Source organism: Neolamprologus brichardi, chromosome 12, assembly GCF_056152115.1.
Source record: "Neolamprologus brichardi isolate AB-2024 chromosome 12, ASM5615211v1, whole genome shotgun sequence".
In the NCBI taxonomy this organism is placed as follows: domain Eukaryota; kingdom Metazoa; phylum Chordata; class Actinopteri; order Cichliformes; family Cichlidae; genus Neolamprologus; species Neolamprologus brichardi.
The window spans coordinates 29,768,202-29,829,654 of record NC_142115.1 but is presented as its reverse complement, the minus strand read 5'-3'; the positions used below and the strand labels follow the sequence as shown (position 1 = coordinate 29,829,654).

The following is a 61,453-nucleotide window of genomic DNA, read 5'->3' as shown; positions in this document are numbered from 1 at the left end:
GGCTAGCTATCGAGCGGGTGGGTAACAGACGTCTCCGAAAATGTCGGAGCACTTTTCCACATATGGGATATCTTGATAAACCAAGAAGATATTTTAAGTTTATACAGCTACTTTATCGCCTGAAAATATGATAAAAGTTTATTTTGTGGGCCAGAATAATTAAAAAGAGTAATATTAAAACTTAGTAGCGGCCACCATTGTTGGAAACTGGAATTGGCTGGGCTGCGCTATGAATTCTGGGATATGGTGGGCCACAAAGGATACAGCCAACCCATCCTTCAAATTTGGGGAAAATGAGGACACATTTGTCGCCCGGATTCAGAGGAGTCTACGAATTGAGACAGCCTTTGTCGCGTTGCTGTGACGTAATCGGTCTACAAATGCGCCCTCAGGAAGATGCAGCCGACGTTTTGGGACACAGCTATTGTCCTGCTTGTGTATTTAACTCCTGTGTTTCTCTCTCTTAGTTGTTGTGTCGTACCCTCACTATGCTGTGTCTCTGCCTTCTGTGTTCAAAGTTAATTTCTATTTCTCAGTTCCTGGTTTATTTTCTAGTGTTTTAGTTTGAGTTTTTGTGTTTCTAGTTTCAAGTTTTGCTTTTGTATTTGTAGTAAGTTACTTACAGCAAAGTAAAGCTTTCCTCCATTTGTTCACTCTTTCATTTAGGAGTCCTGCATTTGGGTCCTACATCTTGCCTGCCTCACAGCAAACCTTGACAAAACTGTTTGTGACATACAGTGGGATGCAAAGGTTTCGGCAACCTTGTTAATAGTCATTATTTTCCTGTATAAATCGTTGGTTGTTACAGTAAAAAATGTCAGTTAAATATATCATATAGGAGACACACACAGTGATATTTGAGAAGTGAAATGAAGTTTATTGGATTTACAGAAAGTGTGCAATAATTGTTTATTATCAGGCAGGTGCATAAATTTGGGCACTGTTGTCATTTTATTGATTCCAAAACCTTTAGAACTAATTATTGGAACTCAAATTGGCTTGGTAAGCTCAGTGACCCCTGACCTACATACACAGGTGAAACCAATAATGAGAAAGAGTATTTAAGGGGGTCAATTGTAAGTTTTCCTCCTCTTTTAATTTTCTCTGAAGAGTAGCCACATGGGGGTCTCAAAACAACTCTCAAATGACCTGGAGACAAAGATTGTTCACCATCATGATTTAGGGGAAGGATACAGAAAGCTGTCTCAGAGATTTAAGCCGTCTGTTTCCACAGTTAGGAACATATTGAGAAAATGGAAGACCACAGGCTCAGTTCAAGTTAAGGCTCAAAGTGGCAGACCAAGAAAAATCTCGGATGCACAGAAGCGACGAATGGTGAGAACAGTTAGAGTCAACCCACAGACCAGCACCAAAGACCTACAACATCATCTTGCAGCAGATGGAGTCGCTGTGCATCGTTCAACCATTCGGCGCACTTTACACAAGGAGATGCTGTATGCGAGAGTGATGCAGAGGAAGCCTTTTCTCTGCCCACAGCACAAACAGAGCTGCTTGAGGTTTGCTAAAGCACAATTGGACAAGCCAGCTTCATTGCGGAATAAGGTGCTGTGGACTGATGAAACTAAAATTGAGTTATTTGGGCATAACAAGGGGCGTTATGCATGGAGGAAAAAAACACAGCATTCCAAGAAAAACACCTGCTACCTACAGTAAAATATGGTGGTGGTTCCATCATGCTGTGGGGCTGTGTGGCCAGTGCAGGGACTGGGAATCTTGTCAAAGTTGAGGGACACATGGATTCCACTCAGTATCAGCAGATTCTGGAGACCAATGTCCAGGAATCAGTGACAAAGCTGAAGCTGCGCCGGGGCTGGATCTTTCAACAAGACAACGACCCGAAAAACTGCTCAAAATCCACTAAGTCATTCATGCAGAGGAACAAGTACAACGTTCTGGAACGGCCATTTCAGTCCCCAGACCTGAATATTATTGAAAATCTGTGGTGTGAGTTAAAGAGAGCTGTCCATGCTCGGAACCCATTAAACCTGAATGAATTAGAGATGTTTTGTAAAGAGGAATGGTCCAAAATACCTTCAACCACAATCCAGACTCTCATTGGAACCTACAGGAAGCGTTTAGAGGCTGTAATTTCTGCAAAAGGCAGATCTACTAAATATTTAGTTCATTTCTTTTTTTGTGGTGCCCAAATTTATGCACCTGCCTGATTTTGTTTAAACAATTATTGCACACTTTCTGTAAAACCAATAAACTTCAATTTACTTCTCAAATATCACTGTGTTTCTCCTATATGATATATTTAACTAACGTTTTTCATCGTAACAACCAACGATTTTTACAGGAAAATAATGACTATTAACAAGGTTGCCCAAACTTTATCATCCCACTGTATATAACACTGACTTTTTCTCCACTATGCATTCTTTTGTCCTGTACCTCCTAAGACCCAAACTCTTCCACGGCATGAATTTTTAATTTCTCTTTGATATTTGGGCTGATTGGGGCCCGATGAATGTAAAAACAAAGAATTACCAGATTTTCTTTTTTACCTGATTGTTGTTTCTAAGAAAAACGAGAGCCACATATGAGGATATTTGTTTAAACTTTTGATAGAACAGTAGCAGTATAATGTCCTTGTAAGTGGATATCAGGCCCTTGTAGAGCTAAAATGAGAATTTTGGCCTAAATAACTCAAAATGTGATGTCCACATATGTGGACGCCAGGTCCTAGGAGGTTAAATTGTCTTACTCACTGTGATTCTCTGTTCTTAATGATTTTACATTTTGTAATTTGATAGGTATTTCCATTCATTCTTATTGATTTTTAATTCTTTGTAAAGTAACCTTCAGTGTTTAGTGTTATTATTTGATAAAATATATTTTACCCTAAAGATTAATGGGGTCCAGCCATGTATAACTTCCTTGTTAATTCTTCTTAGAGTTATAAAACTCATAAAAAATCCTATTTTATCAGCAGCTGGTTTAAGAGGATGGCATTTTACATAAAAAAAAAAGACATGCAGAGAAGCCACAAGTTTATTCTTCGAGTTAATCACCATGACAGTCTATGAAGATTAGAAATATGAATCTATGAGGAGGTGCAGCACAGATTTAACATTTGTTTATGTAGAGTCTATTCAACACAGACTGCAAAACATGCAATACTCTTGCAATAACATGACAAACTGCATTCTTAGGATTGAAAATGCCAACTGGAACAATGATGGTAATAACAACATAAACTCACCTTTATTTAACATCACCAAACAAACAGGTTCTTTTTATTGTTTATGGCTATATAAGTAAGTAATGTGTTTAATATAAAATGTGAACATGAATTCAACAGAAACTAAAGGTGTCTCACTCTTAACTGACACTCCAGATGGTCTAAGCACTGCCCGGATAGACAGGCGTGTGGAAAACTACTGGGGAGCTTCTCTGCTGAACGCAAATTTTTGTTGCTGTGGAAGTTATCCCGCAAACATGCAATGCTTCGCCCAGCCTTGGGGCAAATTACAAGTAGTCACAGTTAAAGCTTTTCACTGAAACCTGTAATTTTACCACATTTGTTGTAAACAATCAGCCCTTTTTAACAAAGCTTTTTATTCCTATTGAGCAATCATGTGAGAAGCTTTATCCTATCTTAAAATCAGTATGAGTAATTTCCAGCCACACTTTCCAGTTTCAGATAAACACGGCCAAAGAGTTGACTGAGAGAGTCCAAATGTAACAGTAGAGAAAATCCTGAACACTGAATCATAGTGGATATATTTAGGCTTTTTTTGGTCAGTGTGACTCATCTAGAATCAAAAGGCCTAAAAACTGTATGACATGACAAATACTACAACAGAAAACATATCAAATGTTTGAGCTGAGAAAATGCATTATTTAAAGCAATATACTAACTAATTAACTAACTAACTAAAAAATAATAAAATAAAAAAATAAAAATATACTAACTAATTTTGAATTTGATGGCAGCAACATCTCTCCAAAAAAGTTGGTGCAGAGCCATGTTTACCACTGCGTAGCATCACCTCATCTTTTTACAACAGCCCATAAATGTCTAAGACCAGCTGCTGGACTGTGGAAGAAGAATGCTGTCCCTTTCTCGTCTGTTAGAAGATTCTAGCTGCTCTTTCATGATGCACTGAATGTTTTCATTGGTGAAAGGCTTGGACTGCTAGCAGGTCAGTTCAGCACCCAGACATAGATGCAGTTTGACAGGCTGAAATACCCACGCTCTTCCCTGAAAAATACATAGTCTGGATGGGAGTATTCGATGCTCTAAACCTTTAAGCGTTGACGGTGCATTTCTAAATGTTTCCAGTTCCATAGGCACTAATGCACCCTCATACCATAAGTGATCATCTAGATCATGTTCACCTAAAGCTCTTTTCTTACATGACAGAGTTTCAACCAGCATTTGTGGATGCACAATGAACTGTGTTTACAGACAGTGATTTGTAGAAGTGATCCTGAACCCATGACGTGATGACCAAAGCTCACAGACAACCAGTATTGATATTCTGTCTTGTCTCTTGCGCACAGGGATTTCTCCAGATTTTCAGAATCCCTTGATGATTATGTTCTGTAGATGATGGGATAAGTCTTTTCAATTTTACATTGAGGAACATTATTCTAAAATTATTCCACAATTTGTGGACAGTTTTTTTTGTAAAATGGTGACCTCTGCCCATTTTTACTTTGGGAAGCTCTGCCTATTTAAGGTGCTTTTTTGATGCCCATGCATGTTACTCACCAATTGCCAGTTAACCTGATTAGTTGCAGATGTTCCAATTGCTTTTCTACCATTTCCCCCCATCTGAACAATTTTTTTAAAAATGTGTTAGTGCTATTATGATGCTATTAATGGCAGCAGGCTTAAGGGAGCTTGTATTTTTCATGAAAAATGACATTTTAATTTTTCACTTTAAATAATTGATATTTGTGTCTATGAGATTTGCACATTTTTACAATCTTTTTCTTTTTACATTTTACATAACTTTTTTTGAATTGGGATTTGATTGGGATTTTTTTTTAGGCCAGTTTATTAAAGTAAATGTCCACATGTCAGAAAAATAATCTCTAAACTAATGACTAGCATACATGCATGGACTGCCTTCTCGAGCTTGGTCAAAAATGACTGAGACAGAGTACAAATAAAAACCTGAATGAAACAACGTGAAACTTGTGCACACTCTGATCAGGTTTCATGTCATTTGTTTGTTAGCAAGGAGCTGCTTAAGTGAACTCCAGAAATCTTTGAGGACATGGCAATCTGCAGTCTGTCCTTGACCAGTGCCCCTAAAAAATAACAACACTGATGATGGTGGACAAAGAGGAACGTCCACACCTCCATATCAGACGAGAGCATCCCCATAACATCATTTCACCTGTTGTACTTAACCCTTTCATATTTCAAAATAGAGGTTGTCGTCACTGAAAGACAGCTGCACCTGTTTGCAGCAAACAGTGTACAAGCCATCTAGAAATCAACAATACCGCACAGATGGAGGCTTAAAGTAAAATTCAAAGATAAGGCTGGTGAGATTCTATATTTTACTTTTTGTTGCCAAATCCTAAAGTAAGACCAAAAGTAGCTACGGCTAAATCTACATCAGAGAATTAACACCAACAAGGAGATGTATATAGGACTGAATTAAAAAACACAAATTCTGTGTTCATGGTAACAAAAGAGCTAGTGTGGGGTGTATGTTAATATATTTTTATTTTACAGCAACAGTGTGATTATTGAATTTTATTACAAATTTCAACATTTAAAAAAATGTTGCTCTCACACTGAAGGCCTTATAATTTACATAATGATGTTAGTGAAATCAAAATTCCCTAACATCATTCAACAAACCCATGTGAATGTGTAATGATTAGTGTTTATCTGATAACAAACAGTCATGACCCACATATACTCACTCGAACAATTTAGGGTTTTGAAACAAGCTTTTATAAGCTTGTAACCAGCATCTGTTTAATTCTGTTTTCTACACCCCTCGTTCATTTCTTCATTTTATGTTTGTCGGCTATTTAAAATAATGAAATAGGTGCAGAAATATTAATCTATCACAGAAATGGTAAACGGAAGAGAAAGTGTCAGGTACAAGAGGAGGTCGCTCAAGAAACTCTACTGTAACTTTCTTGAGTTTACAACCTTTTCTTCATGCGACCTGTAAAACATGACAGCAATATATTTTAAGAGAAAATGTGAGACAGGTGTGCTGCTCTCGCTCTGACTGAGTTTATGCATCTTGATGAGTCACTGCAGGCAAATATTCAGGCAAAAAAGTACAGTGTACACAGTGTATATATACAACAATAAAATAAAACAAGAAAACACGAATATTTTTAGAAATCTGCCAAAGACCTGTTTAAAATTTTAAAATGGTTTTGTTTTTATTAGGCAAGTAACAAACTGAATTCACGTTTTTACACCAAAATGCAATAATAATGTGTTTTACAAATTTTTCTGCCTTTTTTTTTTTAACTGTAAATATGAACTCGTGGATAACAAAATAATCAAAGCATTAAAATATTTTGGAGTAGCTTTGATAAGCGTGTGCATACTGGTGGATTAACCATTATAGGAACATTTAAAAAGAAATATGTAGCTAAATTTGCTAAAATACCAATAAAACAACATGAAGATATGAAGACTGCCCTTTAAACCTGTTACTAACCAGCCAGTTACCATTACTGCTGCCGGCACTTTCAGGGAATTAAGTGAAGTGAGACATCTCGCTGTGTTTACTCCCTCGCTCGTACTCAGGTGGGTATGTCGTGACGACAATAAGCCCCTCCCCCGACTACTAACGAGACACCTCTCTTCCTTATTTGTGGTCATACCTGGGGCGTTAGGCGCAGTGGTTGCCAGGTGTGCGGAGCTCGTCTGGAGCTCGTTTGGCTTTGTGTCATGACTGAAGAAGGCTACCTTTTTTGTTCTGTACTCGTCAACGTCCGATAAATATCGATGATAAACATAGCTGCCAAGATCATAAAGTGGTGAGTGAACGCCAGAGCGCGTCTATTAACTCTCTACTAACCTTTAGTTGTACTTATTTGAGTGTTTTTTCCCCCCCGCGGCTTCCTGGTAAATATCACACCTGATAGGGCTTCATGTAATTCTTTGGTAATGGATTCTGTGCGTGTTGTGTGCTCGCAGGTTGGTCTACAGAAAATGAAAACCTAAATGTGCTATGTAATGCAATCAGGCTTCCTATCACTGAGTAGCTGAGAGTATAAAGCGCGTGAATCCACATGATATATATATATTTTTAATTTAATGTGGGTTTTTAAAAAGATTTCTTCCACTTTAACACAAAAAATCTGATAGTAATAAAAGGAAGCAATTAGTTAATCAGTATTAGTACACATAATAAATATTATACATATAGTACAGTTTATATCCTTTTATAGAGCATACAAAATATTAGGCCTATATTTATACATAGATGTGTTGACTGAACATCTATGCTGTTGTGTGTTACCGTAGTAACACTTTTTCAGCATGCGTCTTGCCAAAAATTCTTATATTTTTGCACTTTAAATACAGCATAATAATGCAATTTTTTTCACTTATCTTTAAACATGTAGAATATTATATGTACTTCATTAGAAGAATATTAAAAAATATATATATTATACTAGATTCAAGATAGGATAGGTTTACTCCCAGACCAAATGTTTAGTCTGATTGCCAAGGTGAGTATTTAGCTTTGGGTTTTTATTTTGGCATGTAATGAATTGAGACATAAGCTTGATCCAAGACTTGCTCGACTGAGCGATCCTGTTAAAACTTGTCAGAATGGGTGTCACAGCAGGAAAAAAGGAGCTTGTCGTCTCTGTTTGTGCTGAGCAAAACCGAAAACAAATTACAAAAAGGGAAAAGGTGTGACCCCTTTGCGATATTCTGTACATTACAGGTTGGTAACCAGTAAAAGACGGTTTCCTACACTTCCTGTGGTGACTGATTGCATCAAGCATGTTAAGGTGGCAGAAAACTACTTTGGTGTCTGAGTTCCCACTGAGCTGAGCTTCAGTAAATTTCCAGTCCATGTAGAAAAGTCATGCAGCAGTTTGCAGTGACGTGCAGTGGCTTAAGAAATTCATCAAGCATTTCCAACATAATTGTGCGTACTTTGTTTCTGTGTGTAATCTTTATCCAAGTATCTCTCGGGAATAAGGAAGTGCATAAACAGTATTAACGTATTCATCTCCAGCATTTTCTTAGACAATGTAAAATTTGCTTAACACCAAACGGCATGTTTCAAACTCTTTTTCACGTTTTGTCTGGCAATTTCTGCCAAATCCACTTTGCTTTTGAAACGAGCAAAATGAATCTAACGTCACACTTTCAGTTTATTTATTTACTGAAACACTCCTATAATGTTTGAATTCCTTGATTACAGCTGATGATATTGCCAGCCAATTATTAACAGTTCATTTTAACGTTTGATAACCATATGAAAATTGTCACTGACCCCTATATGTAAATGAAAAACTGGTATTATTGGTTGTGTTTGCTGTTTTCCCACCATATCTGCTTGTTTCAGGTAACAACAAGACATTCTGCCTCAAGCTCGTATCACACCATTGCCACTTGCTTGTGATGTCACTTCCCTGTCACAGAGTGTGATGGCTTGTGCCAGGATGGTGAAGCATCTCGGGCTGCCATTGCTGCTCCTGCTGCTGGCATTAGCTGCAGAATGCAACAGTAAGTTAAATCACTGAGGTTTGATTCGCTCAGAATATTTACTTATGGTTAGACGACATTTCAGCTGAAGTATAGACGTTTTAGTGTTAATGCATGGGGGTTAACAGAAGTATTGCTCCTACATCTCTTTTGACGTCATGCTGAGAGGATTGATAAAGAAACATCCATCACTGGGCAAATTATTAAGTTATTTTGAACCTCTGAAAATTGGTGACATACATAAAAGTGGCTGTAACACCCAAACCTCAATGTGATTCTTTTGTTAAACCCTTTGAATTAAAGCTAAAAGTCTGCACTTCAATCACAGCTTGACTAAAATCCACTGTGCTGGTGTACAGAGTAAACAACTACATCATGGTCCAAAACTGGGCCTTTAGTGCTAGTGGCCTACAGACTATAAAATGCAGATAGTTTTGGAATTTTTTTGCTCATTATCCTGAATAATTACATTTAAAATTTAAAACAAAACACCTTTTTTTTTTTTTTTTTTTACTAAAATAAGTTTTCTCTGGTGTTATTCTGTTATTTGGAATCTAACAAAAAGCAGCAATGGTTAAAATCTCAGTTTGAAAACACTGAATCTGAGCAAGATTTAATGTACAGACTAATAACTGTGTCTCTACATTAAATCAGTCTGAAGATTAACTGTGAATCTTTGCAAATATTAAAGTCCACAAATGAAATGAAATGAAGTTATGTTTGATATTAGTGTTTTCAATTCTGCCTACTTTCCGTAGCCATGTTACGTCTAGCAGCTGGACATTTCTGGGCTCCTGCTCTCGAGCAGTAGGAGTTTTACCCTCACTTTATCCTTTCTTTTGAGCCAGAAGCTCCCTTGTTGTGCCTCATCCACCAGATATTTGAGAGCATTTATCAGCATGGAGTCTGTCATTGCAATTCCAACACCCCACACTCTGTTCATGAGCGCACATCTGACAGTCCTCAGTAATTTTCCCTCTTCCCACAGAGCAGGCATGATAGTGGTAGATATGTTACCATAGTGAGGTTGTGGTTTTCTGTTGTGGGAATTTTGATTTTGTATTGAGCTCGTGCTCTATTTCCTTTCAAGCGACAGTAGTTGCCAACACCTCCAACTGCAAATCTGAGCCCCACCTCTTTGCCTGACAAACAGGATCAGGCACTCTGATGTTATCATGCTCTCTGTTTGCTTCCAGCCTTATTGCTTTCAGCTAGGTTATACAGGACCCTCATAGCAGGCCTATGTTACTGCTTCCTTCTAGAAAACATGCTGCAAGGTGGTAGCTCTCCTCTAGGCCTCCTACATAGCCTTGATAATGATGCACAGCCTTGCTTGGGGCATCCACCATACGTGTTCTCATAACAGCCTCCCAGGATGTCCACCTACTGTGCTCCTGTTGGCTAACAGCTCTGATTTTACTTGTCTTCTCTTTCATTTTCTCAGTCTCAACCCATATCTATCAATCTGTCCTACATTTATAGAAACAATCTTGTGCTTTTTCAGTCTAATGATGACAGAGTTTACTGAGATTCGAGACCGCTATGCTCTGTGCTTGAACATGAGAATGACCCAGTCATATACACATTTTATTATTGTTTTTTCTTAATATTATTCTTTTAGTTGCTCCTTTTATGGGTCTGCCTCCATTTCACCCGTTCCCTAACATCCTCCTCTGTCACACCAACCACATGCATGTCAATGACTATATCCATTAATCTTCTCTGTGGTCTTCTTCTTTTCCTCCTCTCTGGAACCTTCACATTCAATACCTTTGTCCTATATACGGACTGTCCCCACCTTGCCTCTCTAGCTTTGTCACTTAAGTATCAATAAACCTATTAAACTATTTTTGACAAATTTTCCCACCAATCACTGTGGAGTTTTATGTCTAAATAAACATTATAGAAAATGCCATTTCAAATGGTCACAGGTTGAGTTGCTGTGAGAACAGCTTAAATGAATAAACTCTGGGTGGATGAGTGAAACTAAGATAAGTTATCAAAGATAAGAGACAACGTTCACTTAAGATAAGTGAATGCTGTCCTTTAAATGACTCTGCCAAGTTTTTTATCATATTGTTTATTGGAAGCTGATGTCTCTTTGTCACGTGTGTTGCCAGGCATGTCTCCACCAGAAAAACCAGGCAAACTTGGCTGCAGGTCCCCTGACAAGGAGACTTTTTTCTGCTGGTGGACCCCAGGCTCTGATGGAGGGCTGCCCACTGTGCATCACCTCTACTATAAGACAGAAGGGTTAGTTTAACCTACCAAGTCTGTTTTCTTGTTATTTTACACAATAGAGATTGTGGGTCCTCAGCTGGAATCAAACTGGAGTTTTAAGTACGGCATATTGTATTTGTCTTCACCCCACGCTACCAGATACTCCATGAAGTTTCAAATTCTTTATCACCCGCGTTGAGAAATAGTAAAGGTGTTGTTTAGTTGTACGTGGTCTTAGATAAGCAAATGTGGAAAACTACTGGGTCTCTTTTCACACCCTTGTGAGCTGAGCACAAATCTTTGTGGATGTGCAAGTACACCAACGTGGACGTGGCTCACCCAAATGACCCACATTTCTCTAGCTAAATCCTAGCACTAGCATTTCGAGAATCTTCACAGATGAAATGCCACAAAACTGAGTCATGGTCCTGAGAGGATGGATCCCGAAGATGTTCGTGTGTTTGTGAAGCCCTGACTTGCTGACATTCCAAATCATTAGTCATCCCAGCGAAGAATATAATGTATTTACATGCTAACCAGCTCATATTATCATTTAGATTTCCAGTAATTGTCTTTACTATAAATAATAAGAATATTATATGATATTTTTAAGTGTTTTTTTTTCTTTTTTCTTTGCTAGTTTTGAATCATCAATCACTTAACACGCATATTGGGTTAATTGATTGATTCCAAACTGGGCGAACTTGAGTATGTGAGATACACTTAATGCTTAAGCCCATAGAATATGATAGTAAGGTGCAATAGAAATGACTGTACATGCTTACAGACTCATTGGAAAATCCAATTATTCATTTCTTAGGAAATGCAACTGAAGTCACATTGCAGTGATCGGTGATGACATGTATTTTGTTCATGTGCAGTCAGGAGAATATGCGTCAGTGTCCGGACTACCACAAAGCTGGAAGTAACTCCTGTTTCTTTAGCAAGACCTCTATCTGGGTTGAGTACACTGTGATTGTGGAGGCCTCCAATGCCCTGGGGAATACTTCTTCAGACCCCCTTACTTTTGACTTGATGAACATTGGTAAGTTTTTCTAGTTTTAAATAATTTACATGAAATATATAAATCAAACATGATTTTTGATTGTTTTGTGATAAACAGAAACCAATAAAAAAAGAAATATGAGCATATATCATTTCTGTAAAGCATTCTTGTACTAAAAATATCCTCAAAGTTAATTCTTTTTATTTTCTGGGTTGTAATGATCATTTAAAATATGATTTCTTTTGGCTTTTGGCCTATCACTGTACTGTGCACTAAACTATAAATCACGCTGACCTTTCTTTAGCTACACAGGTTATTATTTTACAACACTGAAGCTTGTTGATATAATTAGGATTTTCTGGTAATGATTAAGGGTCACTTCAAACTTTCTCATTTAGAATTAAAAACTTTTAAAATAATGTTAATAATAATAATCTGCTCAGATCAAAATATATTTGTGTCAGAACAGGAGTAACACAAAAATCTGTACAGACTGAGCTAATGATTGGCACAGTTTTATTGCCCAGACTGCCTTCTTGAGGCTGGTGAGGAATGGAAAAGTACTGAGTGACATACATGAGCCGCAAATAAAAACCTGAACAGAATGAGGTGGAACTGGTTTGTGCACAGCAAAACTTCTGTATACTCCAGCATCAGATTTCACACCTTTTGTTGGGGTTATACAGGCAGAGTGGTATCTGCGTCCTGTCTTGTAAGCAAACAGTAATTTCACTGCATTAGTTGTGGAGGGTTTTTGGCCTCAGAAAACACACTTTACAAGCACCCATGCATGAGACTAAGCACAGATCAACATGCTGGTTTCTGAACAGGGCAGCTGCAAACCAAAGTAGAGGTGTGGCCATAGGGAAGGCAATGCTAGTGTGCTGGTTGGTTGTTTCACATGTTTGCCTGCAAACAAATCATGGGTGTAGGGTTTCTGTTGAGTATCACGAGAAAATTTAGAGTATTGGACTCTTCATTTGCTAAATTGCGATTACATTTTATGCACTAGAGTGTTTTTTTTTTGTTTGTTTGTTTGTTTGTTTGTTTGTTTGTTTTTTAAATCAGTTCATTCAGTTCAATTCAGTTTTATTTACATGGCTCAAAATCACAACAACAATTAACTCAAGGCACTTTACATTGTAAGGTAAAGACCCAATAATAATACAGAGATAGCCCCCAACAATCAGACAACCTCTTATGAGCAAGCAGGTGGTGATAGTGGGAATAAAAAAAAACTCACTTTTAACAGGAAGAAACCTCCAGCAGAGCCAGGGACAGTGAGGGGCAGCAATCTGCTGCGACTGGTTGGGAGGGAGAATGGACAAAAGACATGCTGTGGAAGAGAACAATAGATTAATAATAACTAACGATTAAATGCAGGGTTTTGTATAAAAACAGTGAGTGAAAAGAAGTGAGTGAAGAAGAAACACTCAGTGCATCATGGGAAACCTTCTAGCTGAATAGACCTTTTGGGAGCCTTCTGTGTCACCTGATCCAGCCCTAACTATATGCTTTATCAAAAAGGAAAGTTTAAATCCTAATGTTAAAAGTAGAGATTCACACTGGGAGCTGGTTCCAGAAGAGGGCCTGGAAGCTGAAGGCTCTGGCTCCCATTTTATTATTGGATAGTGGAGTAGTGAAGATAGACAGGAAAGGGTGAGTGGGTGGGGGTGCAGCAACGGGTCGCAGGTCAGACTAAAACCTGGGCTGCTGCATTCTGGCCATGTTGAAGGCTTTTCAGAGAGTTCATTGTAACAATAAATTATAATAGTACAGCTTAAAAAGCAATAAATGCATTAACTATTTTTTTCAGCATCACTCTGAAAAAGAAGGCATCCCCCCCCCCCCCCCCCCCCTTGGAGATGCTAGCACTAACAAAATTAAAAAGACAAGAGGCTAAGCGGGAGATGGAAGGTTTGAAGATAATATCTTCATTGGGAGTGATCTGGATGGACAGGATCTGAAATGAGTATATCAGTGGGAGAGCTCAGGTTGAACAGTTTGGAGACAAAGTTAAAGAGGCCAGGTTGAGATGGTTTGGACGTGTTCAGAGGAGGGATAGTGGATATATTGAGAAAAAAAAAAAGTGATGAAGATATGCGGGAGGACTGGTGGAACAGAAGAGGATGTTATGGATAGGCTGAGATGAAGTCAGGAAGCAATTTTGTTAAATGAGCTTGCTAGAGACCAAAATATTTATGATTATGATTTTTGCCTCACTTTAACAGCCCTACCTGATAGCTTGACAGTAAACGCACAAACTGTGGGTTAACTTTTGGACTCCAAGAACCTTGTGTAAAGTCACTCCTCACTCCAACATGCCCATCTGTATCTACACTGGTGTTATTGGAAAAAGGCAAAATGACAAAAAAATACAATCTCTTTTTTTCAGCCTAGTTCAAAATTTCAATATGTAAACAAACTAAAGTTAATGCTCTTCTCATCAAACTCAATTTCATTTTGCTTTTAGTGCCAAATACCAAATGTTGGCATGCAAATATACTGAACTAAGTTTGTACCTGATAAACAGCATCACAGTCTCTGTTTCTCTCTATTGATGAACAGTGAAGCCCTTTGCACCTGAAAATGTTACAGTGGTGGTCAACATAGAGGACAGTCCACATCTCACCATCCAATGGCATACACCGTCTAACATAGACACAAAGTCAGGATGGGTCACTCTGAAGAATCAACTGAGAGTCAAACCAGACAAGAGCAAAATATGGAAGGTGAGTGGCTGACAGAGCTTCTCTAATATTGCATGGAAACATTCTTACCGTGTGCCAAAAATGAGTTCCCATGGAAAATTACCATTGGATGAATGAAACGTGTGCCAACCTATTTTGTTCTCACCACCGTGTGTATGTTAGTAAATTAGAATTGTTCGGAACAAACAGTTTTGTAGACTCTCCGTGCTATTTGGATACTATCTACATGCTAACCCTCCCCCACCATATATAAGGAAACAAGTTTCCGAAATGACCAAATGACTGAAAGACAATAATAGTTATTATTGGTATTATCAGTAGAGGTGGTGGTGGTGGTGGTGGTTGTAGTAGTGGTAGTATTAATTTAAAAGATTTATATTTGTTTTCCTAACGCAGCCAAGCTGTGATTTGTTTGTATGCATTTTCAGGAAGGCTTCTAAATGTTACTCTTTATTTTTTTTTTTTTTTTTAAAGATATAAAAATATTGATAAAGCATGTATTTTTCTGTGAAACTTCATTTACTCAATTGATGAGATCTAGTTATCCCAAGCACAGTGGCAAATCTACTACAGAATAACTTCAAAAGAAAAAAATTAAGGTATTGCAATGGCCCAGTCAACGTTCAGACCTCAACCTGACTGAAATGCCGTGGCGGTACCTTAAAAGAGAGCCGTGCATAAATGACTGACTGCAAAACTCAATGAACTTAAGCAATGCAATAAAGAGGAGTGGGCCAAAGTTCCTCCACAATGAGGTGAGAGCCTGGTAAAGTCATACGGAAAATGATTGCTTCAAGTTATGCATGACCTTGTGTACTTAGGTTTTTCACACACTGCCTCTGCCTTTTGGCTTAGTTTTTGTTAAATAAATAGTGACATGGTGTAATATGTCACCTGCTGCTGTATCTGAGGTTGTGTTTACCCAATTTTAAAACCTGGAAATGACTAGATTTTTTAAAAAATGTCTCTGTATATAAAACCTTCAAACTGACACAGCGCACGCTTCCTGTTTGTATTGATTGTATGTGAAAATTGTAAATAACTTTCAAAAATCTGTGGATCTGAATGCCAATCAAGTCTAAAAGTTACTTCTTCTTAGAAGTCACTTCTAAGTTTGACCAACATTAATTTTATGCAAACCTTTTAACAAATATACAAATCAAACCGACATAATATTTTAGAATTAAATGTGAAATCAAATTAAACTCCAACTTATAAAGTAAATTAAGTATTATTATTACCATTTAGATTTTCCATCCAAAAAAACAGAAAGCCACACAGTGAAAGCTTAACATGTTACCCATTATGAGTTGAAACCTCAAAATGTTACATTTTGAAAATTAATGCAATCACAAAATCACATTTTTTTTTTTTTTTTACATTTTTAAAGTCTAACTTTTAGCAGTCTTGGCTAGTATCTCCACTGTCAGATGATGAATCCATGTTGGCAAGTCAAGCATGAAATCAGGCTCTGGAATGAACTACACCAGCCCAAATAGGAAATCATTAAACAACCTTTTTACTGTCATGTGAAGAATAAAGTTGTGGTGTAACCTGTCACACGCAATTAATCAGTAAATCAGTATACTGCAGTTTAATCATAAATTTTTATGGTTAAATTGTTTTATTTCAAAGTAAACAAATGTATTTTTAACTCTCGTTTAGTCCAAAGGTGATCTTAACAGTAGTAGAAGTCAAATGTTTTGTGATTTCTTTTATTCTTTCTTTCTAGAATTACGCGTCAGAAACACAAACACATTTCACCATTTACAGCATTGATCTTGGGGTGGTGTACATGGTTGAAGTGCGCTGTGCAATAGACAATAGCTGGAGTGAGTGGAGCAACACTACCTTTGTCAAAGTCCCTAACTGTAAGTCCCGAAAGCCCTTTACTCCTTCTTTACAACATATTGGCAAGTGCTAACAGTTAAAGATTAATAAAAAAGTGCCTCTTTTTTTTTTTTTTTTTTTTTTTTTTAAATTCAGTTTCTCGCAAGGACAATTCCTTTTGGATAATGGTTTTCAGCCTCTGTCTAATTCCATTGCTTGTGGCAATGATTATCTTGATCCTGAAGAGAAAAACGTATGTATCTGATATAAAGTCTAAATCTCTCTATTTTACATGAAGACAAGATGTGAAGACTTGACTCATGACTGTTTTCTTTCTCAGTGTGAAGAAGTATATTCTGCCCCCTGTCCCTAGTCCAAAGATAAGAGGAGTTGATGTTCAACTTCTCAAGGTGATTGCCTCTCCATTCTGCTTCTAGAATATGCACACACAAAAAAAGCCCCATTGTTTTGGTGCTGATAATAATGTACTCTATTAACCTTTGCAGAGCGGCCAATCTGAAGATGTCATTAATGCCATGCTTCTCAACCAGAGATTTCCTGTTATGATACCCTGGAAGGACCAGAAAGAGGATTACCTGATCGTGTCTGATAAAGAAACCTCGTATTTGCCGTTGGAGAAAAAGAAAATATTCATTCTGCCACTTGCCATGACATTAGACTCAGAAGTCCAATCTAAGGAGACAAGCGAAGTGGATCACTTTCCAAAAGACAGCGAGTCTTCCTCAGAGGAGAGTTCAGATAAGACAGAGTCGTCACAGCTTCTTACTAAATGCTCAAGTGCAAACGTTTTAAATGATGAGAAGGCAAATCAGCTAAAAGGTGTCACTGAGAAGATCTTCCAACCCTTTGGAATCAGTGGTTACGTGGATATTCCGAGACATGAGCACATGCAGGAAGCAGACTACAGCAGAGTGAACGAGGTAAATGGTGACAATATTTTAATCATGAAGAAAGAAAATGTTCCCCATACTCTGGACACACAGGGACAAGAAGGCAGTGTGCCTGACAACTACAGCATGGTGAAAGAAGTGAATAGTGACAACATGGTTTTCCTGGAGAAACACAGTGAGTCAGTTAACGCTTCTTTTAAGGCTAAAGGCTACATAGACTGGGTCAATCAGAAGCCAAAAAATCTTCATATGACTGGGCACAGTGAAATGGGAGTGTGCCCACAACTAGTTGGTTGTGAATATGTAGATACTGTCCCTCCACCAGCTGTAATCTAAAACTTTTTATCATATAAAAATGCTATTATAAGGTGACAGCAGACATTCATCATTACTTACTGTTGAATCAAAGCTGTGAATAGTCTATATTTTTGCTGTTCTCGTTGGATGTACGGTTGGTACAGACATTCGTAAAAACCATAAAATGTACCATCTCTGGTCCAGAGTAGAATTTTTTTGATAGCTATGGGATGGATTGCTGTTAAATGTGCCACAGACACTCAAGGCCTTGGGCTACTGAGTATAAATTATACTCGCACCAACAGCAGGTAAAAGTTTGTCCTTTTTCAGCAGAACAGTTTGACATGTGCTCATTGGATTTGCACATTTTGTCCAGACATCCATGAGAATGATAGTGCTCTGTTTCATCTCGAGTTATCTGGGGGCTGACTTTTTTTGTTTTGAGTAACATCCAGTGAATGGATTCTTGTGAAATTTTCTGCAGATATTAAAAATACACCAATGCTTTGGTGATGCCCGAGTTTTCAACCAGATTTGGCTATTTGGTTATACTGTGGTTTACCAATTAATACCTGCAAAAGCCTCAGGTGTAATTCGTGTTTAGTAGTAATTAGTATTGCCAAAGTTATGCTGAACTAGATCGAGACTATACCAGCTAAACATCAAATCCCTGCTTTTACTGTCTGAGTACAGCATGACTGAATTGCTTTTAAGTCAACTCTTATATTACATTAGCCATGTCAAGCTTTCAAAACATTATTAGTAGAATGCTTAATTTGTGGTATAGCTAAGTAAAGTAACCCACGTTTAATCATTTAAGGCTTGTTGGCAAAGAGACGGTTGCTTGATGGCTTTACAGTTACTGTTTTCCTTTTTTGTTTTTGTTTTTTTTGTTTGCCTCTGGCAGGTAAATTGTGGTCTGTTTCATGATCAAGAATGTACACAAAAAAGAGCATATCCAGGTTTCTAAAGTCATTACAACACAATATTACTGGCACATTTGTATTTATTTTTTTAAAGTGGTGGCATACTGTGCTGTAACTGACAAGCAAATCTGCATATGAACCTGTGCCTAGTCTAATCAAGTGATTATTTTACAAGATATGGTATCATTAAAAAAGCTTCAGACTTAAAGAATAGATTTTTGTGTTTTACTGATGTAAATTTATAATTAGATTTTTAAAATGCATCTTGTAACATAATACAAGGACTTCCAGATAGGTAATACTTATGCATTACGCATGTAAAAAAGCTAATTACATGTGGAATTTAAAAGAAACTTTTTGTTGTGTGTGTTTGTTTTTTTTGTTTTTTTTAAACACTCAATTAGAGAGATGGGGAGAGAGGGCGAGATCAGAGGGAGCAGAGTTCAAATGGGTTAACAGAGATGACATAATAAAATATGGAAAAATCATTGTTTGTTCATTTTTTCTTCCCTGCCTGAATCTTAAATACTCTCTATGGTCTAAAGGAGCATTTGGCTACCATACATTTCATTTTTCATAACTGGTTCATGTATGAACTAGCTTATATTCACCTCAAAAAAGGTGATTTTTATTTATTTATTTATTTTTTTAAATAAATTTTTATATACCAAAACCAGAAGGTCAAAGATGTATCGGCTCATCCAGCTCACAATCCATCACCAGTCACAGGTTATTGCCTGTAAAATGACAAATGTGACCTTGAGAACAATTTGGATAAAAACCCATGAGGTGATCACCGTGTGCATGTTTCATTACAACCTGATCAATTCTGTAGGAGCGGCAGCGATTCTTACTTCCGTTTAGCATTTATTGATAAATGCTGATTGAACAAATATTTTTATGTTTATTTGAGAAGACAACTGAAGGTTGCAGACTTGCTGTTCTCTATAATATTGGGGGTATCTCAGCCAAATGTACTCAAGCCTCTACTCTTGTGCATTAAAGATTCACTTATTAAGTTGTGATTACACAAATGACACTTAAAATTGAAATTTAAAGAAAATTAATGGACTTCAAACTGATCACAAAATAATGTAATTCCATTGTTCTTGGGAAAGTATCTTTTCTATAGTTAAGTATTTGTCAAAAAAATATATACCATTTAAAAAAAAAAAAAAAAAAAAAAAGCATCTTGACAGTGTGGATACACATACTTATCAGCACTTTTGGAGCTTACTAAATATTTATTATCTGTATAATTCGATTATAACAAATGTGAGAAATCACATTTGTCAGTTTATGACAACTTTTTCAGGTTTAAACAAATCTACACAAACAATACACAAATTAAATGAATGAGACTAAACATTCATCTTAAACTTAAGACTATGCACAGACAATTTGACACAACACACACGTCATATGACACTGTTTCCTTGCAAAACAATTTCAAATGTATGAGCCCCAGAGCAACATAATGCATTTTGTTACATTTGAAAATGTCTGTTATGAAATCTATTTTGGCATTTCTCCCTGGCATGAATCACAAAAGTGATAATGATCTCAGAACTACTTTGCATGAACTTGATTCCAATCTTGTATAAGATGGACCACTTTGAAGCTTTGTCTACACAAAACATTTGTAAAACTTCATGCCTACTTTCCATAAATGAAAAACATATCAGAATTAGGTCACATTTATCTGCACTCCCTCCATTGCAATTTTGCTGCGATTGTCACCTAGCACATCAGATTCTCATTTTCCTTTTCATTGCAATAAAAAGTCAAGAGCTACCTGCTAATATTTTGTAGTAGTTGCTGTTAAATGTAATGACTAAAATGTAAAACCATGTAATATCAGTCAGTCATTCGAATATTAAAATCCAAGCTTGGTTTCTACTTTTAAAAAATAAAGCGCAGTTTAATGGATTTTAGTTCTTTGCCCCTGTGAAATATTGCATGGTTTAAGTTTATTACCCTGTGTGAACCTGCCAAAAACTGAACCAAATGTGTAGAAAAGATTTGTATTTGTGGGTAAAATTTTGAAAATGTAAAAAACAAACAAACTTATTAACATGAGTGAAAGTCTAAGCAGTTTGTTTCACCTTTCATCCAAGTGGATTCTTCTGTAATAAAATCAAATTTATTTAAACCCTACTGAAGGTTGTGCTACATATGCTAAATGCTAAATACCAATTCTAAGCAGTGTGACAGTCACAAAAGTAAGTCTGTATTAAAAAGAAATTAATGACTGTGTCATATGCACTCTAAGCAAATCACAGGTATGTTTATTGTATATATATTCTAATATACACTGCTTTATGTTGATTTCTTGTGTACAGACAGTATGCAGCATATGCTATATAACATGAATGAGAACATTGGAGAAGAACATAAACATTGGTTTATCATTGTTCTTAAATTAATGTCTAACTTCAGTGTCATGGCAAAATAAAAGAAGGTAAATTTAAACCATTAATTCTTTTAATATGCAATCTTGAACTTACTCCACATGTTTACAAAGAATGATACACAACTCTTTATTCAAAACCTTCAAATTTTACTGGAGTCAAGGAATGTCACTATGTGAAAATGTCATTTCTTTATGTAAAATGACACTATAATGTCAAAATCGTTTGAACTGAAGTTTATTATAAAGAAAAAAAATGCAGTGTTAAATCATCATACATCCCCTTAACATCCTCTACACACGGTCGTGAAGCTGCTGATCATTCAGATTGTGGGATCTCTTCAAGTTCAGCCCTACTAAGTTGGTGATTTACCTCACAAGAAATCATAAATAATTGGAATAAGCACTAACACGATACTGGCAAAGTCCTGGAAAGCTGCGAGCCGCAGTTTGAGAAACACCTGCAGCACTGTAGCCTTGGAAGGCTCTTTTTCTGCCAGTACGATGAGAAATAAGGGGATCCATTTTTCAGGCACAAAAGGCTTCACAACTGTTAGCTCTCTTCATCATCAGTGTTTTCAGTACATTCATTGTCCAGGTGCATAGACCGCAGCTCCACCTCAAAGTCCATTAATGTGTGGTTATACTCCTCCTCCAACATTTTCTTCCAGATTTTTACTGACAAAGGGAGACAATATGTAATTATTTTTTACTGTTTCACGATTACTGTTAGAGACACTTTGTTTTTTACTAGACAGAGCAATATCATCGCTATCCAATGTTACAGTTACTTACTGTATTGTGGTTCCTCTGGCTCTGTTACATCCGGGTCAGGCACAGGTTCCTCAGTGTTTGTTTCAAGCTCTGCCTCTGCCTGGTCTCTCTGCTCCACACTTGACACCATCCCTTCATAGGCTGCCCTGGCCTCAGAAGACAGCTCGATCATCTTGTGATAATAATCCTGTAGGTACGAAAGTTTTCAGCTCATTTGAAATTACCTATTAATGTCATCTTAAAACAATAATTGTGTGTACATTTGCATAACAATAACCCTGACCTGTGCACCATCATAGTTGAAGATGCCGACCAGGGTGACAGGCACGGCCTTGTTGACACAGCGTCCCAAAGCTTTTCTAGACAGTGCAAATATGAACGGCACACCCTGCTCACGACATGTATCGATGATTGTGTGGAGAGCCTCATCCAGGCCGCCTGTGAAAGGTGATATTTTTGCCCTTTTCATGCAATTGTAAGCATTCCTTGTACGTCACAGCTCTCCCAGGATCACATTTATGAAAGACTATATGACAATTCTCGCTTTTCCATGTTGCTTGATAAATCTCCATTTTGTCTTCTCTCTAATTTGTGATTTTTAAGACCAAAAAACCTTTCTGAAATGACAACTGGGAATAGTGTGCTTTTTAAAAGCAATAGCATAAAACTAGAAAAAAGGAGATAATGAAGTTCTGAAACTGTAATGGACATGTTTAAAAATATTAAGTGACCATAAAGAATTGGGATGTATACATATAACTCCTGATGATCATAGCCTAGACTTGAATTTTAAAGTAACAATGCAAAGAACATGAAAGTTGGACTGGCCCAAATTTAAAGAAAACATTCAGAATTCCTAGTTTCCAAACTGAAAGCCAGCTATCAGGTCTTATAGTACCTTTGGACTGGATGCGTTCACAGTTAGGTGAGATAATGACACACTTGATCTTCCTGAGTTTGAGGTGCTTGTGGACCTCCCTAAGGCCCATCACGATCCGCCTCTTCATGCGGGCCTTCATGGGGTCCTTCTGGTACAGGCGGTCCTGGAACCGAACCAGCTCCTTTAGCAGCAACATCACGCACTCGTCCACATCTTTGCTCAGCATCTGGCTGCAATAACTGAAATGCAAATGAAAATGGAAACGCGATATACTCAGGGTGCAAGCAACCAACATCAACTTGTGACTGGTCATGCAGTGAAGCATGCAGCTTTGGCAGTCTTACTCTCTGAATTTTCTGCTGTGGATTTTAGGTGCTGGGTATGACTGAGGTGAGGGGATTTGTTGCTGTATGGTCTCGGTCTCATTTTTGTCCGTCTCTTCAGCTTCTCCCACGATCTGACATGTGTCGTTTAATTCATCAAGTCCCTCTGCAGGAGAGTCAGCCTCATCTATGGTTTGAAAATCACAAAATTAAAATATTAGCTGCAATCATTCGTTTCCAACAGCTTAGAACAAAGCATACTGGCAGCAATTATTTCACTGCATGCTCTGACCTGTGGCGTTTGCATCACACTGCTCTTTTTCTGTACAGTTACTCGCAAGTTTATACTCGCTCTCAGGCAGCAGTCCTCTCTCCTCCAGTAAACGCCTCTGCTTCCTCTCCTCTCTCTCCTTCAAAATGACCTGAGGAACCAAAACATGAGTTCAAGTCTATAAACAGAGCTAACAGCTGAAATTAATTCTCATAGAATTGATTATATTTGTCTTTATTGCATAGTAAATAAATGAACTTTGCCTTCTTCAGAGGAGTTGGTTTCTTTGCTTTGGGCACCTCTCTTTGCTTGCCTTTCTTTACCAAAGGACTAGTTGAATCGAGGGGATTGTGTGCAATTTTATCCTGCTGCCAGAGAGGCTTCTTCTGGGCAGATGTTTGCTTCTGAACAACAGGTAGTCCTCCACCAACTACACATACAGGAATACTTATTTTTCATCAGGTTATGATAGCATGCACTCCAAGATCGGGGTTAGGAAACTACTTAAATTAGCATTATTCTTCAAAACAAAGTATAAAGTGATATCTATCAAACCAACCTGTGAGAATAACTGGCTTAGCGTCCTGCTTGGCTTTCTGAGACTGCTGCTTCTTTTCCAGGGTGGCCAGCATGTTTCCGATGTCCAGCTGCATAGGAACCTTGCTCTTTTTCCCAGAGGCTTTCTCGCTTTTCTAGAAATCAAGTAAACAAGAACAGAACTGCACATTAAAGTCAAACCTGTTTCCAATTCTAAAGGTTAACTTTAATGTACACAAGACACAAACCTGTCCTTTTTTTCCTGTTTCAGTGGGTTGTGTCTTTGCTGCGGGTGATTTTACCTGGTTCTGGTCAGCAGATTGATGCTGACTTCCTTCTCTTTGGTTTTCCTTAAAAAGAATGTAAAAATCACTATCATAAAAAACACTATAAATTTAATTTTAGACTAATATTAAATATATATATGATGAAATGATGAGTACCTCATTGCATAGTTTTGTATTGCTGCTGGTTATTAACCTTTCAGTCTTTGACAAAGCAAGAGTCAAGTCTGGGAACTCCTCTTCATCCTTCAAAGAAAACCATACAACAGAAGTAATCCTTCTCCTAGCAACAGAACGAGTTGAACAAAAATTCACAACTTTTTTTTCTTCACCTCAAATTTTGGAGGCTCTTGAGAAATCACCGGCTCTGACGAGTCACCTCCTGCACCCTCACTGCTACTTTTCGCCTTCTTCTTTTTCTTTCGCTTTTTCCTCCCTGGAGCTATCTCTTCCTCCTGTGCAGCCATGCTCTCAATCTGATAAGATATAAAAATGACAAAGCTCAAACGTCCCATGAAAATATAAAGGCTTACTGTGAAAGTTTAGCTTTTTGTTATGTTGAGCAACCCATTTGATAAATTCTGTTATATCAAGGATGTAAACACCATGATATATAGTCTGTGTGTCTATAATTACATGTTTGCTTGATGTTCACAAATAATGTCTCTTTGGCCTCATTACTCTGTTGCCTTGCTTATTTTGGTTTGGTTTACAATGTCTTTGTAAATAAAGAACAGCTCTTCACAGAAACTCTCCAGTGTTGCCATAGTTTGAACACAATTTTAAGTACTGCACTCTAAAGACTGTGCTGATAATGGTAGAGATTTCCATGGCTGTTGTGAATGGCATTGTTTGTTGTTGTTAGATCAATAGATTTATGATAATCCACAATGAAAGTTCAAACAAAGTTGAAAAAGATTTTTGGAGGGCGGTTAGACAACATAATCATATGCATACTTTAAGCAACTATATCTGCCTGTGCTAGAATGACTTAGACGGTTATAAGCTATATGTGTCTCACACAGTGCACAAACTATGTCAGGGTGCTGCTGCTTCCTGAACATAATGGAGGGAGGTGTGCCGCATTCAGAGCTAGAACACGAGTCCCTCTGTGCTGATTGCAAAAGAGGTACAAGTTGCAAACCTGCAAATGGAGCTGCAAATGTGGAAAGTGAAACGAGGCATAATTATCACTATAACTGTGACGCATGTCAGGTGGACAAGCTGATATGGCATTAAAAAACTGTAATTACCTTGGACTTCAGCAGGTGTGCTGTGTCAGATTTTATAACTATTGCAATTTGGCATGCTGTAATTTCATTTACATTTATAAATAAAATGAAAGCTTCGAGAGAACATTTGTTGCTTCTTGCTTTTTCTGTGATGGTGCTCAGCCTCTGTGGATACAGAGTGTAACGGGAGAGCAGTGAGAGCTCTGTTGCAGAGTAATACTATCCACATATTTTTAATTAGTGTGAAAAATCGACCTACATTTAAGAAAACCTAATAAAAAGGTTAATTACAAAAAAAGCCAAAAGCTACTAAATGGATGGTGCATAAGTGAAATTAAGTGTGATGGTTACTGCTGTGCGAGAGACATCAAGAGCCAAGAGTGAGCTATTTAAAAACAAAACAAAACACGACAACAAATGGTAAATGGCCTGTATTTGTATAGCACTTTACTAGTCCCTAAGGACCCCAAAGCGCTTTACACATTCAGTCATCCACATTCACACACTGGTGATGGCAAGCTACATTGTAGCCACAGCCACCCTGGGGCGCACTGACAGAGGCGAGGCTGCCGGACACTGGCGCCACTGGGCCCTCTGACCACCACCAGTAGGTAATGGGTGAAGTGTCTTGCCCAAGGACACAACGACCGAGACTGTCGGAGCCGGGGCTCGAACTGGCAACCTTCCGATTACAAGGCGAACTTTCAACTCTTGAGCCACAATCGCCCCAATGCAACAAAACGAATACATACACAACTCACAAATATTCAGATATATGTAGTAATATTTAGTTACAGCCTTACAGATTTCTTTCCATCACACACTCTTATGTAGGTATGAGTGTATAATGTGGTAAGTATATAAAGTGTAACGCAGAGAAGGGGTAGTGAGAGGGCTATTTCGCCTTTCTTGTAGAATAATGAAAAAAAAATGTGTTCACACCTATAATACTCAAATTAACTTTTAAGTGTCCAATTAAATCTTTTTATGATATATTTACTCAAATTTTATTTATAGAAGTTAATTTCGGCTGCTCTCTTGTCACAAGGGACGTAGGAGCATCCCGTGTCGATTTGGCAAAACATGATGCCCTTCCAAACGGTATCCCCGAAGGGACTTGTGTCTCCAGCTGAAATCAAAACATGGGCCCAGATAAGAGCCAGAAAATAAATGGTAGGCTTACCTCATGAAAATAATTAATTCACTTACAGATTGTTAAGATTTGCCAATTGCCTAGGAATCTGGTATAATTGTTGAGAATCTAAAACATGCATCATACCTGCATACTGTTACAGCTGATTGTCTTGTCATTGGGATCAAGTTTCTTCGGAGGCTGAGAGGCAATGTTAGCCCAGGACGTCACCACCGGTTGGACTGTGCACACACACCAAATAAAGATAATCAACGTGTGAAATATTTTTAAAACTGCCTTAAAATCGCTGAAAGACAGACTAGAGTAAATCTGAGCCTACCTGCTTGGATAACTTGGCTTTCTGGCTTGGCATTAGTGGCACACACCTGAAGACCAGGTAGGGTTGGAGATCCTCTGCTGCCAGACTATGCAACAAAAAATTACAGCAGCACCAACATCATGAGTATAGCTTTCTGTAATGTGCAAGAGCTGTCACATAGCTTAACATTTGATATTCCCATGAGCTGACCATCCAAGAAGATGCCAATTTTGGAGTTTGGGAGCTTGTGAGTTTGGGAGGACCCCAGCACTCTTTCTGAACAGGAGGAGCTGCTTTGGCCACTGAAACACCACCCAATTCTGGAAAATCAGCCATCTTCACTTCAAATGGGACAGAATTTGTCTGTGCTGGTTTTGGCTTCCCTGCAGAGGTTGGGGCAGATCTTGTAGCTTTAAAACCTGGGAATGAATTATGAAATATTAAAGGAGAGGTATTTACATAAAGCAGAGGGTTTTAAACATTTTGTGCCCAACATACTACAATTCTGTTCATCACTGGCCAAAACTGAACAAACAAACAAAATCTATAAGACAACAATATGCTAAAGAATCTCATCAAGAATGACTGCAATTCTCACTGTATTGACACCTTTGCTCTACATCATCTCAAATGAATGTTGTCAATTCATTCTTTAATTGCATTTCAGACAGTTACAGTTTATCTGCAGCATCTAGATCTTGCAAGATATCATTACACACAAACCATTAAATGGTCTTGCAGCTTCAGCTGTAGAGCTCCTTTAAAGTAGGCCAAGCTTCTTTCAGAATCTCTCTGTGCCCCTTTAGCTTTCTTGGCACCATATTAACATTGCCAAACTGCTCCCAGAGGTTTATGCACTTAGGCTAAGGGCCACAGACATTCCAAATCCGCGTGAAGCTGTAAGACAGGCAGCTTTCACAATAATATCTGCTGGGTCATCGGCATAGGTTGTTACTTGGAGTTTGAGTAACATGAGAAAGCAACAAGGTTGGTGCACAAACATGCCCAAGGCACTAAAGCAATAACCAAGCCTTTAATGTGTGGGCAACTCACAAGTTAGCCGATCATTCGTGTCTCTTTGCCCTCCTGTATATGGCAGTAATACGTGCAGATACCAAATCCCATGGGATATTTGGGAATCACTTGACCACAAAATTATTTCCAATGTTAAAAATATTTTGTTTGTACATTCAATACAAAAACTAGCATCTGAACCAAGAAATTATTCCCAAAATAAGTTAATACCATGTACGCCACTTACCTTTTTTCTGCATGTCCACTGAGGTTTTGCCCATGAATTTTCCTTGAGAGTCCTTTTTGTTTTGAGGCATCTGTGAAGATTAATTAGAAAATAACACTTTACTTCATGAATAAAGTTTGTTTATATGTAGGTTTCTGTAAATAAAAATAAAACCAACCTTAGCTTGGGGATCCTGTTTGGTCCTATTGCTCTGTAGGAAGTTATCACTGGCCTCTCTAACAGGACGGCTGCTGCTGTAGCCATGACTCCTCGGTGCATCTCCTCCTCTGCCTGCTGGTTTTGGGCTCAGACCTGACTGGCTTCTTAACAAATTGTAACAACATGAGCACCTGATGAAAAGCCAAATGATTAAATACCCCTGAAAATTATAACTTCCTACCCTCTTGAAATCTGATCGGAGGTATAAGGGTTTGGTAGAATCAGAGGTTGCGCTGATGCTGATGTGTGGGGCTCTGCAGGCGGTTTCCTGGACCCCCTCTGGTGTCTGTGGTCAAAGTTCTGGAAAGCAAAGCACATGACAGTTTTTTCTTCTGCCTCCAAACAGCGTGTTGGTGTTTGACCTTTGATAATCACGCCATTAATTCCAAATTCGAGTAGAATTTGCATAAAGAAATTTAGCTTAAGACTAACCGCTATATCGATGTTTTGGACTCACAATGCACAAAAAACGAAACGCATCCATCTCCACTTGATTACAGAACATCCAGCTTATGTTGCACAATAGTAACCGCCGGGTTGAAAATGTCTTACAGTATAACTGAACTATTAGCTCATTATTGTGTTCAAACCACACATTGTCTTAGCAGTATCTCGCTCGTGTAACTAACAGTTAAAGTTTGCTAAGAGTTAGCTCACGCTCAGCTGCAAAAACTAACATTCGTTAGCTCTCTAGCTAACTAGCTAGCAAAAGAAAACAAATGCGGCATTCATTTTCATAAAATACCTTGTCCATCACTCTAGTTGAAGTCACATCTTCGCATCTTCATATAAGCTCATACAAGTCGCCAAGCTCCATCTACGAGTGTACAGACAATAATCTACCCCAAAAGTGTGTGCATGGCTAACCAGGCTAAGCAACCTGTTTGACAGCATGTAGCCTGAGCAGCTAGCTGCGTGAAACAGCTGGTGTTTACATGTGCAGTCAGGAGATCCACAGCGACACCTTCTGATAAAACAACGTAAACCGTTTAACGAGTATTCCTGTTAATTAAAAAAGTATAATAAACTCTATGAATCCATCTTTTATTGAGACCCCGAAGGCTAGCAGACGCATAAACATATCTATAACTCTATACTCTGTGCATATATGTGTAAATATAAAACACTTAACATTATCTAAACATACAGGAGGACCCCAGATTAACTTTGCTGCTTGGCCCTACTTAATTTAAGTTGATTAAAATTGCACTACATACACATTATTACTGACGCTGGCTCCGTAGTGTAGTGGTTTGCACATCTGCTTGGAACGATAACACATTATTAGTTATATTTTGTTGTAGTTTGCTTTGACTTCTTTGAAAAATCCAAAATAAATTGTTGTGTATTTATTTAGTATTTCATGAAAGAGAATTGCGTCTTTAAATTTTTCTACTTTGTTAAATTAACAAAACTAAAAAGCTTTACTCTGAGTACCAAACGTCAATGTCTGGTTTAATTATATAGCACATTTGATCATAGGCCTGCTTTAACTCAATAAGTTTTACACAGAAGATAAAAACACCTATGCAAGTTTATGATGAAAACAAAACGAAGTAAACAAAGGAGCTTGCAAAGAAAAGCGTCTGGACTTCTTTAAGTTACTTGAAGACGTTTCACCTCTCATCCGAGAGGCTTCTTCAGTTCTAAGGTCAAATGGTGGAGAGTCCCAGATATAACCCTAGTGGGAGTGTCCCCCCACAGAGGGACAAAAGGACCCCCTGATGATCCTCTAATCGCCTGAGCCAAGGTGTGGAACTGGGTGTGGGTCCCAATCAGCCAGAGTTTCGGGTGGGTTCATTGTGAAACCTGGCCCCACCTTATCATGCGAATTCCTGAGGTCAGATGGCCCAGGATGTGAGTGGGCGTTAAGGCGTCTGGGAAGGGATCTCAAAACTGGATTATAGATGGCAGAGAGTTGGTGTCGTAAACCACCGCCTCTGTTCAAAGATGGTCGCTCACAGTGGACATAGATGGCTTCTTTCACTCCTCTTTCAAACCAGGAGTGAAAGAAGCCATCTATGTCCACTGTGAGCGACCATCTTTGAACAGAGGCGGTGGTTTACGACACCAACTCTCTGCCATCTATAATCCAGTTTTGAGATCCCTTCCCAGACGCCTTAACGCCCACTCACATCCTGGGCCATCTGACCTCAGGAATTCGCATGATAAGGTGGGGCCAGGTTTCACAATGAACCCACCCGAAACTCTGGCTGATTGGGACCCACACCCAGTTCCACACCTTGGCTCAGGCGATTAGAGGATCATCAGGGGGTCCTTTTGTCCCTCTGTGGGGGGACACTCCCACTAGGGTTATATCTGGGACTCTCCACCATTTGACCTTAGAACTGAAGAAGCCTCTCGGATGAGAGGTGAAACGTCTTCAAGTAACTTAAAGAAGTCCAGACGCTTTTCTTTGCAAGCTCCTTTGACTACGATGACCTGGATGACTGAGAACCTTCACAGACATAAAACGAAGTAAAGTGCACATCCATGCACACAGTTATTAACTGTAAGCCTGTGAGAACAAAAAGTTTTTGAACACAGATTAGATTAAATTTAGGTCTGTAGACAGCTTAATCCAGAACACAACCATATGTGAAAGCACCCTCAGCACACTTAGATTTATCTCTGGAGACAGTTAAAAGATCTGCAACTGAAAATCTGAGAGGAACGACTGAGTAATAGACACTGAGCTAGTCAGAAGTTTACTGGAGGAAGTCAGATGTGTACTATACAAACCACTGAGAGCTTTATGAGCTAATAGAAGGATTTTAAATGTAATTCTGTATTCAGCTGGGATCCAGTGAAGTGACTTTAGCACTGGGGTAATATGGTCCAATTTTCGTGTCAGGACTCGCCGCTGCACTCTAGACAAGCTGAAGTTGTCCTACTAGTAATTTGGATAATCCTGCAAACAGAGCAGTAGTCCAACTTGCTGAACACTTGGACCAATTTCTCAGTTAGTTTGTGATTGAGGTTTTTCTAACTTTTTTGAATTCTGTATAAATATCTATGGTAAAAAGCAGTTCTGGTGACCTTATTGATGTGATTATTAAAACTGAGATCACTGTCCAAAATGCTGCAGAAGTTCCAGACAGAAACAGAGTGAGACTGTATGGGATGATAAATATGAAAAAATGTTCTCTCTCTGACTTTTTGGACCAGGGACAAGGATTTCCATGTTTAAAACGTTTCTAGACAGCCAACTGTTAATGTCATCAGTGCATCAGTTTGTGAACAGAGGTTAGATCATCAGAAAATGATAAGTACAGCTGTGTACTATCTGTGTAAGTATGATAGGATATATTGCGATTCTTTATGATAGTGCCAAGGAGGAGCATGTAAAGGTTAAAGAGTAATAGACCAGTAACAGACCCCTGAGGAACCCCTGATTTAATTTCTGTTACACTACAAAAGCCATACGTTTGTAAATCAGCCATAAAACTAACCACACCTGTTTGGGTCTTGTGCTTACATGTTAATTTGCCCCATGATGAGAACCGGTTAAGAACCTGAACTGTTAAACCAATTGAATCACAAAGTCGTTGACTAAAAAGTCACACATAATATATCAAATTTAAGTTTCTTTCATATCGTACATGGAGTATAAGGATTTTCATGGATGGTGCTTACACTTTCCTTTGTTTTAACTGGACTTTACATTTATTTTAGTTTTCTTGATATGAAAGCATCGAACTGTGTATACTATGTTCAGAATAAATCAAGTTAAACTCAGATTAAAAAACAAAACTCATGAAGAATTTCCCTTTTTTGCATTTACCAAGAATAAAGATTGTAATCTTTATTTTTATATACTAAAAAAATATCAAAAACATATCTTACCTTTAAAAATGTATTTTAGATACATGTTGTGAAGTAAAATGTATGCAGCAAAAGCATTAAGTAGACCCAAATACTAAAGTATAAAGATGTTGATCAAAGCTGTACTTGAGTACAGTATTTAATGTGTAGTTCACATAGAATGAATTAGAAAAAATATACAAAAGGTTCAAAGATAACTGTTCATTGCCATGGACTGATGTTTTATTCGCTGTAGTAAAGAATAGAACATCAAAAAGTTTTATGTGTGTTAATGCTAAAGTATCCTTCGCAAAATAGAAAATCTTAGTGATTAATAAAATACAACATTACAAAAATATCTGTGCACCAGGAGCACTAATATCACATGGAATTCCTTCTAACCCACCCAGTCTACAATACACACCGGTCTATATGAACACACAAACAACATTATGTTCATTCATTCGTTTTGGCATTTGTACCATCTTCTCATATCATTTTGTTTCATTTTTTAATCTTTGGCCAACGGCATGGAAAAGTAAACATCCTATTACTGTGAATTTAGTGCTTGCTTTCCCAGAAGATGTAAACATCATTGCATTAATGTAGGTAATGAAACACAAGGTTTGTTTTAAAGTCTTTAAGTTGCTCATTCCTCTTTTAGTCTCCTGGCTATGCCCAGAAGAGCTAAGGGCAAGACGAAGGAGGCCGATGTGATAAGAAAGCAGGTCTGTGCTCCAGCAATCCAATACACTGCAAACAAATCAGTTAAAACAAAACAAATATGAATATATAACAAATAATTCAAATAGCACCATTTCAAGAGAAAAGCAGCACTATGGAATAATCCTTTAGTTTCAGTTTCCTCACCTGAGGAGGACACAACTGGGCCCAACGCTCTGGCCAGGGCGCCCAAACTACGCAGAATCCCCATCACAGTGCCCTTCTGACTGGCTGAGCCTAGAGGAATCAGCAACAGTGGGTTTCAGCAACAGTATCAACATTATAGCAGGATCAAAATATTTTTGATACTTTGATTTGATAAAAGGCTCACCATGGTCAGAAACTAGAGTTGACAAGCAGGGGACAACTATGGCAGCCGCTGTAAGAATAGGATACATAGTACGTTGGAACAATTTTATAATTTAGGGACATTTAAGTAAAATGCTATATAGCTCAATATCATACAATACAGTAACAATCTGATATTTTGCTTCTTAGAAAAGCTAGAGGACGACTTGATAAGAATAACACGAAGTATTTAAGCTAAAGTGATATCCTGTTAGGGAGCAGACTAAAAAAAAAAAAAAAGGATCCCTACTTTAATATGCACACATATTCTGATCAAAACAACGCCTAGATTTCTGGACTTTGCATCAGATTAAGTATCAGGTTAGACACCATGTTTCTAAAATTTCGGGGGCCAAATATAATAACATTAGTTTTATCTCAATTTTGAAAATGAATGAAAAATAAATCCAGACATCCAGGCCTTTGTTCTGTAAGACATATCTGTGGTTTAGCTACATAATTTGCTATAAATATAGCAGCATATAATCTGTATATCAATGAAAATGTAAGTAGGATTTACTAATGATATTGTCTAAGGGAAGAATGTAAAATGTAAATAGAAATGGTCCCAGTACAGAACCCTGTGGAACTCCACATGAGTATAATTCATTCTGAAATTTGACTGAAACTCTTCAGATAAACCACTCCTCTGCTAATGACTGCTTGACTATATTATAGTTGTTCATTTAAGAATTTTTGAAATAAGAGAAGGGATGGGGATTGGTCTATAATTACTTAAGACAGCTGGATCAGGCAAAGTCTTCTTAAGCAATAGTTTAATTACTGCATCCTTGAAAGTGTTCTTGGCAGTGTTCTTCTATTTTAAGAGTGTACTGTCCTGTTATGTATTTTGGCAGTAGTTTATCGCATAGTTTTTAGATTTATTTACACATTCTTGGGTGCTGTCAAGACAAGACAGATGAAACTGAGTTACTGCATATTTTGAATACAGTAATTTTGACTCACCAAAGGAATACAGTGACAACCCAATGTACAGCATTGTTACATTCCACGATAACCCAATGATTACAAAGGCTGGGATCAATGCAATGATTGCCTAAAAAAAGGAAAAATGGTTCAGTAAGGTAGACATTTGTGCAGTGATTTATCCTGTTCCATTAACACTAACAACGGCATTAGATCAGTATTTGTCATGCAAGCAGTTGGTGACTTTACCATACGAACAGCCCTGATGTGCTGCCCAGGTTTTATTCTGCGAGCATAACCACCCTGGATTAAAGCCATGATGACACCAATAAAGAAAAACATCTTTCCCTGCTCCATGCTGTTAGAGAGAAAAATATAAGGTTGCTGTTTGTCAGACTTAAAAGGGAAACTCAGAGTACACAGCCTTCTCTTTGAGTTTATACCTTGTAAACTGGAAACGCTGGTGAGTAAGAAAACTTAAGGTGAACTCCAGACCAGAGAACAGGAAGAGGTAGCAGAAATAAACCAGCCCCAGCACTCGAAGGCTTTGCATTCCTGTGAAACACAGCCCAATAGTGCAGCACTGTGTTAAGGTTTATTCACTCTTTATAAACGGGACAATCCCAGATGAATGCAGTGTATACACTACTCACCGTTTCTTGAAAGTTGATCTTTTTTCTTACTAACAGCTGCAAAATAGAACAAGGATAATGGATGCAGCAGGTCCCTGCAGTCCCCACAGCCTGAAGACAAAGCCTAAAATGGAACAAGAAAAATGATCTGCATCTCTCTCTCAGTGAATAATGATTTGAAAAAAACAAAAACAATGCTGTTTCTTCAGCATTTTTATTTAATTTATTTAATTTTTCTGCGGTGGGTAGGTGAAAACTGAGAAAAATCAGACATGTTCAATCCGAACAGTGATCACTGTCTCTTTGAAACATTCCTCGCCTGGTGGTTTCAGGGATGTTGCTCAATCTGGAGAGACATGCATATAAATCATCGCCTTACTAATAAGGTGGTGTACACAGTGGATCAGCAGCCATAGACCTGTCCAGACATGCGTTAAGTGGAATGACAAAAATTGCTTAAAGTACACCTCATAAGGTTTTTGAAAAACTTTCATATAATTTCTGCTGAAGAAGGAATAAAGAGGATCGAAATACTCTAAACATCAGACATCAGTATATCCTGTGTTTAGCAATGTGCAACAAAGATATAAAGCTTGTTCAAATGTAATTTAAATATGACATGTCTGTTGGGGTGGGCACAACGGTGGCGCAGTGTTGCCTCACAATGGGAAGGTCCTGAGTTCGACACTAGCACCTGGACGAGGCCTTTCTGTGTGGAGTTTGGATGTTCTCCGTGTGTTTGAGTGGGTTCTATCTAGGTTCCTCCCACAGTCCAAGGACGTGCAATTAGTGGGGTTCTGAACTGCCCAAAGGTGGGTGAATGTGGTTGTCTGTCTCTATGAGTAAGCCTTGGTCAGATTGGCAACCTGTCCAGGGTGTACCCCGCCTCCTTCTCTCCCTATGGTAGCTGAAATAGGCTCCAGCCACCTGACAACCCTGATAAGGATAAGCGGAAGAAAATGGATGGATGGGTGTTTGTTGGCGGTGGTCTGACTATTTCAGAAATGGATGATCTACTTTAATTTTCACACACAACCATCTTTAGGGTTTTCAGACTATGGCTCAAAAAGGACAAATTACTCAGTGAGTGGCAGTTCTGTGGATTAAAATCCAAAAGCTAGAGAAGAATGGCCAGACTTCTACGAGCTTTTAGGAGCACAACAGTAGCTAAAATGACCACTTACAACCAAGGTACGTAGAAGAATGCACAACATGTGGAATCTTGACGCAGGTGGGCTAAGGCAGTCACAATTTGATTTAAACAACATGAAGGAATGGATTCATCCTGCAGTATATCATGATTCAGGCTGGTAGTGGTGGTGTAATGTGTGGGGGATAATTTTTTGTACACAGTGAGTATTGTTGCTGACCATCCCAGTCTTACTACAGTGTGCACATGCTCTGATGACTGATTAAAGTAGTTCACTGAACTCAAATGGACTCCAAAGTCAGCTGATCTCAATCTAACAGAGCACCTTTGTGAAATGGCGGTAGTGAGATTCCCACCATGTATGTGCAGCTGACAAAATCTCCACCTGAAACGGTGTGTTCTCCTGTCAGTATGGACCAAAATCACTGAAAAGTTTTTCCAGCACCTTGTTGAATTTATGTCTTGAAGAATTAAAGTAGTTCAAAAGGAGGGCAAAGGATGGTCCAGCACCCAGCAGCCTGTTACCTTAGCTCAGCATGAAAAATTGAAAACATTGGGAAACAGATAGTCACTGATACTGGTACTGATATTGGCCCTTATTGAAGTACTTTGTATTTAAGGTGTGTGATACTTCCTCTTCATGGGGGAAAAAAGTACTTTTTTACTACACTAAATATATTTTTCAATCATAGCAATCATTTTTAGAGAAACATATTGTAAACACAATACAAATATATGGTTACATTGTTTTTTCTACTGTTAGATCAGTATGTTGTCAAATACAGTGGATGTCCTTACATGGCCATTTCAGACAAACGGCTCTGGCAATTACTAAAGCGGTCTAACCCATCTGCTGTTGGGTAATAGGGAAGGAGAACTGAGCTAAAGACTTCTTGTTTGAGACAAAGCTCAGTGTAAGATAAATGAGCACTGTTTTGAACTGTGAGTCATGGAAATCTACACAATTGTAGCATAATAGGTCAACTTTAAGTGAAAAAGTTTCATACTTGTTCTACCACAGGGTGTTTTGGGAATCCATACAGCACAACTGATGGCTGGAAAATGTATGTCTACTGTTTAAAACTGCATTTAGTTCTGTTTGTATTAGCAGGAGTGTTTCTAACTAACCTTGACGTCCTTTGTTAATGTTTCTGGCAGCATCAGCCAAATAAAGAGCAGATCGGCAGCGCTGAAAGCCAGGGCGAGCAGAGCTGGAGTGAGGTAGAAGACATTTCCTGTTGCTTTAGAGGTGATAGCAAAGTAGGCGCCCATCAGAGGCCCCACAGTGAAGCCCAAGGAGAAGGCAACGCCGATCATGGCCTGATTACAACAGAGGGAAACAGAAAACAGAAAGACACTTTATTCATCTATTCTCAATACATGTGAGGGTCATGCTAAGCTAAGTGTACTGATAACAAAAAAAAAAAGCATGTATAAATATAACACAAAGTAATTTTAATTAATTTCACTTCAACAAAACATTTCCTGTAATGACCACAAATATTTCTGCCTACCATTCCTCGGTTCCGTGCTTTCGGGCACGGCAGGTCGGCTATGATGGCAGTGCAGAGGCTGACGTTGCCCTTACAAATGCCCCCAATTACCCGAAACAAAAGGAACATGCTGAAGCTCCGGGAAACAGCCCAGACTGCATAGGAGGACATCAGCCCTAACTGAAACACAAGGCACCCAATTAGATGTGAATGAGTCAGCTCTGGAGAAAGGGCTTTGTGTTTTCTTACAGCACGAATAGTGATAAGCAAAACTTTAAAAAGTGATGTTTTCCTCACTGTGCTGAGCATAAGCAGGGGTCGCCGGCCATAGGAGTCTGACAGAGCCCCGGTTACAGGTGATGCCAGGAACTGTAGCAGAGAAAACAGTGAGCCAATCAGACCTGTAGGGGGAAAAAAGCAGCATTATTAAACCAATGAGCCTGCAACACTGAAAATATAAATTTGACCTTAATGTTGAATAAATCTGATGTTTAAAATTAATCCAATATACCTCCAAACAGGACACTGTTGTATTTCTTTTCCAAAGGAATCCCAACAGCTTCCCGGAACCAGTCCACAACAGTTTGAAGAGACTGATACACACCATCCTGCCCACACACAAACAAAGCATCACAGAGCTATAGTATAAATACCAGCAAAGTGGTCGCTTCACCGTGACTCAGCAGGCGGATTCAGGCATGGACTAATCTAATCACTCATGAGTTTGTTACAGTTTTTATGGAGGAGATTCTTCAAACAAAACCATCTTTGTTCGTTTCTTCACAATGTAGAAACGGTCTGTTGAGGGAATTCCATTTAAAAAATCCCATCTAACAATTTTCACACTGCAAAAAAAAAAATGTCTTCAGTAAACACTGTTACCCTTTGATCATCACTGGCAGGAAATAAGGCTGCTGGAATCACCTTCAAAGTTGTAATGCTTTTAACCTGTTTCCTTGTCATGTATAGCAGGCTTTTCAGCTTAATATCTGCTGTGATTTTAAAAGTGCCTTTACATGATTATACTGCTATAAATAAATACATAAATAAATAAATGAAAGACCAACCCCGCTTTCTGCATAGTGATCCAAAATAGAAGGCAGCAGAGGTAGAATCAGAGTGAATCCCAGCAGGTCCAGCAGCAGGATGATAAACACAATCTTGATGACCTTTGTGGAGAAGTTGCCTTCATCTTCCTTGGATTTGTTTACGGCTGACATTCTTCCACCTGATAGTGTTTATTTTCCTGCTGTACAAAGAGCAGCACTTTTGATATAGTGTGTTAAAATGCCCCTCGTGACTTTTCTCAAATAACACAAACAAGCAGAGCCATCCTTAAAAGAAATTCACCCTTAAAGAGTTACTACTGTAGGCTATCCCGATCAAACTGAAGCAGTTTCTTTACTTTTCCTTGAGTTTCTTGCTTTGTACAAATCATACAAAATCATCATTTAAGTACTTTTTCCTTTTAAATAAACTGAATTACTGCAACTGAAATAGGTCTCTATTTCTCTTATCACTTAAATGTGTAGGTACAGTACCTGTACCATGTGTATTTTTAAATCTATTTTATTTAGTTAAATTTAGTAAAATAATGTTTATTCAGTTACTCAGTGTGCTGACATTTTACTCCAACTGTGGAAAACAGAAATAATCATTCATTCAGATAAGCAGGAGCATCCAGGGCTGGGTCGGGGAGGGCATCCAGCATCAAAGCAGAGCCATATCAAATATGGGATCCATCTGCTGTGGTTACCCAATGTGAAAGACGGCGCAGGATAATACTGTTATCAAGTGCAAAACAGCGTTTAAGTTGCATATTTTGGTTTCAACAACTTAAAAAACGAAATAAAACTGAGAAGGTCGCTTTTACCCCAAAGGTAATTACAGTAAGTATCACTACAGTGTCCCAGAGAAGTATACTAAAACACTTAAATACTCAAAGAAGCACCTGAAGACGGTACAATATTCGAGTAGCTGTATTTTCGCGTTAAGGTTATAAAGATGTGGACACTATTAGTATGTAAAAAGAAGCGTTTCCTGGACTGGACAGGTTTAAAATACAAAACGTTTACACCAGTTTATGCCGGTAAACGTGTAATTACCGACACCCTTGATTAACCACATCTACTTACAGTAAGTAATCAGGAAACAGAGGGAGAAAAAACGTGTTGGTCAAGGAAGGAGGAAACAATTCCTGCAGCCTTCCTCCCCCGAGCAAATCCACCTCAATTTGTATGAACTTAAAAAGCATCAACACACAAATGTGTTAGGTTGTGCTTTCAAATATTTTCATCTAAAAGCACAAAACACGTTTCTCTACATGTAAATGGTTTGGATCCAGTGGTAATGACCAATATTTATCAGCATCGCATTTTTCCCTCGATTTTTCTCCCTATGTATTTCTTCTAATGTCACTTTAACACGTTCAACTTACCCAGTGTGCGCAGAGCGGTGGACTCAGAGAAGCAGATCAAAGTGAGGACAAGTTCACCTCGACCTGGCTCATCAGTCAGTCCATTATTGAGTACACACCAGGAAGCGGCGTCCTCTTACATTTGGATGACAAGAGTGTGTCGTAACCAACGCAAACACAAGAAAATGCTGCCTTCACGTGACCCTCGTAAGCTCGTATTTTCGCCTTTCTCCCTCGTTAAGGTTTTTCTGTGGTGGTCCAACAAATCTTTTGATTCAGTGCGTCAAAGCAGTGCTTAGAGAATTTATTGAAACAGTAAGGCTGTAATGCCATGTAGTTCACTTTGATGACTGGAATATAATCAAACAGTGGCATGGCCAAACGTTGTATTGTCCTATTAACACCATCACTGGTGGCAGAGTGTGCCATAAAAAATTGGAGGAAACTGGAAAAGTGAAAAGACAGCCTTTTAGTCGATCCATTTTCTGTTCGCTGATGCCTGGCTGAAATGGTTTCAGTGGCTGTCAAGAAGCCATTGGTAGAAAACAGGGAGAAAATGCTCAGTATGCCAAATTACACAAGAACTGGGCTGAAAATCAGTGACAGAAGTCCTTATAGAGGGATGAATCCAGATGTGAAATGTTTAGTTCAAATTGTCAATATGTATAGAAGAGGTTATGGTGGAGGTGCTGTCATGGTTTGGGGTTTCATTTCAGCCAGTGGTGTTGGGGATCTTATTATAAAGGTTTTGATCAAACATGGAAAACCATGTAGGAAAGCATCTGATTGGCAATAAGAAAATTTTTCACGAAACTGATCCCCAAACACACCTCCCATGCAGTGAAAGAATATTGGGATAGAAAAAAACCACACACACACACAACTGAACCCAGTAAGTCATGGATTTTCCTTCCCAGAGCCCAGAACTTAATATTACTGAAGCAGTGTGGGATTATATTGACAAAGAACAAAACCAAAGTCAACAAACATCCAAAGAATTACAAGAGAAGCACTCAAGGGAACAAGGCACCTAGCCTTGTTCCCTTGAGAGTTTAGTTTGTGTTGATGAAAAAAGGTGGCCATACCAAGTATTGAATTTCAGGCTCATCAGAAATGTCCAATCAGACTTTTTTCTCGGTATACTGTATTTCTATTTTCACATTTTTATAATTTGCTACACCCATTTCCTATATCCACATCAAAAATTAAAAAAAAAAAGAGGGGTGGGTAAGCCATTTGCACAGTATTATTTAGCTAATGTGCACATTGCTCTTTAAATCAAGACATTTGAAATCAAACATTTATTGTTGTAACCAGATTATATTTTCTTAATGCACTATTTGATTTTTGCTACAGGGCAACACTTTTAATACAAAGCATCCATGTTTTATAATACAAGGATATGAACCCACGTGGTCTCATAATACATTAACTTTTTAAACTTTAACTCTGTTTCAGTCTTCTGTAAATGTCCCTGATTAGTTCTTGGTCCAGCCTGCGTCCGTTTTTTGCTGTTGTTCAAGAAATTGAAAAAAAAAAAATGGACCATTTATTAATCATTTATGACCTATTGTGCACGAGTCTGTGTCTTCAGATGTACTGCCTTTTCTGACACCAGTGACATCTACTGTAATAGCAAAATTAACTAAAAATGTTTAAATTCACCACTTTCATAGAAGGCGCCACTCTAAGCTAGGAGGAAAATAAATATCAGGTGCTGCAAACACACTTTAAATTCAAAACAAATTGAAGTATAAAAAAAACAAAACAAAATTTCGTTAACATGGAATACCAAACTAAATACTGATATTTTACTGTCAATTATTTTCCTTTTCAGTACAAAATACACAATAAAAGTGTGTTGAAATACCAAACAACACCCGAAGGCAGCATTTAATTAACTTTCTGTTATGGAAGTTGGTTCAGTTCTGGTATTTAACTCTATGTAAACGTTTTCATGTAAAATTAGTTCACAGTGTAGAGGTTTCTGCAGATTTTACAGTAATAACTTCTCATAAATAATACCTCCCTGCACAAACTACAGGAATAAAAATGAAGTCTGGATGACAGTTGATCACGGCCATTATCCATTAGTGTTTAAAAAAAAAATACAAAAAGAAATTCTAAAGATTTTAAATACAGTGTGTCACACATAATACATTCACCATATTGGTTCAAAGTTTTATTTACTGAATCACACCTATGTTTAACAGCTTTACCATAAAATCATTTTATAGGAAAAGGTTTAAAAATGCACAAAAAAAAGGAAACGTAAATATGTAAACGTACAGTTAGATAAGATATCAGAATAACAAAATCTAAAATGCGTAACTCAACACAACACTGGAAGGAACTTTCCATAAAATGGAAACCCAAATAAAAAAAACGTGGAAAAGACTGTTAGATTCCATGCCGCATGACGTGACGCTTCAGTTCAGAGCTGTTCACCAAGTTTCTTCCACAGAACTCACAAGTAAATCGTTTCTGCTCTGTAAACGAGGAGCACAGGACTTCAGCAGGTTCTTGTGTTGTTGTATCTGAGGGAGGGGACAAAAGAAAACAAATCAACAACGTAATTATCCCATACCGAAGATTCCTCAAAATCTATTTATGTTCACAACCCAATACTTACCTACAGTTAGTTATCACAAAAAAGTCGATAAAAGCTCAGAAAAAGAGTAAAAAATTACCATTAGAACTTCTAAAATACTAAAAAGGAAAGATAAGAAAAACTGAAACCCAAGAAGTTCTCATATTTTTTGCTTGAACGACTAAATAAACAATGATCACACAGATAGATCACCTCCTTTGAATCACTTTTTATCATCAGATTTGTCTGTAATCACACACAGTCCTGTTTTTTTTAATTTAATTTTTCAAATTAATATTAGGAATGCACTAAGATACAGTCATGTGAAAAAGAAAGTACACCCTCTTTCAATTCTAAGGATTTACATATCAGCACATAATAAGAAAATATAACAACACTGTATGTATGTAATACACTATATGTATTACATATATTACATTTATTTAACAGAAACTCAACCAAAATGCAGAAGCAGTGTGTGAAAAAGTAAGTACACCTTATATTCAGTATCTTCTAGAACCATTCTTAACAGCATTCATCGTCTGTATGACTTTATCAGTCTTTACAACATTGCTTCAGTTCAGTTTGAGGTTTTCAGGCATTCATTTAAGCACAGCCACAGTCCTGTGGATTGGAAACGAGCCTAAATCATCGCCCCTCCACCACCCTGCTTGACAGGTGCTGCAAGGTGCTTGTGCTGTTATCCTGTTTGGTTTTCTCCAAACGTGATGCTTTGCAGTATCGCTAGACATCGCTATTGAAGCCTTTAGAGTCCCAGATGTAGCTCTTCTACATATATTTTTTTGGTTTGTCTGAGCATCTTCGCCTTGTGCATTGTTTTATCACACACGTGAATCAGACCAATGAACTGCCAGACAATTTGTTTTCATAGAGGTCACCATACTTGCTGATGATTGTAGCATCTGGCTGTTACTTACCTTCTTACATCCTATAGACGCAGCAAAGATGGCCTTTTTAGTTTTTCCACACTGCTTCTGCATTTTGGCTCATTTTTTTGTTAAATTATTAATGACATAATAGTTCATCTTTAATTGTACTTATCTAAAGTCCTGACACATAAAACCTTACAATTCAAAGAGGGAGCACTTTTATTTTCATAACTCTATCACTGATATTGCCCAATATCTGCATTTACCGTCTCTTTTTCTGTACTTTAAACAAGTGTTAAAGTGTACTTAAGTGTGTACTTTTAAGTGTACTTAAAATATGTGTTTTGCTTACAAAAATGCACAAAAACGAATCTTTTAATTCACTCTCATAATTTCTTTTTACCTTCATGCTCTTGCAGACAATCATCCTCCTTTATCCCGTCGTGGTCACCAGGCGCCTGATCTTGGTGTCGTTCCTTGTCTTCTGTGAGCATCTCAGATTCTTGTTTCTGCTTCTGCTCAAAAGGACCTTTCTCTTCTTCCTCCTTGAAGCATTCAGGAGAGTGCACTTCCTTCTTCAGACATTCTTTCTCAAGTACTGGTATTTCTGTGCAAGGTTTAGGTTCCTGTTCACTGCTTTGCTGAGTGTGCACTTCTTCCCGCTTTAATTTTGTAAACGAGACACCTAAAATATCGCCGGTGATCATCTTAAGTCGTGCACAAGTGGGCGGGAGGGTTAACATATGTCTTTCAATTTTTAAACTCTCCTTTGTCCTCGTGTTATTTACATGTGCAATATTTAGCTTTGTTAAGGCTGAATTTGCCTCTATACCAACTTGACTCTTTGGATTCTGGAACAAAGGGAAGTTGCTCTCTTCAGCTAATGGGATATCACTTGCATCACTTGCCTCAGTGCCCTTCTCCATCTTAACCGTTTTACCCTCATCTGCCTTGTTATGCATCTTGCTGTCATCATTGGCCAACTGTAAGATATGATGCAGTATGTCATCTTCTACCTTTGCCTCGATGTTCAGTGTTTTACGCTCAAGTGCTTTAACGTCTTGCTTTTGAGCTGGTGTTTCTTCATCCACTTTGAAATCATTTCCTGTCTCCGTTTGTTGTTTGTCTCCAGATTCTGTGAATTTAGGTTGGGCTTGGTTTTTATTTGTCTGCCTCTCTTCCTCTGGATTGCCGTAATCCTCACATGGGGTATCTGTAATTTTCACTTCTGTTACACTTTGTTCCACATTTCCTGTCTCCTGTTCTCTTGCATTCTCTAGCAACACAATCTCTGCTTGTTTTTGCAGCTCTTGTTGGACAGTAGAGTTTGGTTTTGCATTTTCATGTTGAATGTCTGATTCGGAAGTCTCGCCAGGACTTTCTCCGTTGGTTTCCTGGCATTCCCTGATCTGGAGTGCACTTTTCTCTGTGGTATAGTTTTCCTCCAGGTTCTCAGCTTGTGGAACCTCATCACAGTCTGCAAAAAGGTCCTCCATTTCTACATCTTCTCTGTCCTCATCAAGCTGGTCCATGTTAGACAAATGTTCCTCTTTTGTTACTGGCACATTATCAACGCTTGCCTCCAGCTGATCAAGGCTCACCTGACCCACGAGTTCATGATTCCTCACGACCTGCATAGACAGAATCAAGGTCCAAATTATGATACACTTTTCCAACACATTATATTGGGGTGGGGGTGGGGCACTGATGATGTAGAAGCCTGAAAAACTAATTTATCAAATATAATACACTTGGAGTTATGGGGTTGAGATAAGACTCCCAGTCCTATAGTTTATGGGAAGACAGACATGACATGGTAAACACTTTCGTGGTGAGTTTATGGGCTTAGTCCCTGATTTTGGAGGCATACTGAATAAAAAATGGTAAATGGCCTGCATTTGTATAGCTCTTTTCTAGTCCCTAAGGACTCCAAAGCGCTTTACACATCCAGTCATCCATCCAGTCATCCACCCATTCACACACACATTCACACACTGGTGATGGCAAGCTACATTGTAGCCAGAGGCGCCCCAGGGTGGTAAAACATTATTACAACTATTTTGCAAATCATGTTTAAATTGCTTAAAAATGTTGGATTATCTTTTGTCTGCTTACTGCATAGAGATAGCAGTTTCACAGTCAGTCCCTCTCCTTCTCACCACATCTTATTCTTTGAAACTAAGATGGTTGTGGTGAAAATGCTAATCTTGGGGCATCAAATTACAATTTCAGAAACCAACGGATAATGTCACAGTAGTTGTCCATCTTTGACATTACCTATGGTTTAATCCCTGTAAATGTAGCACTTTTCAATAGCCAAGGAATTGGGCTAGGATATGCACTGCATCACTCCATTAGGCACAACCTTAATCAATCTAAGGAGCTTGCAAAGAAAAGCGTCTGGACTTCTTTGAGTTGCTTGAAGACGTTTCACCTCTCATCCGAGAAGCTTCTTCAGTTCTAAGGGTCAAATGGTGGAGAGTCCCAGATTTAAACCCAGTCGGAGTTTCCCCCCAAAGAGGGACAAAGGACCCCCTGATGATCCTCTACCTAATCACATGAGCCAAGGTGTAAAAGCGGGTGTGGGTCACAACCAGCCAGGGTTTCGGGTGAGCTCATTGTAAAACCTGGCCCCACCCTATCATGTGATTTCCTGAGGTCAGATGGCCCAGGATGCGAGTGGGCATTAAGGCATCTGGGAAGGGATCTCAAAACTGGATTATAGATGGCAGACAGTTGGTGTCATAAACCACCGCCTCTGTTCAAAGATGCTCGCTCACAGTGGACGTATATGGCTTCTTTCACTCCTCTTTCAAACCATCTGTCTTCTCTGTCCAAAATGTGAACGTTGGCATCCTCGAAAGAGTGTCCTTTGTCCTTTAGATGCAGATGAACTGCTGAGTCTTGTACCGTGGAGGTGGCTCTTCTGTGTTGTGCCATGCGCTTGTGAAGTGGCTGTTTGGTCTCTCCGATGTAGAGGTCTGGGCATTCCTCGCTGCACTCTACAGCATACACCACGTTGTTAAGTTTGTGTTTAGGAGTTTTGTCTTTCGGATGAACCAGTTTCTGTCTGAGTGGGTTGCTGGGTCTGAAGTACACTGGGATGTCGTGCTTGGAGAGAACCTTGAGTTTCTCTGATACACCGGCTACATAGGGGATGACAATGTTGTTGCGTCTGTCTTTCTTATCCTCCCTCGCTGGTGTCTGATCGTCTTTTCTGTGCATCTTTGCTGACTTTATAGGATTCCACTTCTAGGATATAAGGATTCCACTTCTTGTCTTTTGATTTTGACCCAGGTGTCGTGTACATATCTGTACCAATGGCTGGGTACTCTCCCTTTAAAAGAGCCAAGAGCATTTCTTTCCACTTCCTCCATGTAAAGGTTGGCTCTTCAAGCAACTCAAAGAAGTCCAGACGCTTTTCTTTCCAAGCTCCTTAGACTACGATAGAGATGGCACGATACCACTTTTTTATGTCCGATACCGATACCGATATCATAAATTTGGATATCTGCCGATACCGATATGAATCTGATATAGTCTGTTTTTTTAATCAATAAAACGTTTTTTAATATCTTGCTGCATTTTGTATAAGTTTATACTCAAGTTTAAATAAATAACAACACTAAATCTATTCTGTTATACCTGTATGTAAAAAATACACTACACCCAAAATATTTCATAGTTCAGCAACACTGATCAATCTAATAAACTTAAACCTGCTCCATCCTCCCTATTCTGGTATTTTAAAGAGTACTTAGCAGAAATATTAAACAACCTAACTAATAGGGTTGCAAACTCCCAGCAAAAAAAAATAGGGAACCACCCTCCACCTCATGATGCTTAATCGATGTAATCAAATTTAATTTGATGCAGGGGGAAAATGCACAGAAATAAATTATTTTTCAAGAATAATTAAATAGATTCAACATCTTTCTTCAACAGATTTGCAGACTGCACAGATGGTTCCTTCCCAAAGGAAAAAGTAGTATAGCTTACTAGGGTATATTAGAATTAACAGTTACTATATACAGTAATGGACTTATATATATATTTTACATCAGATTAAAACTTTGGGTGTAAGAGTCAGATAATTATTTATTAAAAGCTTGACATTTTAAATGAGAATAAGAAAGAAAAGTATGTCTTTGTGCCCCCTTTTCCCTGTTCATGCCCTATCGGCCCCCCTGGCTAAACTTTGCTAGATAGGCCCCTGCACAGTTACCAGCCGTCAGCTGCGTAGAAAAAGATCCTGGTGTAGAAAGTAATATTAAATAAATTCTAACAACAGCTTATCAAGGTTAAACGTGCTGCTGTTGTTCAGCCGCTGGTTTCCTCTTTCTGGTGAGAAGTGGGCCAAAAACAAAGAAGAGAGACGGACTCACGACAGAAATGCCGATCAGCTGATCATTGATCAGTTTCACGATTGAAGTGGGAGCAGGAGAGAGAGAGAGAGGCAGTCGCTCCATATATTGGTTGTTAAGCTTAAGGCTGGAATGCTTTACAAACATTCAGAGATGAACTTACACACTTGCTTTACTTCTCTCTGGGATAACTGCTGGTTTGGTAGCACACAGCCGCTCTATCACGTGACCACACTGCTGCAACGTGCTACGGTTATGAGCCGAGTTAGCAAGTTTTGTGAGGTGCTTTTTTGATATTTAATGGTCCATCTCTAGTCTAGAGATGGACCGATCCGATATTACGTATCGGTATCGGTCCGATACTGACCCAAATTACTGGATCGGATATCGGCGAGAAATAAAAAATGTAATCCGATCCATTAAATATCAAAAAAGCACCTCACAAAGCTTGCTACACGGCGTAACTCTGCTCATAACCGTAGCACATCGCAGCAGTATGCGTCACGTGATAGAGCCACTGTGTGTATTTGTAGTCTTGCTAGCAAACCAGCATTTCATCTCCGAGGAAGTTTTCCCAGAGAGAAGTAAAGCAAGTGTGTAAGTTCATCTCTGAATGTTTGTAAAGCATTCCCACGTTACAACAGATATATGGAGCGACTGCCTCTCTCTCTCTCTCCTGCTGCTACTTCAATCGTGAAACTGATCAATGATCAGCTGATCGGCTTTTCTGTCGCGAGTCCATCTCTCTTCTTAGTTTTTGGCCCACTTCTCACCAGAAAGAGGAAACCAGCGGCTGAACAACAGCAGCACGTTTAAGCTTGATAAGCTGTTGTTAGAATGTATTTAATATTACTTTCTAGACCAGGATCGTTTTCTACGTAGCTGACAGCTGGTAACTGTGCAGGGGCGGATCTAGCAAAGTTTAGCCAGGGGGGCCGATAGGGCATGAACAGGGAAAAGGGGGCACAACGACATACTTTTCTTTCTTATTCTCATTTAAAATATCTAGCTTTTAATAAATAATTATCTGACTCTTACACCCAAAGTTTTAATCTGATGTAAAATATATAGAAGTCCATTACTGTATATAGTAACTATTAAGTCTAATATACCCTAGTAAGCTATACTACTTTTTCCTTTGGGAAGATACCATCTGTGAATTCTGCAATTCTGTTGAAGAAAGATGTTGAATCTATTTAATTATTCTTGAAAAATAATTTCTTTCTGTGCATTTTTCCCCCTGCATCAAATTAAATTTGATTACATCGATTAAGCATCATGAGCTGGAGGGTGGGGGGTGGTTCCCTATTTTTTTTTTTTTTGCTGGGAGTTTGCAACCCTATTAGTTAGGTTGCTTGATATTTCTGCTAAGTACTCTTTAAAATACCAGAATAGGGAGGATGGAGTAGGTTTAAGTTTATTAGATTGATCAGTGTTGCTGAACTATGAAATATTTTGGGCGCAGTGTATTTTTTACATACAGGTATAACAGAATAGCTTTAGTGTTGTTATTTATTTAAACTTGAGTATAAACTTATACAAAATGCAGCAAGATATTAAAAAAACGTTTTATTGATTAAAAAACACACTGTATCGGATTCATATCGGTATCGGCAGATATCCAAATTTATGATATCGGTATCGGTATCGGACATAAAAAAGTGGTATCGTGCCATCTCTACTCTAGACTACGATGACCTGGATGACTGAGAACCTTCGCAGACACAACCTTAATCAATATTAAACCGATTTGTGGCAAAGTTTTTGGACTACAAAAACATTCAGACTAAAGGAATCAAATGGCCCAGTGCCAATGTCTCTGTAGCGAATGTGATATGTGAATAAAACCATTCTTTTGCAAAAGTAAGTCCACTGTCTATATGTAGCTTGTGAAAGTGATGCAGTGCTACTAAACAAGATGCATGGTTGACATTTAAAAATGTCATTCTGATGAATTCTTTATGTTCATTTTTATATATCTATTCATATTTTTAGGATGTATGCTCCCACTCTCTTTCGTTGGCTACTCCCTTCAAAAATCAGACATGTTGACGTCTGACATCTAATTGCTGCTTACATTTTTTATAGGCTTAAATAACTTAATTCAACTTCCTTTTCGCTTGATTTTCTAAATCTTCATGGTTATGACAGCAGTGTGTAGAACAGAAGCACCGTCCGCCCATCAGTTAAAGAAACAACGTTTTTTGACCCAAAGGAATTTCAAGGATGCAAAGAAGGCTTTAGAGAAATCCTGACCTGATGCTTATCGCTCAGGTGTGCCTCCAAATCACTCAGCTGGGTGCAGTCGAAATAGCACAGCCGACACTTGTAGGGTTTGATGTCATCGTGCCTCATCATGTGCAAACGCAGGTTTTCTGGGCTGCCACTGGTGAAAGTACATTTGTGACAGCGGAAGATGATGCCTTGAAGGTAACGTGACAGTTTGGGGCGACGAACCTCTATTGGCACTACACGTTCCTCTGTAAAGAAAAAAAAAAAGGAAAAAAGGGAATGCTTATGTGACAGCGTCAGGTATCGGAAAGCAGAACACGTTCCTACAAATCCTGCAAATGCTCCAACATACCACGATGCAAGACTATGTGATCAATCATGTTGTTCTTGTTCTTAGTTTGGTACAGACAGAAAGGGCAGCAGAGGTCCTTCTGATGAGTAGGCTTTGACTGGCAGGTAGAGTGACCCGTCTCCATGTGCATTTCCAGAGTTTTCCTAATGACAACAGGAGAAATCAGTGATAACATTGCAAATATGTCGGTGTTTGGTGACAACTCCTGTTGAGTAATGAGTAAAAATGACAAATTCAAGATGTCTGTCAAGTCAAATACCTCATAAAACTCATCCAAGTTATTTCCATACATCTAAAATAATTGACAACAATGTCTAAATCTGAATAAAAGAAGCTTCTTCTTCAAAAAGGGTTCAAACAGCAGATAGCGCGGCATATTTGATTTAGCACACTTTTATGCCAGGTTCTCTTCCCGATGCCACCCCAAAGGGATTTGTGTCTCCTCCTTGAGGCAAACCAGGAATGCATTATGTCACCTGACTATAGAAACTAGTCAGATCCTGCACCTCTATGATGATGCAGAATTAAAAGTATCAATTATTATTATTACTCATACTAAATGAAAATGCGAGAATAAATGCAACATTTAAAACAAATGTGAAAACGAATATTTACATAAAAATATTCATTTATGTACATTTTCCATTTTCGAAAACAAAAGCTAAATAGTTGAAGCTAAGTAGTACAATTTGCAGATTTTTAGTAACACACTAAATTTTATTAAAGAAAAAAAAGCCAAAAATCTTTTGTACACACAAAACTACAAACTCTTGCAGCATCTTACCTTAAACCTGTGAAAAAGTTGCAGTCTTTACATCTGAGGATTTTCTTTCCATGCCGATTTAGGTAGTGCCGCCGGATACTAGACAGGTGTCCAGTGCTGAAATTGCAGAACTCACAGTGAAGCACGCTGTTCTCAGGTAATTTTGAAAGTTGCACGTTCACTTTAGATTTGATGCTGCTGTGTGCCATCATGGTGTAGTGGTTTAACTGGCGCCGCACATCTGGGGGCTCCAAGTACAGAGATCCTGTCAAAGTTTCAAGGACCCACAGTCTGTTAGTACTGCTACAAAACCAAAAACTGTTTGTTTTATGAAAACCAAGACCACGTTTACAAAAAAAAAAAAAAAAACACACACACAAAAAAAACATGAGATGACTTGCCTTTAATCAGTTCAGGTCCCTCATCAATTTCAGGCAAGCTGTTCATTTTCTCTGATGAATTAGAGGACTCCTTATCAAACCTCTCTTCACTCTCATCTTTGTCTTCAGTCTCAGCTGCAGCCATGATGAGATCTAAGCATTCAGCAAAAGAATAAACAAATGAAAAATGAAAGACATAAACGCAGACATAAAGCCACACGAAATCTCTCAAACCCCTTCTTGTGAAAGATGTGGCTGTCTTTAAAACTAAGCCAAAACCATCCCAGTCTGAACAGTTAAAGTCAGCTTCTAATATAAAACGCACCTGTGACAACTCATATTATCTTGACCAAATCCAGTATACAGAAAACGTATCCTAATAATCTACAACAAAAGACTAATTTTAAAAATTCTGATGATTTTGAAATCAATGTTCGCAGATCAAAGTCAATGCATTTGACACTTAATGCTCATAAGATACCACTGGTGATGTTACAAATGAGTTCTTACCATTATGCTTTTTCATAAAATGACTCCTCCAGAGGCCAAAGACTGTTGTCCGATAGGTACAGCAACTACACAGAAAAGGTCTCAGAGTTCCAGATTTGTGGATGAGATATTTGCTAATGCTGGTGAGGTAAAATGAAAAAAAAAGGTTTACAATCATTCAACTCTCACAAAAAATACAGCTTGGGGTGTTTGGGACTTGCTTTAACGAATAAAGTAATCAAAATTCAATTTTAACAAGCCTGCGAAAGATACATTAGTCAAACAGAGAGTAGATGAAGTAACTCCTATAATCTGTAAAGGAGGTATAATTTCTCTACTTTGGTTCTCTTGTCGGAAAGCCATTGGTTCGATTTATGAGGAAACGGTCTTCTTGTGCAGTTTAAAGTTATACAGGAGTGGATAGAGGTGGAATTGAGGAAAGCGGGAAAGGGGAGTCTAACTTTTTATTTAACCAGGAAGTGAAAATCTTGAGATAAAGAAGCTTTTCTGCAAAGGTTTTCCAATACCCAGATAGGCACTGTACTTTTTCAGACTAAACAAGACCAACTGCTAAAATTTCCATTTGGCTATGTTACTTTTTAAGTGAGCCCACAAAAAAAAAAAAAAAAGCGTGGCAAAATGGTGTGACTGCTTTAATAGTATTATTAATACTTTTTTTTAAGTTTAGTTTTTAACAATAAAAAAAAGCCCAAAGTTCTTACTTGTGTTTTAATCCAGATGTGGAGCTATTGTCCAGTTTCTTGATGGCTGCCAGGGCTGCGTGGCTGTGCTCATGTGAATGCAAGCCTTTCAATGACATAAACATCCGGCCGCACTGTTTACACGTGTGTTTGTCTCCATTCGATTCTAGTTCTGGCTGCTGTACATCAGAGAGTTCTGATGTAGCAGCGCTCTGTACTGGTGTTCCGTTCCAACAATTAACCTCGTTCACAGTTTCCAATGTGGTCGTTTCGTCTTGCCTGCAGGGCTGGAAAAAAAAAATCACAGTAATGGTCAAATAACACAAGTAGATCAGAAGACAAAGAGTGTAGACAGGAATTACAGCATCAACTTACCTCGCTGGATTCTTGCTCTAGTGTTGTGCTAATAAGCGACTCCTTTCTCTGCACAGCCTTGGCCTTCTCTAGCATCCTTGCTCTGTGGCGATCCATGTGATAACACACCTTTCTAATCCCATTTAATTGTGTGTTGCAGTGGTCACATTTGTAAACCCCTGTGGTTTTCTTTTTCGTTGATCCTAGTGACACCACAGTAAAGTCCAATTTCCACTCTGAGCGGTGAAAAGTACTATAGTGGTCAATGAGCAGCTGTGACGACTCGAACGTTAATTCTGGACATTTCAAACATTTAACCTTTGTGCTGTTGCCTGATTTAAGTACGTTGCTGGGAAAGTTCCATTTACGCTTATTATATTTCTCAAGAAGTTTGTAAATACTGACTGCATCCAATTTGTGAGTATTTTTGTAGTGGCACTGGAGGTATTTTCGATACAGTCCTTTATAGGTGCACATCTGGCACTTGTACAACTGTTTGTTGCTGCGGAGGCCGGACAGCAAAGTTGACGGGGATGCCTCAGGAGTTTCCGTTTGTGGAGCTTGTCTACTTTCCGCAATGCTTACTTCTCTCGAAGTTTTGTTTTTCACAGAGGCATCCTCCCGTGCTGAGCCCTGAGATGTGTGAACCGGCTGGCTTTCAGTGTCAGTGTGCTCATACACTTCTGTGTCATGATGAACCCTCTTACAGTGAGCATTGAGTTTTGTCAGTGATCCATGGATTTGTGAACATTTTTTACACAAGTACCCTCTTTCATTAGAACCTTTTCCTAAAGTACAATTGACCATGTTTGATACAAAGACTTCACCTGTCTCAAGTTCATCTGCCCGGACTACAATTCCTGGATGCTTCATTTGACAGTGAGTGAGGGTCCCGTGGTAGCTAGCATTCACATATGGACACTTTGGACACTTGTAGATCAAGAGGCTTTCTTCTGCTGTTATGCAAGACTTAAATGTCTCAGAGGCTTTTTCTTGTTGCTGAGTTGATGGGTCTTCAGACGGCGATGGCGCTGTCTTCTTGAGAGGCTGTTTGTATATGGGCACGTAGTATTTTAAATAAGCCTCCTTTCCATGCGTCACTGCATAGTGGCCTCCAAGATGCTTTTTCCTGAAGTAAACTTTAGAACACAGCACACATTTGTATACGCAGTCCTTTGAAATAGTATGCTTGTGGTTAGCAAACAAATGGCGACCAAGAGCAAGTTTGGTGGTGCATGTGTAAGAACAGTGCTGGCAGTTGATCACGGCATAGATTTTCTTGCTTAAAAATGAAGTCTTTGATACAGATCCATGTGTACTGTAGGCTTTAGATAGAAGTATTTTACTTTTAACTAATGGCTTAGGAGCAGATTTGGCCGTGCTTTGTGCTGTGCTTACACCAGTCTTCTTGTGGTCTCGCTCGCAGTGTTTGTTCAATTTATCCAGCGTTGCGCAGATTTGCGGACAGGTTTTACACATGTGTCCACAAAGTTTCAAAGTCTCACCAGGAGGACTGCTTTTCTGGGTTTCGTCCAAATTTTCAACATACACCATATCCACATGGAGACTATCGGCCCTGGATGGGAGGTTGGGATGCTTCATCTGGCAGTGAGTGAGAACACCCTGATAAACGGTATTGACGTAGGTACAATACGGACACTTAAAGACATGCAGACGTTTTTGGAGCTTCCTTTTTGGTTTTTGTTCTTGTTCAAATTTTTCGATTACAGCTTCCGGGTGTTTCATTCCACAGTGAATGTGGAGACCGTGTTTGCTATTAAAATTTGCAGAGCAGTAAAGGCACTTGAACACTGTGGAGGACGCCTCTGCTTCATCCTGTGATTTACCAAACTGGTAGGAGTCAAATGAGCCAGGTCTGTCACTTTGGTCTTCCACCCGCCAGCTTGCGCTTGTTTTCTTGGAAAGTTTTGCACTCAAAGGATGAACCGTTCGGTAATGGTGTGCCAGATCTGACAAAGAGTTAGTTTTAAAAGAGCATCTTTTGCAAGATAAACCAGCTTTATTTTGTCCAGATCTTTGGGATATCAATCTGTTTTCAGTGCCATTGCCTCCACTCTGCTCTAGATCAGGCTTCTTCTTTTTAAGAAGGACCATTTCAGGACCGGCATATAACCGAGTACTTACATACTCAACGCAGGGGACACGTCCTAGGTGGCGTTCCTGGTAGTGCTCATAAACTGCTGCAGCTTTTTCATGTCTGAAAACACAGAATTCACAATAATAGCCGGGCTCTAATGATCCTTGTCTAAAATAATATCTTAAAATATCTGTGACTGTACGCTTTACTTTGTGAATTTTCCTTAAATGCGTCTTCAGAGCATATATCACGTCAGTATTGTATGCGCATCTGTAACAGTTCAGGGACCTCTTTGTGTGTGGGGTTGTCACCGAGGGTGTTGCTGAAATGACCAACGATTTTGAATGCTTCTTTGTTTTCTTTTTCTTATTCATTTTCATCTTGAGGATTTCCTGAGCAGCTTCTTCATTTTGAGTGGATGTTAGAGGAGATTTCTGTGCCTGATCATGGATCTTAGATGTATGCAGAAGGACTTCTGAAGGCTTCGCCTTAAATCCATGATGTGTTTTGCTGTAATGGCGCATTACCTGATCCAAAGTACTATGCCTGTAGTTACAAAAGTGGCAAAAAAATGCTTTTTCTTCACCTTCATTTATTATAGGAAGAGGTAGATGGGAAGAAGAGGAATCCTTTGCATTTGCTTTCCTGATTTCATCATGGATTAAAGCTGTATATTCAAGAACACACTTAGTGCTGGAATTACACTTTCGATGAATCTTAGCCTGATGGTTAATTACTCCTTTTATAGATGGATTTCCGAAGTTGCATTTGTGGCAGTAAAACAAGTTTTCTGGACATGCGTAGGACTTGTCCTGTCTCGCTCCTGTTTCTGAGGCATCTGCTGTGTAATCCTCCTTATACAGATCTTCTTTTTCCCTGCACATCTTCACTTGTTTACTAGTATTAAATTGGGAAGATGAAGGACTTTTTGACATCTTAGATTCACTCTGACGTTTCTGCATCTCAGCACTGTACCATAGGACATCATCAGTACCTATTGGTGCATCCATAGAATGTTTTGCATTGTGATGACCAAGGATACTCTTAACCTTGGTACTTGTGTAACTGCAGAACTGGCAGTAAAATGTTTCATTTGGTAAACTGGATGAGGAAGTGTCCAGTCCAGTAGTAATTTCATTAGTAATTTCATTACTGGATTTTGTTGGAAACTTCGAAGATTCCCCTTTCGTGGTTTGGGAAGATTCTGAACGATTCTTACAGGGTTCTGGTGTGGTCTCTGAATGATCTACTACAATCACAGAATCTGAACACTTCTCAGATGTCATCTCTGATGCTGCATGTGATGTGGGACAAGCTGACTGTTTGATTTTATCTAATGTGATTACTTCATCTGGGTGGCTTTTTTGGTAGTGAACATGCATAGCAACAACTGACCTGTGACTAAACATGCATTTCTGGCATTTATACAAGGCCATGTCTGCTCTTTTAGAGGAAGAATTTTGGGATGTGTGGGCACGCTCAGGAGAAATTCCACCTGATTTTTCTAGACTCAGCTGAGACGATTCCTCTTGGCATTCAGACATTGAATATCTGCAGAACAATAAGGAATTCTCCACTTCATATGTTGCATGCTTTGCCTTGTAATGTTCTTTCAAGGACTTCAATAGATTGGTAGTAAATTTACAGAGAAAGCATTTGAAAACCAAACTGAGGCCACATGATTTCATGGCAAATACATCTGGGGCATCTGGATGATTTTCCAAGTAGTGCCTCTTGAGGTCAGCTGTGCTTAAAAACTCAACTGGACACTCCAAGCAACGAAAGGTGGCACCGTGATCACTTGCGTCCTGAATGTAGACAGAATTGTATCTGATATAAGGGTGGTCACTTTGATAATGGGCAGAAATTCGCCTGATGCCCACGTCACTGTAGTCACAATGTTTACAAGAATACACTTTTGGCGCGTCTGCCTCGTCTTCATCTTCGCTGACTTCAAATGAAAACTCATTGCTGCTGGATGACTGCTGTCTACTTTCATTTTCTTTTTCTGTGAGCATCTCTTCGTTATCCAACTTGGCTTTTTTGACAGGATGACCTTTTGAACTTTTACCACTGGATCTCTTCACAGCACTGTCAGGAACAGTTTCTTTTCTGAATTGTTCCAGAGTTTTAGATGGTGTCAAATCAGTAGTCAAGTCAGTGTGCAAAAAATGGTACGACTTACTTCCGGTGATATCTATCACAGACTTTGCTGTGACTTTAAACACACCACTACTGTTTGGACAGGAGCTTGAAGGAGATTCCTGCAAAATGATAGTTCCTTTGGTGCCATCAGCTAATTTTGCAGCAGTCATTGTATTTGATTCAGATGACACTGAGAAGTACTTCGTAATGGTTTGCAATGGTCTCTTGTAGGTTTTCAGGTCCTTTAACATGCATTTCCCTTCTGAGGTAGAAATATCTGAAAGAACTGATGGATCTTCCAATGTTCCTGCAGCTTCATTGTTCTGGTTTGCTGAAATGACACTTAAAGTGCTGTCGAGGTTTTCTGAAATGATGACACCTCCTGACACGTTAGGATTTTCTGAAGTTTTGTGACACAGTTCCTCGTGTTCACTGAAATCATCCCAACTACAAGCTTTAAAATCACAGCTCTGGCATTTAAAATTATCTCCTGAACTGCTGCTGCTGTTCTCTGTGTTGGCTTTGTCAGTCCCAGGGCATAAACCAGCCTCTCTGAGAGAAGTTTCTGTATTGAGGCCATGCACCTTGTTGAGGTGTTCAAAAAGGTACACCTTGGATTTGAAGATCAGCACACAGTGACTACAATGGAAAGCCTTGACTTGGGATTCTTCAGTGACTGCTTGGCTGATGACTTGCTTGATGTGGCCAGAGGTGGAGCACTCCACTGTATCTGAGGGGGCAGGCAACAGACCACTATAGATCAGATTAGGTCAGTATCTATTCACAAAGACATTGCATAGCTCTGTGATACATACCGTTTTCCATCTTGCATGCCTCTTTTAACCCACAGCCTTACACATTAAGTGACACACCTAGACAACTGAAAAAACAGATTATTTTTCTCAAGACACAGAAGCAGCACAACATAATCCGACGCTACTTCGTTACCCGTTATTAAGTTAAACGCACAAGTGAATACTTAAAAAAGAGAGCGAGATTGTACGCTTTGCTAATATTATCTTTAAATATAGCAGCACAAAGAACTCAACACCTCTATTTAACTTTCAGTGTAGCATATTCAACAGGAAGGAGACGTAAAACGAGTCAACCGAATAAACAGATCCTACCTATTTTAACAAAATGCCGAGATGTGCAACTCGCTAAAGTGCGCGATGCACGCAAGGTTTTTACTCACGCATGCACACAAAAACAGGACAAGGCTTAGGAGGCACCGTTTTGAACCGCTGCTGGAGGTCGCATGAACACGGAACACGTTTCCGCCATTTTTCCCGCGAGTGTGACTCTCCCTGGCCTGTGCTTCCGCCACCGCAACAAAACATCTTCACTTCCGTAGAAGTCACCAACCCTTCAAAATAAAACTACTTGAACCTACCTCCGCTGTGTAAGTAATTAAAATATCAGTTATAATGTTTTTTTTACCAGCAGTTACACGAGATTCAATATAACGACAGGATATTTTGGTTTAATACGAACTAGGATTTCTTAATTTTATTTTTTTTAATTGTATCAATTTGATTAAAAAAATGTGTGTTTGTTTTTTATTTGTTAATATTCACGGAAAAGTATGGAGTTTGTTGTTGTTTTTTTTACTTCCACGCTTAGTTTCATCGTGAAATCTGGGGAAACAGTAACCGGAAGTGCGTAGATTTCATGCCTTAACGCCAAGCCCCCTTTTAAAAGTCTTTTTTTGTTTTTGTGATGGTGTTGTTTTCTGCTTCTTTGGCCGGCGATATAGGTATTATAATGTCCAATGAAAGGTATTAACAAATCCTCCATACTGTAAGTGTTATATAGCACCGCATATTTAAATAAATGGGCGCTATTGTTATTAAAAATTTATAACAGAAACCCTTTTTTTAGGCTCGGTTTCTATCGCAGGCAATTGGCCACGTGCTTGCAGTGACGGTGCTTGCTGAGCTGCACAGGTCACAAAGAAAGCAAGAAAAGCTTTGTTTTACCAATATCACCTTGGTTCCCAGAGAAATTTTATACTGATGTTGCAGACTTTTGCAGAGGGTCTGGCTTTTACAACAAGATGGAAGCTAAAACATTCTAGGGGAAAAATAAAGGATCTAGATTTGTGTTATATATCACGTCTTTACAAAATTTTTTGCTCAATATGTTTCAAATTCACTCTTTATATGTTCATGATGCGCAAATCCTTTCGAGGCAGGTACCCTGCTTTAAGCAGGAGGCCGTTTGTGTAAAAAAGGATCGACCATCTCTCAAACGAGAAGGGGCTTAAGAGTTTATCTTTCACGATCTTATAATGCGGTGAATGCAGCCATTCCTCGTCTCACAATGAATAGTACTCATACCAAAAAGTACAAAATGAAAGCATGTTTTTCATTATCAACTGCACCACTTAACCAGCCACACTGCTCTGTTTCTATTCTCATTGTAGTCTTTGGGGCGATCGTGGCTCAAGAGTTGGGAGCTCGCCTTGTAATCGGAAGGTTGCCGACATACATCGCCACTTTACGTCAACTCCGAAGCCCTTTGGAACAGGGCCCTGTGCAGCACTGTTCAGCAAGAGCAGTGAGGTTTCAGTTGTAATGCTGCTTACACTTGTCACATGTTTTTTGCATATGCAATAATGTTGCATATTCCACAGCCCTACCCTGTCTTGACAAGTAAATTTAAGAATCTGTTTAGGACATTTTTTTTTTTTTCTCACTTTGAATTTTTTTTATTGAAACGAAGCTTCTGGCTTATTGGTGTTATTTTAGTCGTTATGCAGGCGTATTGTTTGTAAAGTTGGTGAATCCTGCAGTCGGCTGAAACTGAAGAAGTCACATAGATAAGTGAGAAAATGTTTCTACTAAACGCTGGGTCCAGATGAACAGAAATAAATTTCTAGGATCCGATCAGTTTACACTGACTACTACTCCATGGTTGTTTTGTATGTTAACAAGAACAAAATAAGTGAAGTAGACTTACAGGGCTTGTTCAAAGAGGTTTTCCAACATATGGTTTTAACCAAAAAAGCATGGGTGCTTTTTCCTTAAAAAGTGAAAAAAAAAGAAAAAAAACCCAGGAAATTGTTAAGAACGCCTTAGGTGAAGCAGTGTTAGATAAACTAACAAAACACTGCTATTAAAAAAAAAAACTATTGGCATATAAAAACTTCCATTAAGCTGAATATTATTTATATTAGTGCATACATATGGTTGACAGAAAGTCACCTCTGTAGCTATTTCCCATTGAGGATTGCAAAAGAAACCACAAAAACTAATAAAACCAACTTACTGATTGTTTGTACATGTGCAGTGGAGGCAAAGTGGATATACTGGATAAAGAATGTTGAATATGGAGCTGCCATAATAAAAAATAAAAACTAGTTAGTGTGAGATACGACCTGGTTTTTATTTAACCAGTAAGGAAATTGTGATGCACACTCCACACCAGTTGGAGGCGCTGGTCCTCCAACTTGTCTGTCAGCCTCAAAGAAGAGACGACCAATGACGACCCAGCAGGGAAGTATTGATCTGGTTGTCATCTGTCCAGTGTTTGGTCCAGGGGCGATTTTAGCCCATTTTTGGGGGTGCTTTAGCACCCCGAAAATGAATCAAAGCACCCCCAAAGATTTCTTACTTTTTTTTGACAATATTTGCTGTTTGTGTGACTCACTACTAAAAATATAAAAAGTATACAGTACTGTACTTGTTTGAGACGTAACATTTTAACAACAAAAGTATAGATAACCCCCCCTCCCAAAATGGTTTGTTCCAGCTCGCCTCTCTCCTACTCTGGCTCTAGCGCTGCCAGAGCGATGGTGGCTGAGACGCAGCAGAGCGGAGTTGTGAGTGCCTGGCTTAAAACAGGACATGTTAGCTGCATTTAACCTTCAGTTACTCTTAATATAGTTAGGTAGGAGTCAGACCATGTTTCTTTTTAGCTGAAAAACATTACACCAGGTAACCTGCAGTGTTGAAAGCGTGTTTTTTTCGACAATGTTTGCTACCCTACAATCCGTCGTGCTCTGTAGTAAATTCAGCGACATTTGACCGTCCTGTTGCTCCCATTAAAATGTATATAGCCTATTTAAAATCGAAAACTTTAAATTGTCGGCAGCCTACTGCTGTTACCACCGTCCTGTTTGAAACGGATACTAACTAGCTAACTGACTGAATGCCCATTAACCTTATAACTCCTGTTGTGTGAATGTGTGTGTACATAGAGACAGCCAGGTTCGTAATGGATATAAGGAAGTTTTTTCAAAAAAAAGGAGCCACATTCAGGTAAAAGTGTAAAATCAAATGATCCATCAATCAAGAATAATGTTGGATCAGTGTTTCATTGTTTATATCTTTTATTAGATGTTCATGTGGTTTGGTTATTTGCCTTATGGTTGAAAGTACACTGAGAGAGGA

The 61,453-nt window shown here is 38.6% G+C and overlaps 4 protein-coding genes across 11 annotated transcripts; 1 reads left to right on the top strand and 3 right to left on the bottom strand.

Annotated features, from left to right (window-relative positions):
• Positions 1-6,860: 6,860 nt before the first annotated feature.
• Positions 6,861-19,056, top strand: prlrb (prolactin receptor b). Its single transcript, XM_006790038.3, has 9 exons — positions 6,861-6,996; positions 8,547-8,707; positions 10,807-10,939; positions 11,788-11,951; positions 14,481-14,644; positions 16,356-16,494; positions 16,610-16,706; positions 16,794-16,863; positions 16,960-19,056. The coding sequence occupies exons 2-9, from the start codon at positions 8,629-8,631 to the stop codon at positions 17,698-17,700; spliced, it is 1,587 nt and encodes a 528-aa protein (XP_006790101.2). The 5' UTR covers positions 6,861-6,996; positions 8,547-8,628; the 3' UTR covers positions 17,701-19,056.
• An 851-nt stretch (positions 19,057-19,907) lies between these two features.
• Positions 19,908-29,141, bottom strand: secisbp2 (SECIS binding protein 2). 3 transcript variants are annotated; one of them, XM_006790037.3, is made up of 18 exons: positions 28,954-29,141; positions 28,390-28,508; positions 28,168-28,312; positions 28,011-28,080; positions 26,960-27,168; positions 26,771-26,855; positions 26,578-26,672; positions 24,399-24,542; positions 24,226-24,312; positions 24,085-24,132; positions 23,805-23,937; positions 23,509-23,675; positions 23,267-23,396; positions 22,996-23,161; positions 22,670-22,890; positions 22,055-22,209; positions 21,793-21,958; positions 19,908-21,675 (listed from the first exon to the last, which is right to left on the bottom strand). In XM_006790037.3, the coding sequence occupies exons 1-18, from the start codon at positions 28,960-28,962 to the stop codon at positions 21,551-21,553; spliced, it is 2,274 nt and encodes a 757-aa protein (XP_006790100.2). In that variant the 5' UTR covers positions 28,963-29,141; the 3' UTR covers positions 19,908-21,550. The 3 variants fall into 3 exon arrangements, with proteins under 3 accessions (XP_006790100.2, XP_006790098.2, XP_006790099.2); XM_006790035.3 differs by having other exon boundaries at positions 19,909-21,675; positions 24,031-24,132; positions 28,954-29,140; XM_006790036.3 differs by having other exon boundaries at positions 19,909-21,675; positions 24,031-24,132; positions 28,168-28,309; positions 28,954-29,140.
• Positions 29,142-32,148: 3,007 nt separating this feature from the next.
• Positions 32,149-39,845, bottom strand: slc75a1 (solute carrier family 75 member 1). Of its 2 annotated transcripts, none has more exons than XM_087848756.1 (13): positions 39,723-39,845; positions 38,353-38,534; positions 37,797-37,893; positions 37,583-37,686; positions 37,307-37,465; positions 36,921-37,112; positions 34,664-34,766; positions 34,454-34,565; positions 34,260-34,368; positions 34,050-34,140; positions 33,067-33,114; positions 32,883-32,972; positions 32,149-32,765 (listed from the first exon to the last, which is right to left on the bottom strand). In XM_087848756.1, exons 2-13 carry the CDS (start codon positions 38,503-38,505, stop codon positions 32,662-32,664), a joined length of 1,362 nt encoding a protein of 453 aa, XP_087704882.1. In that variant the 5' UTR covers positions 38,506-38,534; positions 39,723-39,845; the 3' UTR covers positions 32,149-32,661. The 2 variants fall into 2 exon arrangements, with proteins under 2 accessions (XP_087704882.1, XP_087704883.1); XM_087848757.1 differs by having other exon boundaries at positions 38,353-38,531; positions 39,723-39,825.
• Positions 39,846-40,935: 1,090 nt separating this feature from the next.
• LOC102780303 (zinc finger protein 462-like) lies at positions 40,936-58,395 on the bottom strand. Of its 5 annotated transcripts, none has more exons than XM_087849302.1 (11): positions 58,255-58,395; positions 57,875-57,939; positions 52,838-57,812; positions 52,484-52,749; positions 51,783-51,901; positions 51,294-51,425; positions 50,914-51,157; positions 50,130-50,272; positions 49,802-50,025; positions 43,585-44,812; positions 40,936-42,238 (listed from the first exon to the last, which is right to left on the bottom strand). In XM_087849302.1, the coding sequence occupies exons 2-11, from the start codon at positions 57,889-57,891 to the stop codon at positions 42,102-42,104; spliced, it is 7,485 nt and encodes a 2,494-aa protein (XP_087705428.1). In that variant the 5' UTR covers positions 57,892-57,939; positions 58,255-58,395; the 3' UTR covers positions 40,936-42,101. The 5 variants fall into 5 exon arrangements, with proteins under 5 accessions (XP_087705428.1, XP_087705431.1, XP_087705432.1 ...); XM_087849305.1 differs by having other exon boundaries at positions 52,838-57,789; positions 58,255-58,349; XM_087849306.1 differs by having other exon boundaries at positions 52,838-57,789; positions 58,292-58,347.
• Positions 58,396-61,453: the final 3,058 nt, after the last annotated feature.

Excerpts from the sequence above, each read along its gene's own strand:
- slc75a1 (XM_087848756.1), bottom strand. The coding sequence starts at position 38,505 with ATGTCAGCCGTAAACAAATCCAAGGAAGATGAAGGCAACTTCTCCACA. Across the intron at positions 37,894-38,352 it reads ATCACTATGCAGAAAGCGGG|GATGGTGTGTATCAGTCTCT; the intron begins GTTGGTCTTTCA and ends GTGTGTGGGCAG. Across the intron at positions 37,113-37,306 it reads AAGCACGGAACCGAGGAATG|GCCATGATCGGCGTTGCCTT; the intron begins GTAGGCAGAAAT and ends TGTTGTAATCAG.
- LOC102780303 (XM_087849302.1), bottom strand. Across the intron at positions 51,902-52,483 it reads ACATCTGGATTAAAACACAA|CATTAGCAAATATCTCATCC; the intron begins GTAAGAACTTTG and ends TTACCTCACCAG. Across the intron at positions 50,273-50,913 it reads AACTTTTTCACAGGTTTAAG|GAAAACTCTGGAAATGCACA; the intron begins GTAAGATGCTGC and ends TGTTGTCATTAG.
- secisbp2 (XM_006790035.3), bottom strand. Across the intron at positions 28,081-28,167 it reads AACAGGATCCCCAAGCTAAG|ATGCCTCAAAACAAAAAGGA; the intron begins GTTGGTTTTATT and ends TAATCTTCACAG. Across the intron at positions 23,676-23,804 it reads TAAGCCAGTTATTCTCACAG|TTGGTGGAGGACTACCTGTT; the intron begins GTTGGTTTGATA and ends CTGTATGTGTAG.
- prlrb (XM_006790038.3), top strand. The coding sequence starts at position 8,629 with ATGGCTTGTGCCAGGATGGTGAAGCATCTCGGGCTGCCATTGCTGCTC. Across the intron at positions 10,940-11,787 it reads CTCTACTATAAGACAGAAGG|TCAGGAGAATATGCGTCAGT; the intron begins GTTAGTTTAACC and ends GTTCATGTGCAG. Across the intron at positions 16,864-16,959 it reads TTGATGTTCAACTTCTCAAG|AGCGGCCAATCTGAAGATGT; the intron begins GTGATTGCCTCT and ends TAACCTTTGCAG.